This window comes from Camelus bactrianus, chromosome 21 (assembly GCF_048773025.1).
Source record: "Camelus bactrianus isolate YW-2024 breed Bactrian camel chromosome 21, ASM4877302v1, whole genome shotgun sequence".
Classification (NCBI taxonomy): domain Eukaryota; kingdom Metazoa; phylum Chordata; class Mammalia; order Artiodactyla; family Camelidae; genus Camelus; species Camelus bactrianus.
In genome coordinates, this window is record NC_133559.1 from 35,731,641 (window position 1) to 35,803,729 (window position 72,089).

The window sequence follows — 72,089 nt, forward strand, 5'->3', positions numbered from 1 at the left end:
ACATATATATGGGGAGGTTAGAGCTCAAACTCGGTTTTACAGTGAAAACTGCAAGAACTTCAAACCGGCACTAGGAAACAGACTGAGAAACCAGAGAAAAAGTTGCTCCTGCAACCTGTTCCCTTTGTGCTACATGAACGAACGTCTCTCCACATGCTCAGTTCTGAGAGATAAGTGTGTGTGAAAGCCGTCCTTCACCTAGCTTCTTTGGAACAAAAAGTTTCTTTTCACTTGCAATCTCCAATCCATACATATATATGGGGAAGTACAAGCTCCAACTCGGTTTTACAGTGAAAACTGCAGGAACTTCAAACCGGCAGTAGGAAACAGACTGAGAAACCTAAGTAAAAGTTCCACCTGCAACCCGTTCCCTTTGTGCTAGATGAACGAACGTCTCTCCACATGCTCATTTCTGAGAGATAATTGTGTGTGAAAGCCGTCCTTCACCTAGCTTGTTGGGAACACAAAGTTTCTTTTCACTTGCAAACTCCACTCCATACATATATATGGGGAGGTACTAGCTCCAACTCGGTTTTACAGTGAAAACTGCAAGAACTTCAAACGGGCACTAGGAAACAGACTGAGAAACCAGAGTAAAAGTTTCTCCTGCAACCCGTTCCCTTTGTGCTACATGAACGAACGTCTCTCCACATGCTCAGTTCTGAGAGATAAGTGTGTGGGAAAGCCGTCCTTCAACCAGCTTTTTTGGAACAAAAAGTTTCTTTTCAGTTGCAAACTCCACTCCATACATATTTATGGGGAGGTTCTAGCTCCAACTCGGTTTTACAGTGAAAACTGCAGGGACTTCAAACCAGCACCAGGAAACAGACTGAGAAACCAGAGTAGAAGTTCCTCCTGCAAACCGTTCCCTTTGTGCTTGATGAACGAACGTCTCTCCACATGCTCAGTTCAGAGATAAGTGTGTGTGAAAGCCGTCCTTCACCTAGCTTGTTGGGAACACAAAGTTTCTTTTCACTTGCAAACTCCACTCCATACATATATATGGGGAGGTACTAGCTCCAACTCGGTTTTACAGTGAAAACTGCAGGAAATTCAAACCGGCACTAGGAAACAGACTGAGAAACCAGAGTAAAAGTTTCTCCTGCAAACCGTTCCCTTTGTGCTAGATGAACGAGCTTCTCTCCACATGCTCAGTTATGAGAGATATGTGTGTGTGAAAGCCGTCCTTCAACTAGCTTGTTGGGAACACAATATTTCTTTTCAGTTGCAAACTCCACTCCATACATATATATGGGGTGGTACGAGCTCCAACTCGGTTTTACAGTGAAAACTGCAAGAACTTCAAACCGGCACTAGGAAACAGACTGAGAAACCAGAGTAAAAGTTTCTCCTGCAACCCGTTCCCTTTGTGCTAGATGAACGAAAGTCTCTCCACATGCTCAGTTCTGAGAGATAAGTGTGTGTGAAAGCCGTCCTTCACCTAGCTTCTTTGGAACAAAAAGTTTCTTTTCACATGCAATCTCCAATCCATACATATATATATGGGGAGGTAAGAGTTCCAACTCGGTTTTACAGTGAAAACTGCAAGAACTTCAAACCGGCACTAGGAAACAGACTGAGAAACCAGAGTAAAAGTTTCTCCTGCAACCCGTTCCCTTTGTGCTAAATGAAAGAACGTCTCTCCACATGCTCAGTTCTGAGAGATAAGTGTGTGTGAAAGCCGTACTTCAACTCTCTTGTTGGGAACACAAAATTTCTTTTCAGTTGCAAACTCCACTCCATACATATATATGGGGAGGTACTAGCTCCAACTCGGTTTTGCAGTGAAAACTGCAGGAACTTCAAACCGGCACTTGGAAACAGACTGAGAAACCAGAGTAAAAGTATCTCCTGCAACCCGTTCCCTTTGTGCTACATGAACGAACGTCTCTCCACATGCTCAGTTCTGAGAGTTAAGTGTGTGGGAAAGCCGTCCTTCAACTAGCTTTATTGGAACAAAAAGTTTCTTTTCAGTTGCAAAATCCACTCCATACATATACATGGGGAGGTACGAGCTCCAACTCGGTTTTACAGTGAAAACTGCAGGAAATACAAACCGGCAGTAGGAAATAGACTGAGAAACCAGAGTAAAAGTTCTTCCTGCAACCCGTTCCCTTTGTGCTAGATGAACGAACGTCTCTCCACATGCTCAGATCTGAGAGGTAAGTGTGTGTGAAAGCCGTCCTTCACCTAGCTTCTTTGGAACACAAAGTTTCTTTTCACCTGCAAACTCCACTCCATACATATATATGGGGAGGTACTAGCTCCAACTCGGTTTTACAGTGAAAACTGCAGGAAATTCAAACCGGCACTAGGAAACAGACTGAGAAACCAGAGTAAAAGTTTCTCCTGCAAACCGTTCCCTTTGTGCTAGATGAACGAACGTCTCTCCACATGCTCAGTTCTGAGGGATAATGTGTGTGAAAGCCGTCCTTCACCTAGCTTGTTGGGAACAGAAAGTTTCTTTTCACTTGCAAACTCCACTCCATACATATATATGGGGAGGTACTAGCTACAACTCGGTTTTACATTGAAAACTGCAGGAAATTCAAACCCGCACTAGGAAACAGACTGAGAAACCAGAGTAAAAGTTTCTCCCGCAACCTTTTCCCTTTGTGCTAGATGAACGAACGTCTCTCCACATGCTCAGTTCTGAGAGATATGTGTGTGTGAAAGCCGTATTTCAACTAGCTTGTTGGGAACACAAAATTTCTTTTCAGTTACAAACTCCACTCCATACATATATATGGGGAGGTACAAGCTCCAACTCGGTTTTACAGTGAAAACTGCAAGAACTTCAAACGGGCACTAGGAAACAGACTGAGAAACCAGAGTAAAAGTTTCTCCTGCAACCCGTTCCCTTTGTGCTACATGAACGAACGTCTCTCCACATGCTCAGTTCTGAGAGATAAGTGTGTGTGAAAGCCGTCGTTCACCTAGCTTGTTGGGAACACAAAGTTTCTTTTCACTTGCAATCTCCAATCCATACATATATAAGGGGATGTACTAGCTCCAACTCGGTTTTACAGTGAAAACTGCAGGAACTTCAATTCGGCAGTAGGAAACAGACTGAGAAACCAGAGTAAAAGTTATTCCTGCAACCCGTTCCCTTTGTGCTAGATGAACGAACGTCTCTCCACATGCTCAGTTCTGAGAGATAAGTGTGTGTGAAAGCCGTCCTTCACCTCACTTGTTGGGAACACAAAGTTTCTTTTCAGTTGCAAACTCCAATCAATACATATATATGGGGAGGTACGAGCTCCACCTCGGTTTTAAAGAGGAAACTGCAAGAACTTCAAACGGGCACTAGGAAACAGACTAAGAAACCAGAGTAAAATTTTCTCCTTAAACCCGTTCCCATTGTGCTAGATGAACGAACGTCTCTCCACATGCTCATTTCTGAGAGATAAGTTTCTGTGAAAGCCGTCCTTCACATAGCTTGTTGGGAACACAAAGTTTCTTTTCAGTTGCAAACTCCCATCCATACATATATATGGGGAGGTACTATCTCCAACTCGGTTTTACAGTGAAAACTGCAGGAACTTCAAACCGGCACTAGGAAACAGACTGAGAATCCACAGTAAAAGTTTCTCCTGCAACAGGTTCCCTTTGTGCTAGATGAACGAAAGTCTCTCCACATGCTCAGTTCTGAGAGATAAGTGTGTGTGAAAGCCGTCCTTCACCTAGCTACTTTGGAACACAAAGTTCCTTTTCAGTTGCAAAATCCACTCCATACATATATATGGGGAGGTACTAGCTCCAACTCGGTTTTACAGTGAAAACTGCAGGAACTTCAAACCGGCACTTGGAAACAGACTGAGAAACCACAGTAAAAGTTTCTCCTGCAACCCGTTCCCTTTGTGCAACATGAACGAACGTCTCTCCACATGCTCATTTCTGAGAGATAAGTGTGTGTGAAAGCCGTACTTCACCTAGCTTCTTTGGAACACAAAGTTTCTTTTCACTTGCAAACTCCACTCCATACATATATATGGGGAGGTACTATCTCCAAATCGGTTTTACAGTGAAAACTGCAGGAAATTCAAACCGGCATTGGAAACAGACTGAGAAACCAGAGTAAAAGTTTCTCCTGCAACCCGTTCCCTTTGTGCTAGATGAACGAGCGTGTCTCCACATGCTCAGTTCTGAGAGATATGTGTGTGTGAAAGCCGTCCTTCAACTAGCTTGTTGGGAACACAAAATTTCTTTTCAGTTGCAAACTCCACTCCATACATATATATGGGGATGTACGAGCTCCAACTCGGTTTTACAGTGAAAACTGCAGGAAATTCAAACCGGCACTAGGAAACAGACTGAGAAACCAGAGTAAATGTTTCCCCTGCAACCCGTTCCCTTTGTGGTACATGAACGAACGTCTCTCCACATGCTCAGTTCTGAGAGATAAGTGTGTGTGAATGCCGTCCTTCACCTAGCTTCTTTGGAACAAAAAGTTTCTTTTCACTTGCAATCTCCAATCCATACATATATATGGGGAGGTAAGAGCTCAAACTCGGTTTTACAGTGAAAACTGCAAGAACTTCAAACCGGCACTAGGAAACAGACTGAGAAACCAGAGTAAAAGTTGCTCCTGCAACCCGTTCCCTTTGTGCTACATGAACGAACGTCTCTCCACATGCTCAGTTCTGAGAGATAAGTGTGTGTGAAAGCCGTCCTTCACCTAGCTTTTTGGAACAAAAAGTTTCTTTTCACTAGCAATCTCCAATCCATACATATATATGGGGAGGTACTAGCTCCAACTAGGTTTTACAGTGAAAACTGCAGGAACTTCAAACCGGCAGTAGGAAACAGACTGAGAAACCTAAGTAAAAGTTCCTCCTGCAACCCGTTCCCTTTGTGCTAGATGAACGAACGTCTCTCCACATGCTCATTTCTGAGAGGTAATTGTGTGTGAAAGCCGTCCTTCACCTAGCTTGTTGGGAACACAAAATTTCTTTTCAGTTGCAAACTCCACTCCATACATATATATGGGGAGGTACTAGCTCCAACTCGGTTTTACAGTGAAAACTGCAGGAACTTCAAACCGGCACTTGGAAACAGACTGAGAAACCAGAGTAAAAGTATCTCCTGCAACCCGTTCCCTTTGTGCTACATGAACGAACGTCTCTCCACATGCTCAGTTCTGAGAGTTAAGTGTGTGGGAAAGCCGTCCTTCAACTAGCTTTATTGGAACAAAAAGTTTCTTTTCAGTTGCAAAATCCACTCCATACATATACATGGGGAGGTACGAGCTCCAACTCGGTTTTACAGTGAAAACTGCAGGAAATACAAACCGGCAGTAGGAAATAGACTGAGAAACCAGAGTAAAAGTTCTTCCTGCAACCCGTTCCCTTTGTGCTAGATGAACGAACGTCTCTCCACATGCTCAGATCTGAGAGGTAAGTGTGTGTGAAAGCCGTCCTTCACCTAGCTTCTTTGGAACACAAAGTTTCTTTTCACTTGCAAACTCCACTCCATACATATATATGGGGAGGTACTAGCTCCAACTCGGTTTTACAGTGAAAACTGCAGGAAATTCAAACCGGCACTAGGAAACAGACTGAGAAACCAGAGTAAAAGTTTCTCCTGCAAACCGTTCCCTTTGTGCTAGATGAACGAACATCTCTCCACATGCTCAGTTCTGAGGGATAATGTGTGTGAAAGCCGTCCTTCACCTAGCTTGTTGGGAACAGAAAGTTTCTTTTCACTTGCAAACTCCACTCCATACATATATATGGGGAGGTACTAGCTACAACTCGGTTTTACATTGAAAACTGCAGGAAATTCAAACCCGCACTAGGAAACAGACTGAGAAACCAGAGTAAAAGTTTCTCCCGCAACCTTTTCCCTTTGTGCTAGATGAACGAACGTCTCTCCACATGCTCAGTTCTGAGAGATATGTGTGTGTGAAAGCCGTCTTTCAACTAGCTTGTTGGGAACACAAAATTTCTTTTCAGTTACAAACTCCACTCCATACATATATATGGGGAGGTACAAGCTCCAACTCGGTTTTACAGTGAAAACTGCAAGAACTTCAAACGGGCACTAGGAAACAGACTGAGAAACCAGAGTAAAAGTTTCTCCTGCAACCCGTTCCCTTTGTGCTACATGAACGAACGTCTCTCCACATGCTCAGTTCTGAGAGATAAGTGTGTGTGAAAGCCGTCGTTCACCTAGCTTGTTGGGAACACAAAGTTTCTTTTCACTTGCAATCTCCAATCCATACATATATAAGGGGAGGTACTAGCTCCAACTCGGTTTTACAGTGAAAACTGCAGGAACTTCAATTCGGCAGTAGGAAACAGACTGAGAAACCAGAGTAAAAGTTATTCCTGCAACCCGTTCCCTTTGTGCTAGATGAACGAACGTCTCTCCACATGCTCAGTTCTGAGAGATAAGTGTGTGTGAAAGCCGTCCTTCACCTCACTTGTTGGGAACACAAAGTTTCTTTTCAGTTGCAAACTCCAATCAATACATATATATGGGGAGGTACGAGCTCCACCTCGGTTTTAAAGAGGAAACTGCAAGAACTTCAAACGGGCACTAGGAAACAGACTAAGAAACCAGAGTAAAATTTTCTCCTTAAACCCGTTCCCATTGTGCTAGATGAACGAACGTCTCTCCACATGCTCATTTCTGAGAGATAAGTTTCTGTGAAAGCCGTCCTTCACATAGCTTGTTGGGAACACAAAGTTTCTTTTCAGTTGCAAACTCCCATCCATACATATATATGGGGAGGTACTATCTCCAACTCGGTTTTACAGTGAAAACTGCAGGAACTTCAAACCGGCACTAGGAAACAGACTGAGAATCCACAGTAAAAGTTTCTCCTGCAACAGGTTCCCTTTGTGCTAGATGAACGAAAGTCTCTCCACATGCTCAGTTCTGAGAGATAAGTGTGTGTGAAAGCCGTCCTTCACCTAGCTACTTTGGAACACAAAGTTCCTTTTCAGTTGCAAAATCCACTCCATACATATATATGGGGAGGTACTAGCTCCAACTCGGTTTTACAGTGAAAACTGCAGGAACTTCAAACCGGCACTTGGAAACAGACTGAGAAACCACAGTAAAAGTTTCTCCTGCAACCCGTTCCCTTTGTGCAACATGAACGAACGTCTCTCCACATGCTCATTTCTGAGAGATAAGTGTGTGTGAAAGCCGTACTTCACCTAGCTTCTTTGGAACACAAAGTTTCTTTTCACTTGCAAACTCCACTCCATACATATATATGGGGAGGTACTATCTCCAAATCGGTTTTACAGTGAAAACTGCAGGAAATTCAAACCGGCATTGGAAACAGACTGAGAAACCAGAGTAAAAGTTTCTCCTGCAACCCGTTCCCTTTGTGCTAGATGAACGAGCGTCTCTCCACATGCTCAGTTCTGAGAGATATGTGTGTGTGAAAGCCGTCCTTCAACTAGCTTGTTGGGAACACAAAATTTCTTTTCAGTTGCAAACTCCACTCCATACATATATATGGGGATGTACGAGCTCCAACTCGGTTTTACAGTGAAAACTGCAGGAAATTCAAACCGGCACTAGGAAACAGACTGAGAAACCAGAGTAAATGTTTCCCCTGCAACCCGTTCCCTTTGTGGTACATGAACGAACGTCTCTCCACATGCTCAGTTCTGAGAGATAAGTGTGTGTGAATGCCGTCCTTCACCTAGCTTCTTTGGAACAAAAAGTTTCTTTTCACTTGCAATCTCCAATCCATACATATATATGGGGAGGTAAGAGCTCAAACTCGGTTTTACAGTGAAAACTGCAAGAACTTCAAACCGGCACTAGGAAACAGACTGAGAAACCAGAGTAAAAGTTGCTCCTGCAACCCGTTCCCTTTGTGCTACATGAACGAACGTCTCTCCACATGCTCAGTTCTGAGAGATAAGTGTGTGTGAAAGCCGTCCTTCACCTAGCTTTTTGGAACAAAAAGTTTCTTTTCACTAGCAATCTCCAATCCATACATATATATGGGGAGGTACTAGCTCCAACTAGGTTTTACAGTGAAAACTGCAGGAACTTCAAACCGGCAGTAGGAAACAGACTGAGAAACCTAAGTAAAAGTTCCTCCTGCAACCCGTTCCCTTTGTGCTAGATGAACGAACGTCTCTCCACATGCTCATTTCTGAGAGATAATTGTGTGTGAAAGCCGTCCTTCACCTAGCTTGTTGGGAACACAAAGTTACTTTTCACTTGCAAACTCCACTCCATACATATATATGGGGAGGTACTAGCTCCAACTCGGTTTTACAGTGAAAACTGCAAGAACTTCAAACGGGCACTAGGAAACAGACTGAGAAACCAGAGTAAAAGTTTCTCCTGCAACCCGTTCCCTTTGTGCTACATGAACGAACGTCTCTCCACATGCTCAGTTCTGAGAGATAAGTGTGTGGGAAAGCCGTCCTTCAACCAGCTTTTTTGGAACAAAAAGTTTCTTTTCAGTTGCAAACTCCACTCCATACATATTTATGGGGAGGTTCTAGCTCCAACTCGGTTTTACAGTGAAAACTGCAGGGACTTCAAACCAGCACCAGGAAACAGACTGAGAAACCAGAGTAGAAGTTCCTCCTGCAAACCGTTCCCTTTGTGCTTGATGAACGAACGTCTTTCCACATGCTCAGTTCAGAGATAATTGTGTGTGAAAGCCGTCCTTCACCTACTTGTTGGGAACACAAAGTTTCTTTTCACTTGCAAACTCCACTCCATACATATATATGGGGAGGTACTAGCTCCAACTCGGTTTTACAGTGAAAACTGCAGGAAATTCAAACCGGCACTAGGAAACAGACTGAGAAACCAGAGTAAAAGTTTCTCCTGCAAACCGTTCCCTTTGTGCTAGATGAACGAGCGTCTCTCCACATGCTCAGTTCTGAGAGATATGTGTGTGTGAAAGCCGTACTTCAACTAGCTTGTTGGGAACACAAAATTTCTTTTCAGTTGCAAACTCCACTCCATACATATATATGGGGAGGTACGAGCTCCAACTCGGTTTTACAGTGAAAACTGCAAGAACTTCAAACCGGCACTAGGAAACAGACTGAGAAACCAGAGTAAAAGTTTCTCCTGTAACCCGTTCCCTTTGTGCTAGATGAACGAAAGAATCTCCACATGCTCAGTTCTGAGAGATAAGTGTGTGTGAAAGCCGTCCTTCACCTAGCTTCTTTGGAACAAAAAGTTTCTTTTCACATGCAATCTCCAATCCATACATATATATATGGGGAGGTAAGAGTTCCAACTCGGTTTTACAGTGAAAACTGCAAGAACTTCAAACCGGCACTAGGAAACAGACTGAGAAACCAGAGTAAAAGTTTCTCCTGCAACCCGTTCCCTTTGTGCTAAATGAAAGAACGTCTCTCCACATGCTCAGTTCTGAGAGATAAGTGTGTGTGAAAGCCGTACTTCAACTCTCTTGTTGGGAACACAAAATTTCTTTTCAGTTGCAAACTCCACTCCATACATATATATGGGGAGGTACTAGCTCCAACTCGGTTTTACAGTGAAAACTGCAGGAACTTCAAACCGGCACTTGGAAACAGACTGAGAAACCAGAGTAAAAGTATCTCCTGCAACCCGTTCCCTTTGTGCTACATGAACGAACGTCTCTCCACATGCTCAGTTCTGAGAGTTAAGTGTGTGGGAAAGCCGTCCTTCAACTAGCTTTTTTGGAACAAAAAGTTTCTTTTCAGTTGCAAAATCCACTCCATACATATACATGGGGAGGTACGAGCTCCAACTCGGTTTTACAGTGAAAACTGCAGGAAATACAAACAGGCAGTAGGAAATAGACTGAGAAACCAGAGTAAAAGTTCTTCCTGCAACCCGTTCCCTTTGTGCTAGATGAACGAACGTCTCTCCACATGCTCAGTTCTGAGAGGTAAGTGTGTGTGAAAGTCGCCCTTCACCTAGCTTCTTTGGAACACAAAGTTTCTTTTCACTTGCAAACTCCACTCCATACATATATATGGGGAGGTACTAGCTCCAACTCGGTTTTACAGTGAAAACTGCAGGAAATTCAAACCGGCACTAGGAAACAGACTGAGAAACCAGAGTAAAAGTTTCTCCTGCAAACCGTTCCCTTTGTGCTAGATGAACGAACGTCTCTCCACATGCTCAGTTCTGAGGGATAATGTGTGTGAAAGCCGTCCTTCACCTATCTTGTTGGGAACAGAAAGTTTCTTTTCACTTGCAATCTCCACTCCATACATATATATGGGGAGGTACAAGCTCCAACTCGGTTTTACAGTGAAAACTGCAAGAACTTCAAACGGGCACTAGGAAACAGACTGAGAAACCAGAGTAAAAGTTTCTCCTGCAACCCGTTCCCTTTGTGCTCCATGAACGAACGTCTCTCCACATGCTCAGTTCTGAGAGATAAGTGTGTGGGAAAGCCGTCCTTCAACCAGCTTTTTTGGAAAAAAAGTTTCTTTTCAGTTGCAAACTCCACTCCATACTTATTTATGGGGAGGTTCTAGCTCCAACTCGGTTTTACAGTGAAAACTGCAGGGACTTCAAACCAGCACCAGGAAACAGACTGAGAAACCAGAGTAGAAGTTCCTCCTGCAACCCGTTCCCTTTGTGCTTGATGAACGAACGTCTCTCCACATGCTCAGTTCAGAGATAAGTGTGTGTGAAAGCAGTCCTTCACCTCTCTTGTTGGGAACACAAAATTTCTTTTCAGTTGCAAACTCCACTCCATACATATATATGGGGAGGTACTAGCTCCAACTCGGTTTTACAGTGATAATTGCAGGAACTACAAAACGGCACTTGGAAACAGACTGAGAAACCAGAGTAAAAGTTTCTCCTGCAACACGTTCCATTTGTGCTACATGAACGAAAGTCTCTCCACATGCTCAGTTCTCAGAGATAATTGTGTGTGAAAGCCGTCCTTCACCTAGCTTGTTGGGAACACAAAGTTTCTTTTCAGTTGCAAACTCCACTCCATACATATATATGGGGAGGTACTAGCTCCAAATCGGTTTTACAGTGAAAACTGCAGGAAATTCAAAAAGGCACTTGGAAACAGCCTGAGATACCAGAGTAAAATTTTCTCCTGCAACCCGTTCCTTTTGTGCTAGATGAACGAACGTCTCTCCACATGCTCAGTTCTGAGAGATAAGTGTGTGTGAAAGCCGTCGTTCACCTAGCTTGTTGGGAACACAAAGTTTCTTTTCACTTGCAATCTCCAATCCATACATATATAAGGGGAGGTACTAGCTCCAACTCGGTTTTACAGTGAAAACTGCAGGAACTTCAATCCGGCAGTAGGAAACAGACTGAGAAACCAGAGTAAAAGTTATTCCTGCAACCCGTTCCCTTTGTGCTAGATGAACGAACGTCTCTCCACATGCTCAGTTCTGAGAGATAAGTGTGTGTGAAAGCCGTCCTTCACCTCACTTGTTGGGAACACAAAGTTTCTTTTCAGTTGCAAACTCCAATCCATACATATATATGGGGAGGTACGAGCTCCACCTCGGTTTTAAAGAGGAAACTGCAAGAACTTCAAACGGGCACTAGGAAACAGACTAAGAAACCAGAGTAAAATTTTCTCCTTCAACCCGTTCCCATTGTGCTAGATGAACGAACGTCTCTCCACATGCTCAGTTCTGAGAGATAAGTTTCTGTGAAAGCCGTCCTTCACATAGCTTGTTGGGAACACAAAGTTTCTTTTCAGTTGCAAACTCCCATCCATACATATATATGGGGAGGTACAATCTCCAACTCGGTTTTACAGTGAAAACTGCAGGAACTTCAAACCGGCACTAGGAAACAGACTGAGAATCCACAGTAAAAGTTTCTCCTGCAACAGGTTCCCTTTGTGCTAGATGAACGAATGTCTCTCCACATGCTCAGTTCTGAGAGATAAGTGTGAGTGAAAGCCGTACTTCACCTAGCTTCTTTGGAACACAAAGTTTCTTTTCACTTGCAAACTCCACTCCATACATATATATGGGGAGGTACTAGCTCCAACTCGGTTTTACAGTGAAAACTGCAGGAAATTCAAACCGGCATTGGAAACAGACTGAGAAACCAGAGTAAAAGTTTCTCCTGCAAACCGTTCCCTTTGTGCTAGATGAACGAACGTCTCTCCACATGCTCAGTTCTGAGAGATAAGTGTGTGTGAAAGCCGTCCTTCACCTAGCTTGTTGGGAACACAAAGTTTCTTTTCAGTTGCAAAATCCACTCCATACATATATATGGGGAGGTACTAGCTCCAACTCGGTTTTACAGTGAAAATTGCAGGAAATTCAAACCGGCACTAGGAAACAGACTGAGAAACCAGAGTAAAAGTTTCTCCTGCAACCCGTTCCCTTTGTGCTAGATGAACGAGCGTCTCTCCACATGCTCAGTTCTGAGAGATATGTGTGTGTGAAAGCCGTCCTTCAACTAGCTTGTTGGGAACACAAAATTTCTTTTCAGTTGCAAACTCCACTCCATACATATTTATGGGGATGTACGAGCTCCAACTCGGTTTTACAGTGAAAACTGCAGGAAATTCAAACCGGCACTAGGAAACAGACTGAGAAACCAGAGTAAATGTTTCCCCTGCAACCCATTCCCTTTGTGGTACATGAACGAACTTCTCTCCACATGCTCAGTTCTGAGAGATAAGTGTGTGTGAAAGCCGTCCTTCACCTAGCTTCTTTGGAACAAAAAGTTTCTTTTCACTTGCAATCTCCAATCCATACATATATATGGGGAGGTACGAGCTCCAACTCGGTTTTACAGTGAAAACTGCAAGAACTTCAAACCGGCACTAGGAAACAGACTGAGAAACCAGAGTAAAAGTTTCTCCTGTAACCCGTTCCCTTTGTGCTAGATGAACGAAAGAATCTCCACATGCTCAGTTCTGAGAGATAAGTGTGTGTGAAAGCCGTCCTTCACCTAGCTTCTTTGGAACAAAAAGTTTCTTTTCACATGCAATCTCCAATCCATACATATATATATGGGGAGGTAAGAGTTCCAACTCGGTTTTACAGTGAAAACTGCAAGAACTTCAAACCGGCACTAGGAAACAGACTGAGAAACCAGAGTAAAAGTTTCTCCTGCAACCCGTTCCCTTTGTGCTAAATGAAAGAACGTCTCTCCACATGCTCAGTTCTGAGAGATAAGTGTGTGTGAAAGCCGTACTTCAACTCTCTTGTTGGGAACACAAAATTTCTTTTCAGTTGCAAACTCCACTCCATACATATATATGGGGAGGTACTAGCTCCAACTCGGTTTTACAGTGAAAACTGCAGGAACTTCAAACCGGCACTTGGAAACAGACTGAGAAACCAGAGTAAAAGTATCTCCTGCAACCCGTTCCCTTTGTGCTACATGAACGAACGTCTCTCCACATGCTCAGTTCTGAGAGTTAAGTGTGTGGGAAAGCCGTCCTTCAACTAGCTTTTTTGGAACAAAAAGTTTCTTTTCAGTTGCAAAATCCACTCCATACATATACATGGGGAGGTACGAGCTCCAACTCGGTTTTACAGTGAAAACTGCAGGAAATACAAACAGGCAGTAGGAAATAGACTGAGAAACCAGAGTAAAAGTTCTTCCTGCAACCCGTTCCCTTTGTGCTAGATGAACGAACGTCTCTCCACATGCTCAGTTCTGAGAGGTAAGTGTGTGTGAAAGTCGCCCTTCACCTAGCTTCTTTGGAACACAAAGTTTCTTTTCACTTGCAAACTCCACTCCATACATATATATGGGGAGGTACTAGCTCCAACTCGGTTTTACAGTGAAAACTGCAGGAAATTCAAACCGGCACTAGGAAACAGACTGAGAAACCAGAGTAAAAGTTTCTCCTGCAAACCGTTCCCTTTGTGCTAGATGAACGAACGTCTCTCCACATGCTCAGTTCTGAGGGATAATGTGTGTGAAAGCCGTCCTTCACCTAGCTTGTTGGGAACAGAAAGTTTCTTTTCACTTGCAATCTCCACTCCATACATATATATGGGGAGGTACAAGCTCCAACTCGGTTTTACAGTGAAAACTGCAAGAACTTCAAACGGGCACTAGGAAACAGACTGAGAAACCAGAGTAAAAGTTTCTCCTGCAACCCGTTCCCTTTGTGCTCCATGAACGAACGTCTCTCCACATGCTCAGTTCTGAGAGATAAGTGTGTGGGAAAGCCGTCCTTCAACCAGCTTTTTTGGAAAAAAAGTTTCTTTTCAGTTGCAAACTCCACTCCATACTTATTTATGGGGAGGTTCTAGCTCCAACTCGGTTTTACAGTGAAAACTGCAGGGACTTCAAACCAGCACCAGGAAACAGACTGAGAAACCAGAGTAGAAGTTCCTCCTGCAACCCGTTCCCTTTGTGCTTGATGAACGAACGTCTCTCCACATGCTCAGTTCAGAGATAAGTGTGTGTGAAAGCAGTCCTTCACCTCTCTTGTTGGGAACACAAAATTTCTTTTCAGTTGCAAACTCCACTCCATACATATATATGGGGAGGTACTAGCTCCAACTCGGTTTTACAGTGATAATTGCAGGAACTACAAAACGGCACTTGGAAACAGACTGAGAAACCAGAGTAAAAGTTTCTCCTGCAACACGTTCCATTTGTGCTACATGAACGAAAGTCTCTCCACATGCTCAGTTCTCAGAGATAATTGTGTGTGAAAGCCGTCCTTCACCTAGCTTGTTGGGAACACAAAGTTTCTTTTCAGTTGCAAACTCCACTCCATACATATATATGGGGAGGTACTAGCTCCAAATCGGTTTTACAGTGAAAACTGCAGGAAATTCAAAAAGGCACTTGGAAACAGCCTGAGATACCAGAGTAAAATTTTCTCCTGCAACCCGTTCCTTTTGTGCTAGATGAACGAACGTCTCTCCACATGCTCAGTTCTGAGAGATAAGTGTGTGTGAAAGCCGTCGTTCACCTAGCTTGTTGGGAACACAAAGTTTCTTTTCACTTGCAATCTCCAATCCATACATATATAAGGGGAGGTACTAGCTCCAACTCGGTTTTACAGTGAAAACTGCAGGAACTTCAATCCGGCAGTAGGAAACAGACTGAGAAACCAGAGTAAAAGTTATTCCTGCAACCCGTTCCCTTTGTGCTAGATGAACGAACGTCTCTCCACATGCTCAGTTCTGAGAGATAAGTGTGTGTGAAAGCCGTCCTTCACCTCACTTGTTGGGAACACAAAGTTTCTTTTCAGTTGCAAACTCCAATCCATACATATATATGGGGAGGTACGAGCTCCACCTCGGTTTTAAAGAGGAAACTGCAAGAACTTCAAACGGGCACTAGGAAACAGACTAAGAAACCAGAGTAAAATTTTCTCCTTCAACCCGTTCCCATTGTGCTAGATGAACGAACGTCTCTCCACATGCTCAGTTCTGAGAGATAAGTTTCTGTGAAAGCCGTCCTTCACATAGCTTGTTGGGAACACAAAGTTTCTTTTCAGTTGCAAACTCCCATCCATACATATATATGGGGAGGTACAATCTCCAACTCGGTTTTACAGTGAAAACTGCAGGAACTTCAAACCGGCACTAGGAAACAGACTGAGAATCCACAGTAAAAGTTTCTCCTGCAACAGGTTCCCTTTGTGCTAGATGAACGAATGTCTCTCCACATGCTCAGTTCTGAGAGATAAGTGTGAGTGAAAGCCGTACTTCACCTAGCTTCTTTGGAACACAAAGTTTCTTTTCACTTGCAAACTCCACTCCATACATATATATGGGGAGGTACTAGCTCCAACTCGGTTTTACAGTGAAAACTGCAGGAAATTCAAACCGGCATTGGAAACAGACTGAGAAACCAGAGTAAAAGTTTCTCCTGCAAACCGTTCCCTTTGTGCTAGATGAACGAACGTCTCTCCACATGCTCAGTTCTGAGAGATAAGTGTGTGTGAAAGCCGTCCTTCACCTAGCTTGTTGGGAACACAAAGTTTCTTTTCAGTTGCAAAATCCACTCCATACATATATATGGGGAGGTACTAGCTCCAACTCGGTTTTACAGTGAAAATTGCAGGAAATTCAAACCGGCACTAGGAAACAGACTGAGAAACCAGAGTAAAAGTTTCTCCTGCAACCCGTTCCCTTTGTGCTAGATGAACGAGCGTCTCTCCACATGCTCAGTTCTGAGAGATATGTGTGTGTGAAAGCCGTCCTTCAACTAGCTTGTTGGGAACACAAAATTTCTTTTCAGTTGCAAACTCCACTCCATACATATTTATGGGGATGTACGAGCTCCAACTCGGTTTTACAGTGAAAACTGCAGGAAATTCAAACCGGCACTAGGAAACAGACTGAGAAACCAGAGTAAATGTTTCCCCTGCAACCCATTCCCTTTGTGGTACATGAACGAACGTCTCTCCACATGCTCAGTTCTGAGAGATAAGTGTGTGTGAAAGCCGTCCTTCACCTAGCTTCTTTGGAACAAAAAGTTTCTTTTCACTTGCAATCTCCAATCCATACATATATATGGGGAGGTAAGAGCTCAAACTCGGTTTTACAGTGAAAACTGCAAGAACTTCAAACCGGCACTAGGAAACAGACTGAGAAACCAGAGTAAAAGTTGCTCCTGCAACCCGTTCCCTTTGTGCTACATGAAAGAACGTCTCTCCACATGCTCAGTTCTGAGAGATAAGTGTGTGTGAAAGCCGTCCTTCACCTAGCTTCTTTGGAACAAAAAGTTTCTTTTCAGTTGCAAAATCCACTCCATACATATATATGGGGAGGTACTAGCTCCAACTCGGTTTTACAGTGAAAATTGCAGGAAATTCAAACCGGCACTAGGAAACAGACTGAGAAACCAGAGTAAAAGTTTCTCCTGCAAACCGTTCCCTTTGTGCTAGATGAACGAGCGTCTCTCCACATGCTCAGTTCTGAGAGATATGTGTGTGTGAAAGCCGTCCTTCAACTAGCTTGTTGGGAACACAAAATTTCTTTTCAGTTGCAAACTCCACTCCATACATATATATGGGGAGGTACTAGCTCCAACTCGGTTTTACAGTGAAAACTGCAGGAAATTCAAACCGGCACTAGGAAACAGACTGAGAAACCAGAGTAAAAGTTTCCCCTGCAACCCGTTCCCTTTGTGCTACATGAACGAACGTCTCTCCACATGCTCAGTTCTGAGAGATAAGTGTGTGTGAAAGCCGTCCTTCACCTAGCTTCTTTGGAACAAAAATTTTCTTTTCACTTGCAATCTCCAATCCATACATATATATGGGGAGGTACTAGCTCCAACTCGGTTTTACAGTGAAAACTGCAGGAACTTCAAACCGGCAGTAGGAAACAGACTGAGAAACCTGAGTAAAAGTTCCTCCTGCAACCCGTCCCCGTTGTGCTAGATGAACGAACGTCTATCCACATGCTCATTTCTGAGAGATAAGTGTGTGTGAAAGCCGTCTTTCACCTAGCTTGTTGGGAACACAAAGTTTCTTTTCACTTGCAAATTCCACTCCATACATATATATGGGGAGGTACTAGCTCCAACTCGGTTTTACAGTGAAAACTGCAGGAAATTCAAACCGGCACTTGGAAACAGACTGAGAAACCAGAGTAAAATTTTCCCCTGCAACCCGATCCCTTTGTGCTACATGAACGAACTTCTCTCCACATGCTCAGTTCTGAGAGATAAGTGTGTGTGAAAGCCGTCCTTCACCTAGCTTGTTGGGAACACAAAGTTTCTTTTCACTTGCAATCACCAATCCATACATATATATGGGGAGGTAATAGCTCCAACTCGGTTTTACAGTGAAAACGGCAGGAAATTCAAACCGGCAGAAGGAAAAAGACTGAGAAACCTGAGTAAAAGTTCCTCCTGCAACCCGTTTCCTTTGTGCTAGATGAACGAACGTCTCTCCACATGCTCAGTTCTGAGAGATAAGTGTGTTTGAAAGCCGTACTTCAACTAGCTTCTTTGGAACACAAAGTTTCGTTTCACTTGCAAACTCCACTCCATACATATATATGGGAAAGTATTAGCTCCAAATCGGTTTTACAGTGAAAACTGCAGGAAATTGAAACCGGCACTAGGAAACAGACTGAGAAACCAGAGTAAAAGTTTCTCCTGCAAACCGTTCCCTTTGTGCTAGATGAACGAACGTCTTTCCACATACTCATTTCTGAGAGATAAGTGTGTGTGAAAGCCGTCCTTCATCTAGCTTGTTGGGAACACAAAGTTTCTTTTCACTTGCAAACTTCACTCCATACATATATATGGGGAGATACTAGCTCCAACACGGTTTTACAGTGAAAACTGCAGGAACTTCAAACCGGCACTTGGAAACAGACTGAGAAACCACAGTAAAAGTTTCTCCTGCAAACCGTTCCCTTTGTGCTAGATGAACGAACGTCTCTCCACATGCTCAGTTCTGAGAGATAAGTGTGTGTGAAAGCCGTCCTTCACCTAGCTTGTTGGGAACACAAAGTTTCTTTTCAGTTGCAAAATCCACTCCATACATATATATGGGGAGGTACTAGCTCCAACTCGGTTTTACAGTGAAAATTGCAGGAAATTCAAACCGGCACTAGGAAACAGACTGAGAAACCAGAGTAAAAGTTTCTCCTGCAAACCGTTCCCTTTGTGCTAGATGAACGAGCGTCTCTCCACATGCTCAGTTCTGAGAAATATGTGTGTGTGAAAGCCGTACTTCAACTAGCTTGTTGGGAACACAAAATTTCTTTTCAGTTGCAAACTCCACTCCATACATATATATGGGGAGGTACTAGCTCCAACTCGGTTTTACAGTGAAAACTGCAGGAAATTCAAACCGGCACTAGGAAACAGACTGAGAAACCAGAGTAAAAGTTTCCCCTGCAACCCGTTCCCTTTGTGCTACATGAACGAACGTCACTCCACATGCTCAGTTCTGAGAGATAAGTGTGTGTGAAAGCCGTCCTTCACCTAGCTTCTTTGGAACAAAAAGTTTCTTTTCACTTGCAATCTCCAATCCATACATATATATGGGGAGGTACTAGCTCCAACTCGGTTTTACAGTGAAAACTGCAGGATCTTCAAACCGGCAGTAGGAAACAGACTGAAAAACCTGAGTAAAAGTTCCTCCTGCAACCCGTTCCGGTTGTGCTAGATGAACGAACGTCTATCCACATGCTCATTTCTGAGAGATAAGTGTGTGTGAAAGCCGTCTTTCACCTAGCTTGTTGGGAACACAAAGTTTCTTTTCACTTGCAAATTCCACTCCATACATATATATGGGGAGGTACTAGCTCCAACTCGGTTTTACAGTGAAAACTGCAGGAAATTCAAACCGGCACTTGGAAACAGACTGAGAAACCAGAGTAAAATTTTCCCCTGCAACCCGATCCCTTTGTGCTACATGAACGAACGTCTCTCCACATGCTCAGTTCTGAGAGATAAGTGTGTGTGAAAGCCGTCCTTCACCTAGCTTGTTGGGAACACAAAGTTTCTTTTCACTTGCAATCACCAATCCATACATATATATGGGGAGGTAATAGCTCCAACTCGGTTTTACAGTGAAAACTGCAGGAAATTCAAACCGGCAGAAGGAAAAAGACTGAGAAACCTGAGTAAAAGTTCCTCCTGCAACCCGTTTCCTTTGTGCTAGATGAACGAACGTCTCTCCAAATGCTCAGTTCTGAGAGATAAGTGTGTTTGAAAGCCGTACTTCAACTAGCTTCTTTGGAACACAAAGTTTCGTTTCACTTGCAAACTCCACTCCATACATATATATGGGAAAGCATTAGCTCCAAATCGGTTTTACAGTGAAAACTGCAGGAAATTAAAACCGGCACTAGGAAACAGACTGAGAAACCAGAGTAAAAGTTTCTCCTGCAAACCGTTCCCTTTGTGCTAGATGAACGAACGTCTCTCCACATACTCATTTCTGAGAGATAAGTGTGTGTGAAAGCCGTCCTTCATCTAGCTTGTTGGGAACACAAAGTTTCTTTTCACTTGCAAACTTCACTCCATACATATATATGGGGAGGTACTAGCTCCAGCACGGTTTTACAGTGAAAACTGCAGGAACTTCAAACCGGCACTAGGAAACAGACTGAGAAAACAGAGTAAAAGTTTTTCCTGCAACCCTTTCCCATTGTGCTACATGAACGAACGTCTCTCCACATGCTCAGTTCTGAGAGATAAGTGTGTGTGAAAGCCGTCCTTCAACTAGCATGTTGGGAACACAATGTTCCTTTTCAGTTGCAAAATCCACTCCATAAATATATATGGGGAGGTACTAGCTCCAACTCGGTTTTACAGTGAAAACTGCAGGAACTTCAAACCGGCACTTGGAAACAGACTGAGAAACCACAGTAAAAGTTTCTCCTGCAACCCGTTCCCTTTGTGCAACATGAACGAACGTCTCTCCACATGCTCAGTTCTGAGAGATAAGTGTGTGTGAAAGCCGTCCTTCACCTAGCTTCTTTGGAACACAAAGTTCCTTTTCAGTTGCAAAATCCACTCCATACATATATATGGGGAGGTACTAGCTCCAACTCGGTTTTACAGTGAAAACTGCAGGAAATTCAAACCGGCACTTGGAAACAGACTGAGAAACCACAGTAAAAGTTTCTCCTGCAACCCATTCCCTTTGTGCTACATGAACGAAAGTCTCTCCACATGCTTATTTCTGAGAGATAAGTGTGTGTGAAAGCCGTACTTCACCTAGCTTCTTTGGAACACAAAGTTTCTTTTCACTTGCAAACTCCACTCCATACATATATATGGGGAGGTACTATCTCCAAATCGGTTTTACAGTGAAAACTGCAGGAAATTCAAACCAGCATTGGAAACAGACTGAGAAACCAGAGTAAAAGTTTCTCCTGCAAACCGTTCCCTTTGTGCTAGATGAACGAACGTCTCTCCACATGCTCAGTTCTGAGAGATAAGTGTGTGAGAAAGCCGTCCTTCACCTAGCTTGTTGGGAACACAAAGTTTCTTTTCAGTTGCAAAATCCACTCCATACATATATATGGGGAGGTACTAGCTCCAACTCGGTTTTACAGTGAAAATTGCAGGAAATTCAAACCGGCACTAGGAAACAGACTGAGAAACCAGAGTAAAAGTTTCTCCTGCAACCCGTTCCCTTTGTGCTAGATGAACGAGCGTCTCTCCACATGCTCAGTTCTGAGAGATATGTGTCTGTGAAAGCCGTCCTTCAACTAGCTTGTTGGGAACACAAAATTTCTTTTCAGTTGCAAACTCCACTCCATACATATATATGGGGATGTACGAGCTCCAACTCGGTTTTACAGTGAAAACTGCAGGAAATTCAAACCGGCACTAGGAAACAGACTGAGAAACCAGAGTAAAAGTTTCCCCTGCAACCCGTTCCCTTTGTGGTACATGAACGAACGTCTCTCCACATGCTCAGTTCTGAGAGATATGTGTGTGCGAAAGCCGTCCTTCACCTAGCTTCTTTGGAACAAAAAGTTTCTTTTCACTTGCAATCTCCAATCCATACATATATATGGGGAGGTACTAGCTCCAACTCGGTTTTACAGTGAAAACTGCAGGAACTTCAAACCGGCAGTAGGAAACAGACTGATAAACCTAAGTAAAAGTTCCTCCTGCAACCCGTTCCCTTTGTGCTAGATGAACGAACGTCTCTCCACATGCTCATTTCTGAGAGATAAGTGTGTGTGAAAGCCGTCCTTCACCTAGCTTGTTGGGAACACAAAGTTTCTTTTCACTTGCAAACTCCACTCCATACATATATATGGGGAGGTACTAGCTCCAACTCGGTTTTACAGTGAAAACTGCAGGAAATTCAAACCGGCACTTGGAAACAGACTGAGAAACCAGAGTAAAATTTTCTCCTGCAACCCGATCCCTTTGTGCTACATGAACGAACGACTCTCCACATGCTCAGTTCTGAGAGATAATTGTGTGTGAATGCCATCCTTCACCTAGCTTGTTGGGAACACAAAGTTTCTTTTCACTTGCAATCACCAATCCATACATATATATGGGGAGGTAATAGCTCCAACTCGGTTTTACAGTGAAAACTGCAGGAAATTCAAACCGGCAGAAGGAAAAAGACTGAGAAACCTGAGTAAAAGTTCCTCCTGCAACCCGTTTCCTTTGTGCTAGATGAACGAACGTCTCTCCACATGCTCAGTTCTGAGAGATAAGTGGGTGTGAAAGCCGTACTTCACCTAGCTTCTTTGGAACACAAATTTACTTTTCACTTGCAAACTCCACTCCATACATATATATGGGAAGGTACTAGCTCCAAATCGGTTTTACAGTGAAAACTGCAGGAAATTCAAACCGGCACTAGGAAACAGACTGAGAAACCAGAGTAAAAGTTTCCCCTGCAACCCGTTCCCTTTGTGCTACATGAACGAACGTCTCTCCACATGCTCATTTCTGAGAGATATGTGTGTGTGAAAGCCATACTTCACCTAGCTTCTTTGGAACACAAAGTTTCTTTTCACTTGCAAACTCCATTCCATACATATATATGGGGAGGTACTATCTCCAAATCGGTTTTACAGTGAAAACTGCAGGAAATTCAAACCGGCATTGGAAACAGACTGAGAAACCAGAGTAAAAGTTTCCCTGCAACCCGTTCCCTTTGTGCTAGATGAACGAGCGTCTCTCCACATGCTCAGTTCTGAGAGATATGTGTCTGTGAAAGCCGTCCTTCAACTAGCTTGTTGGGAACACAAAATTTCTTTTCAGTTGCAAACTCCACTCCATACATATATATGGGGATGTACGAGCTCCAACTCGGTTTTACAGTGAAAACTGCAGGAAATTCAAACCGGCACTAGGAAACAGACTGAGAAACCAGAGTAAAAGTTTCCCCTGCAACCCGTTCCCTTTGTGGTACATGAACGAACGTCTCTCCACATGCTCAGTTCTGAGAGATATGTGTGTGCGAAAGCCGTCCTTCACCTAGCTTCTTTGGAACAAAAAGTTTCTTTTCACTTGCAATCTCCAATCCATACATATATATGGGGAGGTAAGAGCTCAAACTCGGTTTTACAGTGAAAACTGCAAGAACTTCAAACCGGCACTAGGAAACAGACTAAGAAACCAGAGTAAAAGTTGCTCCTGCAACCCGTTCCATTTGTGCTAGATGAACGAACGTCTCTCCACATGCTCAGTTCTGAGAGATAAGTGTGTGTGAAATCCGTCCTTCACCTAGCTTCTTTGGAACAAAAAGTTTCTTTTCACTTGCAATCTCCAATCCATACATATATATGGGGAGGTACTAGCTCCAACTCGGTTTTACAGTGAAAACTGCAGGAACTTCAAACCGGCAGTAGGAAACAGACAGATAAACCTAAGTAAAAGTTCCTCCTGCAACACGTTCCCTTTCTGCTAGATGAACGAACGTCTCTCCACATACTCATTTCTGAGAGATAAGTGTGTGTGAAAGCCGTCTTTCAACTAGCTTGTTGGGAACACAAAGTTTGTTTTCACTTGCAAACTCCACTCCATACATATATATGGGAAGGTACTAGCTCCAGCACGGTTTTACAGTGAAAACTGCAGGAACTTCAAACCGGCACTAGGAAACAGACTGAGAAACCAGAGTAAAAGTTTTTCCTGCAACCCGTTCCCTTTGTGCTACATGAACGAACGTCTCTCCACATGCTCAGTTCTGAGAGATAAGTGTGTGTGAAAGCCGTCCTTCAATTAGCATGTTGGGAACACAAAGTTCCTTTTCAGTTGCAAAATCCACTCCATAAATATATATGGGGTGGTAATAGCTCCAACTCGGGTTTACAGTGAAAACTGCAGGAACTTCAAACCGGCTCTTGGAAACAGACTGAGAAACCACAGTAAAAATTTCTCCTACAACCCGTTCCCTTTGTGCAACATGAACGAAAGTCTCTCCACATGCTCAGTTCTGAGAGATAAGTGTGTGTGAAAGCCGTCCTTCACCTAGCTTCTTTGGAACACAAAGTTCCTTTTCAGTTGCAAAATCCACTCCATACATATATATGGGGAGGTACTAGCTCCAACTCGGTTTTACAATGAAAACTGCAGGAACTTCAAACCGGCACTTGGAAACAGACTGAGAAACCACAGTAAAAGTTTCTCCTACAACCCTTTCCCTTTGTGCTAGATGAACGAACGTCTCTCCACATGTTCAGTTCTGAGAGATAAGTGTGTGTGAAAGCCGTCCTTCACTTAGCTTCTTTGGAACAAAAAGTTCCTTTTCAGTTGCAAAATCCACTCCATACATATATATGGGATTGTACGAGCTCCAACTCGGTTTTACAGTGAAAACTGCAGGAACTTCAAACCGGCACTTGGAAACAGACTGAGAAACCACAGTAAAAGATTCCCCTGCAACACATTCCCTTTGTGCAACATGAACGAACGTCTCTCCACATGCTCAGTTCTGAGAGATAAGTGTGTGTGAAAGCCGTCCTTCACCTAGCTTGTTGGGAACACAAAGTTTCTTTTCACTTGCAATCACCAATCCATACATATATATGGGGAGGTAAGAGCTCCAACTCGGTTTTACAGTGAAAACTGCAGGAAATTTAAACCGGCAGAAGGAAAAATACTGAGAAACCTGAGTAAAAGTTCCTCCTGCAACCCGTTCCCTTTGTGCTAGATGAACGAACGTCTCTCCACATGCTCATTTCTGAGAGATAAGTGTGTGTGAAAGCCGCCCTTCACCTAGCTTGTTGGGAACACAAAGTTTCTTTTCACTTGCAAACTCCACTCCATACATATATATGGGGAGGTACTAGCTCCAACACGGTTTTACAGTGATAACTGCAGGAACTTCAAACCGGCACTAGGAAACAGACTGAGAAACCAGAGTAAAAGTTTCTCCTGCATCCCGTTCCATTTGTGCTACATGAACGAACGTCTCTCCACATGCTCAGTTCTGAGAAATAAGTGTGTGTGTAAGCCGTCCTTCACCAAGCATGTTGGGAACACAAAGTTTCTTTTCAGTTGCAAAATCCACTCCATAAATATATATGGGGAGGTACTAGCTCCAACACGGATTTACAGTGAAAACTGCAGGAACTTCAAACCGGCACTTGGAAACAGACTGAGAAACCACAGTAAAAGTTTCTCCTGCAACCCGTTCCCTTTGTGCAACATGAACGAACGTCTCTCCACATGCTCAGTTCTGAGAGATAAGTGTGTGTGAAAGCCGTCCTTCACCTAGCTTCTTTGGAACATAAAGTTGCTTTTCACTTGCAAACTCCACTCCATACATATATATGGGGAGGTATTATCTCCAAAGCGGTTTTACAGTGAAAACTGCAGGAACTTCAAACCGGCACTAGGAAACAGACTGAGATACCTCAGTAAAAGTTTCTCCTGCAACCCGTTCCCTTTCTGCTAGATGAACGAGCGTCTCTCCACATGCTCAGTTCTGAGAGATAAGTGTGTGTGAAAGCCGTCCTTCACCTCTCTTGTTGGGAACACAAAATTTCTTTTCAGTTGCAAACTCCACTCCATACATATATATGGGGAGGTACTAGCTCCAACTCGGTTTTACAGTGAAAACTGCAGGAACTTCAAACCGGCACTTGGAAACAGACTGAGAAACCAGAGTAAAAGTATCTCCTGCAACCCGTTCCCTTTGTGCTACATGAACGAACTTCTCTCCACATGCTCAGTTCTGAGAGATAAGTGTGTGGGAAAGCCGTCTTTCAACTAGCTTTTTTGGAACAAAAAGTTTCTTTTCAGTTGCAAAATCCACTCCATACATATATATGGGGAAGTTCAAGCTCCAACTCGGTTTTACAGTGAAAACTGCAGGGACTTCAAACCAGCACTAGGAAACAGACTGAGAAACCAGAGTAGAAGTTCCTCCTGCAAACCGTTCCCTTTGTGCTTGATGAACGAAAGTCTCTCCACATGCTCATTTCTGACAGATAAGTATGTGTGAAAGCCGTACTTCACCTAGCTTCTTTGGAACACAAATTTACTTTTCACTTGCAAACTCCACTCCATACATATATATGGGGAGGTACTAGCTCCAACTCGGTTTCACAGTGAAAACTGCAGGAACTTCAAACCGGCACTAGGAAACAGTCTGAGAAACCAGAGTAAAAGTTTCTCCTGCAACCCTTTCCCATTGTGCTAGATGAACGAACGTCTCTCCACATGCTCATTTCTGAGAGACAATTGTGTGTGAAAGCCGCACTTCAACTAGCTTGTTGGAAACACAAAATTTCTTTTCAGTTGCAAACTCCACTCCATACATATATATGGGGATGTACGAGCTCCAACTCGGTTTTACAGAGAAAACTGCAAGAACTTCAATCCGGCACTAGGAAACAGACTGAGAAACCAGAGTAAAAGTTTCTCCTGCAACCTGTTCCCTTTGTGCTAGATGAACGAACGTCTCTCCACATGCTCAGTTCTGAGAGATAAGTGTGTGTGAAAGCCGTCCTTCACCTAGCTTGTTGGGAACACAAAGTTTCTTTTCAGTTGCAATCTCCAATCCATACATATATATGGGGAGGTAAGAGCTCCAACTCGATTTTACAGTGAAAACTGCAAGAACTTCAAACCGGCACTAGGAAACAGACTGAGAAACCAGAGTAAAAGTTTCTCCTGCAACCCGTTCGCTTTGTGCTACATGAACGAACGTCTCTCCACATGCTCAGTTCTGAGAGATAAGTGTCTGTGAAAGCCGTCCTTCACCTAGCTTCTTTGGAACACAAAGTTCCTTTTCAGTTGCAAAATCCACTCCATACATATATATGGGGAGGTACTAGCTCCAACTCTGTTTTACAGTGAAATCTGCAGGAACTTCAAACGGGCAGTAGGAAACAGACTGAAAAACCTGAGTAAAAGTTCCTCCTGCAACCCGTTCCCTTTGTGCTAGATGAACGAACGTCTCTCCACATGCTCATTTCTGAGAGATAAGTGTGTGTGAAAGCCGTCCTTCACCTAGCTTGTTGGGAACACAAAGTTTCTTTTCACTTGCAAACTCCACTCCAAACATATATATGGGGAGGTACTAGCTCCAACTCGGTTTTACAGTGAAAACTGCAGGAAATTCAAACTGGCACTTGGAAACAGACTGAGAAACCAGAGTAAAATTTTCTCCTGCAACCCGATCCCTTTGTACTACATGAACGAACGTCTCTCCACATGCTCAGTTCTGAGAGATAAGTGTGTGTGAAAGCCGTCCTTCACCTAGCTTGTTGGGAACACAAAGTTTCTTTTCACTGGCAATCACCAATCCATACATATATATGGGGAGGTACTAGCTCCAACTCGGTTTTACAGTGAAAACTGCAGGAAATTCAAACCGGCAGAAGGAAAAATACTGAGAAACCTGAGTAAAAGTTCCTCCTGCAACCCGTTCCCTTTGTGCTAGATGAACGAACGTCTCTCCACATGCTCATTTCTGAGAGATAAGTGTGTGTGAAAGCCGTCCTTCACCTAGCTTGTTGGGAACACAAAGTTTCTTTTCACTTGCAAACTCCACTCCATACATATATATGGGGAGGTACAAGCTCCAACACGGTTTTACAGTGATAAGTGCAGGAACTTCAAACCGGCACTAGGAAACAGACTGAGAAACCAGAGTAAAAGTTTCTCCTGCATCCCGTTCCATTTGTGCTACATGAACGAACGTCTCTCCACATGCTCAGTTCTGAGAGATAAGTGTGTGTGTAAGCCGTCCTTCACCAAGCATGTTGGGAACACAAAGTTTCTTTTCAGTTGCAAAATCCACTCCATACATATATATGGGGAGGTACTAGCTCCAACACGGATTTACAGTGAAAACTGCAGGAACTTCAAACCGGCACTTGGAAACAGACTGAGAAACCACAGTAAAAGTTTCTCCTGCAACCCGTTCCCTTTGTGCAACATGAACGAACGTCTCTCCACATGGTCAGTTCTGAGAGATAAGTGTGTGTGAAAGCCGTCCTTCACCTAGCTTCTTTGGAACATAAAGTTGCTTTTCACTTGCAAACTCCACTCCATACATATATATGGGGAAGTATTATATCCAAATCTGTTTTACAGTGAAAACTGCAGGAACTTCAAACCGGCACTAGGAAACAGACTGAGAAACCACAGTAAAAGTTTCTCCTACAACCCGTTCCCTTTCTGCTAGATGAACGAGCGTCTCTCCACATGCTCAGTTCTGAGAGATATGTGTGTGTGAAAGCCGTCCTTCAACTAGCTTGTTGGGAACACAAAATTTCTTTTCAGTTGCAAACTCCACTCCATACATATATATGGGGAGGTACGAGCTCCAACTCGGTTTTACAGTGAAAACTGCAAAAACTTCAAACCGGCACTAGGAAAAAGACTGAGAAACCAGAGTAAAAGTTTCTCCTGCAACCCGTTCCCTTTGTGCTACATGAACGAACGTCTCTCCACATGCTCAGTTCTGAGAGATAAGTGTGTGTGAAAGCCGTCCTTCACCTAGCTTCTTTGGAACAAAAAGTTTCTTTTCACTTGCAATCTCCAATCCATACATATATATGGGGAGGTAAGAGCTCCAACTCGGATTTACAGTGAAAACTGCAAGAACTTCAAACCGGCACTAGGAAACAGACTGAGAAACCAGAGTAAAAGTTTCTCCTGCAACCCGTTCCGTTTGTGCTAAATGAAAGAACGTCTCTCCACATGCTCAGTTCTGAGAGATAAGTGTGTGTGAAAGCCGTCCTTCACCTCTCTTGTTGGGAACACAAAATTTCTTTTCAGTTGCAAACTCCACTCCATACATATATATGGGTAGGTACTAGCTCCAACTCGGTTTTACAGTGAAAACTGCAGGAACTTCAAACCGGCACTTGGAAACAGACTGAGAAACCAGAGTAAAAGTATCTCCTGCAACCCGTTCCCTTTGTGCTACATGAACGAACTTCTCTTCACATGCTCATTTCTGAGAGATAAGTGTGTGGGAAAGCCGTCTTTCAACTAGCTTTTTTGGAACAAAAAGTTTCTTTTCAGTTGCAAAATCCACTCCATACATATATATGGAGAAGTTCAAGCTCCAACTCGGTTTTACAGTGAAAACTGCAGGGACTTCAAACCAGCACTAGGAAACAGACTGAGAAACCAGAGTAGAAGTTCCTCCTGCAAACCGTTCCCTTTGTGCTTGATGAACGAAAGTCTCTCCACATGCTCATTTCTGAGAGATAAGTGGGTGTGAAAGCCGTACTTCACCTAGCTTCTTTGGAACACAAATTTACTTTTCACTTGCAAACTCCACTCCATACATATATATGGGGAGGTACTAGCTCCAACTCGGTTTCACAGTGAAAACTGCAGGAACTTCAAACCGGCACTAGGAAACAGTCTGAGAAACCAGAGTAAAAGTTTCTCCTGCAACCCTTTCCCATTGTGCTAGATGAACGAACGTCTCTCCACATGCTCATTTCTGAGAGATAATTGTGTGTGAAAGCCGCACTTCAACTAGCTTGTTGGAAACACAAAATTTCTTTTCAGTTGCAAACTCCACTCCATACATATATATTGGGTTGTACGAGCTCCAACTCGGTTTTACAGAGAAAACTGCAAGAACTTCAATCCGGCACTAGGAAACAGACTGAGAAACCAGAGTAAAAGTTTCTCCTGCAACCTGTTCCCTTTGTGCTAGATGAACGATCGTCTCTCCACATGCTCAGTTCTGAGAGATAAGTGTGTGTGAAAGCCGTCCTTCACCTAGCTTGTTGGGAACACAAAGTTTCTTTTCAGTTGCAATCTCCAATCCATACATATATATGGGGAGGTAAGAGCTCCAACTCGATTTTACAGTGAAAACTGCAAGAACTTCAAACCGGCACTAGGAAACAGACTGAGAAACCAGAGTAAAAGTTTCTCCTGCAACCCGTTCCCTTTGTGCTACATGAACGAACGTCTCTCCACATGCTCAGTTCTGAGAGATAAGTGTGTGTGAAAGCCGTCCTTCACCTAGCTTGTTGGGAACACAAAGTTTCTTTTCACTTGCAATCACCAATCCATACATATATAAGGGGAGGTAAGAGCTCCAACTCGGTTTTACAGTGAAAACTGCAGGAAATTTAAACCGGCAGAAGGAAAAATACTGAGAAACCTGAGTAAATGTTCCTCCTGCAACCCGTTCCCTTTGTGCTAGATGAACGAACGTCTCTCCACATGCTCATTTCTGAGAGATAAGTGTGTGTGAAAGCCGCCCTTCACCTAGCTTGTTGGGAACACAAAGTTTCTTTTCACTTGCAAACTCCACTCCATACATATATATGGGGAGGTACTAGCTCCAACACGGTTTTACAGTGATAACTGCAGGAACTTCAAACCGGCACTAGGAAACAGACTGAGAAACCAGAGTAAAAGTTTCTCCTGCATTCCGTTCCATTTGTGCTACATGAACGAACGTCTCTCCACATGCTCAGTTCTGAGAGATAAGTGTGTGTGTAAGCCGTCCTTCACCAAGCATGTTGGGAACACAAAGCTTCTTTTCAGTTGCAAAATCCACTCCATACATATATATGGGGAGGTACTAGCTCCAACACGGATTTACAGTGAAAACTGCAGGAACTTCAAACCGGCACTTGGAAACAGACTGAGAAACCACAGTAAAAGTTTCTCCTGCAACCCGTTCCCTTTGTGCAACATGAACGAAAGTCTCTCCACATGCTCAGTTCTGAGAGATAAGTGTGTGTGAAAGCCGTCCTTCACCTAGCTTCTTTGGAACATAAAGTTGCTTTTCACTTGCAAACTCCACTCCATACATATATATGGGGAGGTATTATCTCCAAATCGGTTTTACAGTGAAAACTGCAGGAACTTCAAACCGGCACTAGGAAACAGACTGAGAAACCACAGTAAAAGTTTCTCCTGCAACCCGTTCCCTTTCTGCTAGATGAACGAGCGTCTCTCCACATGCTCAGTTCTGAGAGATATGTGTGTGTGAAAGCCGTCCTTCAACTAGCTTGTTGGGAACACAAAATTTCTTTTCAGTTGCAAACTCCACTCCATACATATATATGGGGAGGTACGAGCTCCAACTCGGTTTTACAGTGAAAACTGCAAAAACTTCAAACCGGCACTAGGAAAAAGACTGAGAAACCAGAGTAAAAGTTTCTCCTGCAACCCGTTCCCTTTGTGCTACATGAACGAACGTCTCTCCACATGCTCAGTTCTGAGAGATAAGTGTGTGTGAAAGCCGTCCTTCACCTAGCTTCTTTGGAACAAAAAGTTTCTTTTCACTTGCAATCTCCAATCCATACATATATATGGGGAGGTAAGAGCTCCAACTCGGATTTACAGTGAAAACTGCAAGAACTTCAAACCGGCACTAGGAAACAGACTGAGAAACCAGAGTAAAAGTTTCTCCTGCAACCCGTTCCGTTTGTGCTAAATGAAAGAACGTCTCTCCACATGCTCAGTTCTGAGAGATAAGTGTGTGTGAAAGCCGTCCTTCACCTCTCTTGTTGGGAACACAAAATTTCTTTTCAGTTGCAAACTCCACTCCATACATATATATGGGTAGGTACTAGCTCCAACTCGGTTTTACAGTGAAAACTGCAGGAACTTCAAACCGGCACTTGGAAACAGACTGAGAAACCAGAGTAAAAGTATCTCCTGCAACCCGTTCCCTTTGTGCTACATGAACGAACTTCTCTTCACATGCTCATTTCTGAGAGATAAGTGTGTGGGAAAGCCGTCTTTCAACTAGCTTTTTTGGAACAAAAAGTTTCTTTTCAGTTGCAAAATCCACTCCATACATATATATGGAGAAGTTCAAGCTCCAACTCGGTTTTACAGTGAAAACTGCAGGGACTTCAAACCAGCACTAGGAAACAGACTGAGAAACCAGAGTAGAAGTTCCTCCTGCAAACCGTTCCCTTTGTGCTTGATGAACGAAAGTCTCTCCACATGCTCATTTCTGAGAGATAAGTGGGTGTGAAAGCCGTACTTCACCTAGCTTCTTTGGAACACAAATTTACTTTTCACTTGCAAACTCCACTCCATACATATATATGGGGAGGTACTAGCTCCAACTCGGTTTCACAGTGAAAACTGCAGGAACTTCAAACCGGCACTAGGAAACAGTCTGAGAAACCAGAGTAAAAGTTTCTCCTGCAACCCTTTCCCATTGTGCTAGATGAACGAACGTCTCTCCACATGCTCATTTCTGAGAGATAATTGTGTGTGAAAGCCGCACTTCAACTAGCTTGTTGGAAACACAAAATTTCTTTTCAGTTGCAAACTCCACTCCATACATATATATTGGGTTGTACGAGCTCCAACTCGGTTTTACAGAGAAAACTGCAAGAACTTCAATCCGGCACTAGGAAACAGACTGAGAAACCAGAGTAAAAGTTTCTCCTGCAACCTGTTCCCTTTGTGCTAGATGAACGATCGTCTCTCCACATGCTCAGTTCTGAGAGATAAGTGTGTGTGAAAGCCGTCCTTCACCTAGCTTGTTGGGAACACAAAGTTTCTTTTCAGTTGCAATCTCCAATCCATACATATATATGGGGAGGTAAGAGCTCCAACTCGATTTTACAGTGAAAACTGCAAGAACTTCAAACCGGCACTAGGAAACAGACTGAGAAACCAGAGTAAAAGTTTCTCCTGCAACCCGTTCCCTTTGTGCTACATGAACGAACGTCTCTCCACATGCTCAGTTCTGAGAGATAAGTGTGTGTGAAAGCCGTCCTTCACCTAGCTTGTTGGGAACACAAAGTTTCTTTTCACTTGCAATCACCAATCCATACATATATAAGGGGAGGTAAGAGCTCCAACTCGGTTTTACAGTGAAAACTGCAGGAAATTTAAACCGGCAGAAGGAAAAATACTGAGAAACCTGAGTAAATGTTCCTCCTGCAACCCGTTCCCTTTGTGCTAGATGAACGAACGTCTCTCCACATGCTCATTTCTGAGAGATAAGTGTGTGTGAAAGCCGCCCTTCACCTAGCTTGTTGGGAACACAAAGTTTCTTTTCACTTGCAAACTCCACTCCATACATATATATGGGGAGGTACTAGCTCCAACACGGTTTTACAGTGATAACTGCAGGAACTTCAAACCGGCACTAGGAAACAGACTGAGAAACCAGAGTAAAAGTTTCTCCTGCATTCCGTTCCATTTGTGCTACATGAACGAACGTCTCTCCACATGCTCAGTTCTGAGAGATAAGTGTGTGTGTAAGCCGTCCTTCACCAAGCATGTTGGGAACACAAAGCTTCTTTTCAGTTGCAAAATCCACTCCATACATATATATGGGGAGGTACTAGCTCCAACACGGATTTACAGTGAAAACTGCAGGAACTTCAAACCGGCACTTGGAAACAGACTGAGAAACCACAGTAAAAGTTTCTCCTGCAACCCGTTCCCTTTGTGCAACATGAACGAAAGTCTCTCCACATGCTCAGTTCTGAGAGATAAGTGTGTGTGAAAGCCGTCCTTCACCTAGCTTCTTTGGAACATAAAGTTGCTTTTCACTTGCAAACTCCACTCCATACATATATATGGGGAGGTATTATCTCCAAATCGGTTTTACAGTGAAAACTGCAGGAACTTCAAACCGGCACTAGGAAACAGACTGAGAAACCACAGTAAAAGTTTCTCCTGCAACCCGTTCCCTTTCTGCTAGATGAACGAGCGTCTCTCCACATGCTCAGTTCTGAGAGATATGTGTGTGTGAAAGCCGTCCTTCAACTAGCTTGTTGGGAACACAAAATTTCTTTTCAGTTGCAAACTCCACTCCATACATATATATGGGGAGGTACGAGCTCCAACTCGGTTTTACAGTGAAAACTGCAAAAACTTCAAACCGGCACTAGGAAAAAGACTGAGAAACCAGAGTAAAAGTTTCTCCTGCAACCCGTTCCCTTTGTGCTACATGAACGAACGTCTCTCCACATGCTCAGTTCTGAGAGATAAGTGTGTGTGAAAGCCGTCCTTCACCTAGCTTTTTTGGAACAAAAAGTTTCTTTTCACTTGCAATCTCCAATCCATACATATATATGGGGAGGTAAGAGCTCCAACTCGGTTTTACAGTGAAAACTGCAAGAACTTCAAACCGGCACTAGGAAACAGACTGAGAAACCAGAGTAAAAGTTTCTCCTGCAACCCGTTCCGTTTGTGCTAAATGAAAGAACGTCTCTCCACATGCTCAGTTCTGAGAGATAAGTGTGTGTGAAAGCCGTCCTTCACCTCTCTTGTTGGGAACACAAAATTTCTTTTCAGTTGCAAACTCCACTCCATACATATATATGGGGAGGTACTAGCTCCAACTCGGTTTTACAGTGAAAACTGCAGGAACTTCAAACCGGCACTTGGAAACAGACTGAGAAACCAGAGTAAAAGTATCTCCTGCAACCCGTTCCCTTTGTGCTACATGAACGAACTTCTCTCCACATGCTCAGTTCTGAGAGATAAGTGTGTGGGAAAGCCGTCTTTCAACTAGCTTTTTTGGAACAAAAAGATTCTTTTCAGTTGCAAAATCCACTCCATACATATATATGGGGAAGTTCAAGCTCCAACTCGGTTTTACAGTGAAAACTGCAGGGACTTCAAACCAGCACTAGGAAACAGACTGAGAAACCAGAGTAGAAGTTCCTCCTGCAAACCGTTCCCTTTGTGCTTGATGAACGAAAGTCTCTCCACATGCTCATTTCTGAGAGATAAGTGGGTGTGAAAGCCGTACTTCACCTAGCTTCTTTGGAACACAAATTTACTTTTCACTTGCAAACTCCACTCCATACATATATATGGGGAGGTACTAGCTCCAACCCGGTTTCACAGTGAAAACTGCAGGAACTTCAAACCGGCACTAGGAAACAGTCTGAGAAACCAGAGTAAAAGTTTCTCCTGCAACCCTTTCCCATTGTGCTAGATGAACGAACGTCTCTCCACATGCTCATTTCTGAGAGATAATTGTGTGTGAAAGCCGCACTTCAACTAGCTTGTTGGAAACACAAAATTTCTTTTCAGTTGCAAACTCCACTCCATACATATATATGGGGATGTACGAGCTCCAACTCGGTTTTACAGAGAAAACTGCAAGAACTTCAATCCGGCACTAGGAAACAGACTGAGAAACCAGAGTAAAAGTTTCTCCTGCAACCTGTTCCCTTTGTGCTAGATGAACGAACGTCTCTCCACATGCTCAGTTCTGAGAGATAAGTGTGTGTGAAAGCCGTCCTTCACATAGCTTGTTGGGAACACAAAGTTTCTTTTCAGTTGCAATCTCCAATCCATACATATATATGGGGAGGTAAGAGCTCCAACTCGATTATACAGTGAAAACTGCAAGAACTTCAAACCGGCACTAGGAAACAGACTGAGAAACAAGAGTAAAAGTTTCTCCTGCAACCCGTTCGCTTTGTGCTACATGAACGAACGTCTCTCCACATGCTCAGTTCTGAGAGACAAGTGTCTGTGAAAGCCGTCCTTCACCTAGCTTCTTTGGAACACAAAGTTCCTTTTCAGTTGCAAAATCCACTCCATACATATATATGGGGAGGTACTAGCTCCAACTCGGTTTTACAGTGAAATCTGCAGGAACTTCAAACGGGCAGTAGGAAACAGACTGAGAAACCTGAGTAAAAGTTCCTCCTGCAACCCGTTCCCTTTGTGCTAGATGAACGAACGTCTCTCCACATGCTCATTTCTGAGAGATAAGTGTGTGTGAAAGCCGTCCTTCACCTAGCTTGTTGGGAACACAAAGTTTCTTTTCACTTGCAAACTCCACTCCAAACATATATATGGGGAGATAATAGCTCCAACTCGGTTTTACAGTGAAAACTGCAGGAAATTCAAACTGGCACTTGGAAACAGACTGAGAAACCAGAGTAAAATTTTCTCCTGCAACCCGATCCTTTGTACTACATGAACGAACGTCTCTCCACATGCTCAGTTCTGAGAGATAAGTGTGTGTGAAAGCCGTCCTTCACCTAGCTTGTTGGGAACACAAAGTTTCTTTTCACTTGCAATCACCAATCCATACATATATATGGGGAGGTACTAGCTCCAACTCGGTTTTACAGTGAAAACTGCAGGAAATTCAAACCGGCAGAAGGAAAAATACTGAGAAACCTGAGTAAAAGTTCCTCCTTCAACCCGTTCCCTTTGTGCTAGATGAACGAACGTCTCTCCACATGCTCATTTCTGAGAGATAATTGTGTGTGAAAGCCGTCCTTCACCTAGCTTGTTGGGAACACAAAGTTTCTTTTCACTTGCAAACTCCACTCCATACATATATATGGGGAGGTACAAGCTCCAACACGGTTTTACAGTGATAACTGCAGGAACTTCAAACCGGCACTAGGAAACAGACTGAGAAACCAGAGTAAAAGTTTCTCCTGCATCCCGTTCCATTTGTGCTACATGAACGAACGTCTCTCCATATGCTCAGTTCTGAGAGATAAGTGTGTGTGTAAGCCGTCCTTCACCAAGCATGTTGGGAACACAAAGTTTCTTTTCAGTTGCAAAATCCACTCCATACATATATATGGGGAGGTACTAGCTCCAACACGGATTTACAGTGAAAACTGCAGGAACTTCAAACCGGCACTTGGAAACAGACTGAGAAACCACAGTAAAAGTTTCTCCTGCAACCCGTTCCCTTTGTGCAACATGAACGAACGTCTCTCCACATGGTAGGTTCTGAGAGATAAGTGTGTGTGAAAGCCGTCCTTCACCTAGCTTCTTTGGAACATAAAGTTGCTTTTCACTTGCAAACTCCACTCCATACATATATATGGGGAGGTATTATCTCCAAATCGGTTTTACAGTGAAAACTGCAGGAACTTCAAACCGGCACTAGGAAACAGACTGAGAAACCACAGTAAAAGTTTCTCCTGCAACACGTTCCCTTTCTGCTAGATGAACGAGCGTCTCTCCACATGCTCAGTTCTGAGAGATATGTGTGTGTGAAAGCCGTCCTTCAACTAGCTTGTTGGGAACACAAAATTTCTTTTCAGTTGCAAACTCCACTCCATACATATATATGGGGAGGTACGAGCTCCAACTCGGTTTTACAGTGAAAACTGCAAAAACTTCAAACCGGCACTAGGAAAAAGACTGAGAAACCAGAGTAAAAGTTTCTCCTGCAACCCGTTCCCTTTGTGCTACATGAACGAACGTCTCTCCACATGCTCAGTTCTGAGAGATAAGTGTGTGTGAAAGCCGTCCTTCACCTAGCTTCTTTGGAACAAAAAGTTTCTTTTCACTTGCAATCTCCAATCCATACATATATATGGGGAGGTAAGAGCTCCAACTCGGATTTACAGTGAAAACTGCAAGAACTTCAAACCGGCACAAGGAAACAGACTGAGAAACCAGAGTAAAAGTTTCTCCTGCAACCCGTTCCGTTTGTGCTAAATGAAAGAACGTCTCTCCACATGCTCAGTTCTGAGAGATAAGTGTGTGTGAAAGCCGTCCTTCACCTCTCTTGTTGGGAACACAAAATTTCTTTTCAGTTGCAAACTCCACTCCATACATATATATGGGGAGGTACTAGCTCCAACTCGGTTTTACAGTGAAAACTGCAGGAAATTCAAACTGGCACTTGGAAACAGACTGAGAAACCAGAGTAAAATTTTCTCCTGCAACCCGATCCCTTTGTACTACATGAACGAACGTCTCTCCACATGCTCAGTTCTGAGAGATAAGTGTGTGTGAAAGCCGTCCTTCACCTAGCTTGTTGAGAACACAAAGTTTCTTTTCACTTGCAATCACCAATCCATACATATATATGGGGAGGTACTAGCTCCAACTCGGTTTTACAGTGAAAACTGCAGGAAATTCAAACCGGCAGAAGGAAAAATACTGAGAAACCTGAGTAAAAGTTCCTCCTGCAACCCGTTCCCTTTGTGCTAGATGAACGAACGTCTCTCCACATGCTCATTTCTGAGAGATAAGTGTGTGTGAAAGCCGTCCTTCACCTAGCTTGTTGGGAACACAAAGTTTCTTTTCACTTGCAAACTCCACTCCATACATATATATGGGGAGGTACAAGCTCCAACACGGTTTTACAGTGATAACTGCAGGAACTTCAAACCGGCACTAGGAAACAGACTGAGAAACCAGAGTAAAAGTTTCTCCTGCATCCCGTTCCATTTGTGCTACATGAACGAACGTCTCTCCACATGCTCAGTTCTGAGAGATATGTGTGTGTGTAAGCCGTACTTCACCTAGCTTGTTGGGAACACAAAGTTTCTTTTCAGTTGCAAACTCCACTCCATACATATATATGGGGAGGTACTAGCTCCAACTCGGTTTTACAGTGAAAACTGCCGGAACTTCAAACCAGCACTTGGAATCAGACAGAGAAACCAGAGAAAAGTTTCTCCTGCAAACCGTTCCCTTTGTTCTACATGAACGAACGTCTCTCCACATGCTCATTTCTGAGACATAAGTGTGTGTGAAAGCCGTCCTTCACCTAGCTTGTTGGGAATACAAAGTTTCTTTTCACTTGCAATCTCCATTCCATACATATATATGGGGAGGTTCTAGCTCCAACTCGGTTTTACAGTGAAACCTGCAGGAACTTCAAACCAGCAGTAGGAAACAGACTGAGAAACCAGAGTAAAAGTTTCTCCTGCAACCCGTTCCCTTTGTGCTAGATGAACGAACGTCTCTCCACATGCTCAGTTCTGAGAGATTAGTGCGTGTGAAAGCCGTCATTCACCTAGCTTGTTGGGAACACAAAATTTTTTTTAAGTTCCAAACTCCACTCCATACATATATATGGGGATGTACGAGCTCCAACTCGGTTTTACAGTGAAAACTGCAGGAACTTCAAACCGGCACTAGGAAACAGACTGAGAAACCAGAGTAAAAGTTTCTCCTGCAACCCGTTCCCTTTGTGCTAGATGAACGAACGTCTCTCCACATGCTAAGTTCTGAGAGATAAGTGTGTGTGAAAGCCGTCCTTCACCTAGCTTGTTGGGAACACAAAGTTCCTTTTCAGTTGCAAACTCCACTCCATACATATATATGGGGAGGTACGAGCTCCAACTCGGTTTTACAGCGAAAACTGCAGGAAGTTCAAAACGGCAATTGGAAACAGACTGAGAAACCAGAGTAATAGTTTCTCCTGCAACCAGTTCCCTTTGTGCTACATGAACGAACGTCTCTCCACATGCTCAGTTCTGAGAGATAAGTGTGTGTTAAAGCCGTACTTCACCTAGCTTGTTGGGAACACAAAGTTTCTTTTCAGTTGCAAACTCCACTCCATACATATATATGGGGAGGTACTAGCTCCAACTCGGTTTTACACTGAAAACTGCAAGAACTTCAAACCGGCACTAGGAAACAGACTGAGAAACCAGACTAAAAGTTTCTCCTGCAACCCGTTCCCTTTGTGCTAGATGAACGATCGTCTCTCCACATGCTCAGTTCTGAGAGATAAGTGTGTGTGAATGCCGTACTTCACCTAGCTTGTTGGGAACACAAAGTTTCTTTTCAGTTGCAAACTCCACTCCACACATATATATGGGGAGGTACTAGCTCCAACTCGGTTTTACAGTGAAAACTGCAGGAACTTCAAACCGGCACTTGGAAACAGACTGAGAATCCAGAGTAGAAGATCCTCCTGCAAACCGTTCCCTTTGTGCTACAAGAACGAACGTCTCTCCACATGCTCAGTTCTGAGAGATAAGTGTGTGTGAAAGCCGTCCTTCACATATCTTGTTGGGAACACAAAGTTTCTTTTCACTTGCAATCTCCAATCCATACATATATATGGGGAGTTACTAGCTCCAAATCGGTTTTACAGTGAAACCTGCAGGAACTTCAAACCGGCAGTAGGAAACAGACTGAGAAACCAGAGTAAAAGTTTCTCCTGCAACCTGTTCCCTTTGTGCTAGATGAACGAACGCCTCTCCACATGCTCAGTTCTGAGAGATTTGTGTGTGTGAAAGCAGTAATTCAACTAGCTTGTTGGGAACACAAAGATTTTTTTCAGTTGCAAACTCCACTCCATACATATATATGGGGAAGTACTAGCTCCAACTCGGTTTTACACTGAAAACTGCAAGAACTTCAAACCGGCACTTGGAAACAGACTGAGAAACCAGAGTAAAAGTTTCTCCTGCCACCCGTTCCCTTTGTGCTAGATGAACGATCGTCTCTCCACATGCTCAGTTCTGAGAGATAAGTGTGTGTGAAAGCCGTACTTCACCTAGCTTGTTGGGAACACAAAGTTTCTTTTCACTTGCAATCTCCAATCCATACATATATATGGGGAGGTAAGAGCTCCAACTCGGATTTACAGTGAAAACTGCAAGAACTTCAAACCGGCACTAGGAAACAGACTGAGAAACCAGAGTAAAAGTTTCTCCTGCAACCCGTTCCGTTTGTGCTAAATGAAAGAACGTCTCTCCACATGCTCAGTTCTGAGAGATAAGTGTGTGTGAAAGCCGTCCTTCACCTCTCTTGTTGGGAACACAAAATTTCTTTTCAGTTGCAAACTCCACTCCATACATATATATGGGTAGGTACTAGCTCCAACTCGGTTTTACAGTGAAAACTGCAGGAACTTCAAACCGGCACTTGGAAACAGACTGAGAAACCAGAGTAAAAGTATCTCCTGCAACCCGTTCCCTTTGTGCTACATGAACGAACTTCTCTCCACATGCTCAGTTCTGAGAGATAAGTGTGTGGGAAAGCCGTCTTTCAACTAGCTTTTTTGGAACAAAAAGTTTCTTTTCAGTTGCAAAATCCACTCCATACATATATATGGGGAAGTTCAAGCTCCAACTCGGTTTTACAGTGAAAACTGCAGGGACTTCAAACCAGCACTAGGAAACAGACTGAGAAACCAGAGTAGAAGTTCCTCCTGCAAACCGTTCCCTTTGTGCTTGATGAACGAAAGTCTCTCCACATGCTCATTTCTGAGAGATAAGTGTGTGTGAAAGCCGTCCTTCACCTAGCTTGTTGGGAACACAAAGTTTCTTTTCAGTTGCAATCTCCAATCCATACATATATATGGGGAGGTAAGAGCTCCAACTCGATTTTACAGTGAAAACTGCAAGAACTTCAAACCGGCACTAGGAAACAGACTGAGAAACCAGAGTAAAAGTTTCTCCTGCAACCCGTTCCCTTTGTGCTACATGAACGAACGTCTCTCCACATGCTCAGTTCTGAGAGATAAGTGTCTGTGAAAGCCGTCCTTCACCTAGCTTCTTTGGAACACAAAGTTCCTTTTCAGTTGCAAAATCCACTCCATACATATATATGGGGAGGTACTAGCTCCAACTCGGTTTTACAGTGAAAACTGCAGGAACTTCAAACCGGCACTTGGAAACAGACTGAGAAACCTGAGTAAAAGTTCCTCCGGCAACCCGTTCCCTTTGTGCTAGATGAACGAACGTCTCTCCACATGCTCATTTCTGAGAGATAAGTGTGTGTGAAAGCCGTCCTTCACCTAGCTTGTTGGGAACACAAAGTTTCTTTTCACTTGCAAACTCCACTCCATACATATATATGGGGAGGTACTAGCTCCAACTCGGTTATACAGTGAAAACTGCAGGAAATTCAAACTGGCACTTGGAAACAGACTGAGAAACCAGAGTAAAATTTTCTCCTGCAACCCGATCCCTTTGTACTACATGAACGAACGTCTCTCCACATGCTCAGTTCTGAGAGATAAGTGTGTGTGAAAGCCGTCCTTCACCTAGCTTGTTGGGAACACAAAGTTTCTTTTCACTTGCAATCACCAATCCATACATATATATGGGGAGGTACTAGCTCCAACTCGGTTTTACAGTGAAAACTGCAGGAAATTCAAACCGGCAGAAGGAAAAATACTGAGAAACCTGAGTAAAAGTTCCTCCTGCAACCCGTTCCCTTTGTGCTAGATGAACGAACGTCTCTCCACATGCTCATTTCTGAGAGATAAGTGTGTGTGAAAGCCGTCCTTCACCTAGCTTGTTGGGAACACAAAGTTTCTTTTCACTTGCAAACTCCACTCCATACATATATATGGGGAGGTACAAGCTCCAACACGGTTTTACAGTGATAACTGCAGGAACTTCAAACCGGCACTAGGAAACAGACTGAGAAACCAGAGTAAAAGTTTCTCCTGCATCCCGTTCCATTTGTGCTACATGAACGAACGTCTCTCCACATGCTCAGTTCTGAGAGATATGTGTGTGTGTAAGCCGTACTTCACCTAGCTTGTTGGGAACACAAAGTTTCTTTTCAGTTGCAAACTCCACTCCATACATATATATGGGGAGGTACTAGCTCCAACTCGGTTTTACAGTGAAAACTGCCGGAACTTCAAACCAGCACTTGGAATCAGACAGAGAAACCAGAGAAAAGTTTCTCCTGCAAACCGTTCCCTTTGTTCTACATGAACGAACGTCTCTCCACATGCTCAGTTCTGAGAGATATGTGCGTGTGAAAGCCGTCATTCACCTAGCTTGTTGGGAACACAAAATTTTTTTTAAGTTCCAAACTCCACTCCATACATATATATGGGGATGTACGAGCTCCAACTCGGTTTTACAGTGAAAACTGCAGGAACTTCAAACCGGCACTAGGAAACAGACTGAGAAACCAGAGTAAAAGTTTCCCTGCAACCCGTTCCCTTTGTGCTAGATGAACGAACGTCTCTCCACATGCTAAGTTCTGAGAGATAAGTGTGTGTGAAAGCCGTCCTTCACCTAGCTTGTTGGGAACACAAAGTTCCTTTTCAGTTGCAAACTCCACTCCATACATATATATGGGGAGGTACGAGCTCCAACTCGGTTTTACAGCGAAAACTGCAGGAAGTTCAAAACGGCACTTGGAAACAGACTGAGAAACCAGAGTAATAGTTTCTCCTGCAACCAGTTCCCTTTGTGCTACATGAACGAACGTCTCTCCACATGCTCAGTTCTGAGAGATAAGTGTGTGTTAAAGCCGTACTTCACCTAGCTTGTTGGGAACACAAAGTTTCTTTTCAGTTGCAAACTCCACTCCATACATATATATGGGGAGGTACTAGCTCCAACTCGGTTTTACACTGAAAACTGCAAGAACTTCAAACCGGCACTAGGAAACAGACTGAGAAACCAGACTAAAAGTTTCTCCTGCAACCCGTTCCCTTTGTGCTAGATGAACGATCGTCTCTCCACATGCTCAGTTCTGAGAGATAAGTGTGTGTGAATGCCGTACTTCACCTAGCTTGTTGGGAACACAAAGTTTCTTTTCAGTTGCAAACTCCACTCCATACATATATATGGGGAGGTACTAGCTCCAACTCGGTTTTACAGTGAAAACTGCAGGAACTTCAAACCGGCACTTGGAAACAGACTGAGAATCCAGAGTAGAAGATCCTCCTGCAAACCGTTCCCTTTGTGCTACAAGAACGAACGTCTCTCCACATGCTCAGTTCTGAGAGATAAGTGTGTGTGAAAGCCGTCCTTCACATATCTTGTTGGGAACACAAAGTTTCTTTTCACTTGCAATCTCCAATCCATACATACATATGGGGAGTTACTAGCTCCAAATCGGTTTTACAGTGAAACCTGCAGGAACTTCAAACCGGCAGTAGGAAACAGACTGAGAAACCAGAGTAAAAGTTTCTCCTGCAACCTGTTCCCTTTGTGCTAGATGAACGAACGCCTCTCCACATGCTCAGTTCTGAGAGATTTGTGTGTGTGAAAGCAGTAATTCAACTAGCTTGTTGGGAACACAAAGATTTTTTTCAGTTGCAAACTCCACTCCATACATATATATGGGGAAGTACTAGCTCCAACTCGGTTTTACACTGAAAACTGCAAGAACTTCAAACCGGCACTTGGAAACAGACTGAGAAACCAGAGTAAAAGTTTCTCCTGCCACCCGTTCCCTTTGTGCTAGATGAACGATCGTCTCTCCACATGCTCAGTTCTGAGAGATAAGTGTGTGTGAAAGCCGTACTTCACCTAGCTTGTTGGGAACACAAAGTTTCTTTTCAGTTGCAAACTCCAATCAATACATATATATGGGGAGATACTAGCTCCAACTGGGTTTTACAGTGAAAACTGCCGGAACTTCAAACCGGGACTAGGAAAAAGAATGAGAACCAGAGTAAAATTTTCTCTGCAACCCGTTCCGTTTGTGCTACATGAACGAACGTCTCTCCACATGATCAGTTCTGAGAGATAAGTGTGTGTGAAAGCCGTCCTTCACCTAGCTTGTTGGGAACACAAAGTTTCTTTTCACTTGCAATCTCCAATCCATACATATATATGGGGAGGTACTAGCTCCAACTCGGTTTTACAGTGAAACCTGCAGGAACTTCAAACCAGCAGTAGGAAACAGGAAGAGAAACCAGAGTAAATGTTTCTCCTGCAACCCGTTCCCTTTGTGCTAGATGAACGAACGTCTCTCCACATGCTCAGTTCTGAGAGATAAGTGTGTGTGAAAGCCGTCCTTCACCTAGCTTGTTGGGAACACAAAGTTTCTTTTCACTTGCAAACTCCACTCCCTACATATATATGGGGAGGTACTAGCTCCAACTCGGTTTTACAGTGAAAACTGCAGGAACTTCAAACCGGCACTTGGAAACAGACTGAGAAACCAGAGTAAAAGTTTCTCCTGCAACCCGTTCCATTTGTGCTACATGAACGAACGTCTCTCCACATGCTCAATTCTGAGAGATAAGTGTGTGTGAAAGCCGTTCTTCAACTAGCTTTTTTGGAACAAAAAGTTTCTTTTCAGTTGCAAACTACACTCCATACTTATATATGGGGATGTACGAGCTCCAACTCGGTTTTATAGTGAAAACTGAAAGAACTTCAAACCGGCACTAGGAAACAGACTGAGAAACCAGAGTAAAAGTTTCTCCTGCAACCCGTTCCCTTTGTGCTAGATGAACGAACGTCTCTCCACATGCTCAGTTCTGAGAGATAAGTGTGTGTGAAAGCCGTCCTTCACCTAGCTTGTTGGGAACACAAAGTTTCTTTTCAGTGCAAACTCCACTCCATACATATATATGGGGAGGTACTAGCTCCAACAAAGTTTTACAGTGAAAACTGCATGAACTTCAACCCGGCACTTGGAAACAGACTGAGAAACCAGAGTAAAAGTTTCTCCTGCAACCCGTTCCCTTTGTGCTACATGAACGAACGTCTCTCCACATGCTCAGTTCTGAGAGATAAGTGTGTGTGAAAGCCGTCCTTCAACTAGCTTTTTGGAACAAAAAGTTTCTTTTCAGTTGCAAACTCCACTCCATACATATATATGGGGAGGTTCTAGCTCCAACTCGGTTTTACAGTGAAAACTGCAGGAACTTCAAACCGGCACTAGGAAACAGACTGAGAAACCAGAGTAGAAGTTTCTCCTGCAACCCGTCACTTTGTGCTAGATGAACGAAAATCTCTCCACGTGCTCAGTTCTGACAGATAATTGTATGTGAAAGCCGTCCTTCAACTAGCTTGTTGGTAACACAAAGTTTCTTTTCACTTGCAAACTCCGCTCCATACATATATATGGGGAGGTACTAGCTCCAACTCGGTTTTACAGTGAAAACTCCAGGAACTTCAAACCGGCACTAGGAAACAGACTGAGAAACCAGAGTAAAAGTTTCTCCTGCAACCCGTTCCTTTTGCGGTAGATGAACGAACGTCTCTCCACATGCTCAGTTCTGAGAGATAAGTGTGTTTGAAAGCCGTACTTCACTTAGCTTGTTGGGAACACAAAGATTCTTTTCAGTTGCAAACTCCACTCCTTACATATATCTGGGGAGGTACGAGCTCCAAATCGGTTTTACAGTGAAAACTGCAGGAACTTCAAACCGGCACTAGGAAACAGACTGAGAAACCAGAGTAAAATTTCCCCTGCAACCCGTTCCCTTTGTGCTAGATGAACGAAAGTCCCTCCACATGCTCAGTTCTGAGAGATAAGTGTGTGTGAAAGCTGTCCTTCACATATCTTTTTGGGAACACAAAGTTTCATTTCACTTGCAATCTCCAATCCATACATATATATGGGGAGGTACTACCTCCAACTCGGATTTACAGTGAAACCTGAAGGAACTTCAAACCGGCAGTAGGAAGCAGACTGAGAAACCAGAGTAAATGTTTCTCCTGCAACCCGTTCCCTTTGTGCTAGATGAACGAACGCCTCTCCACATGCTCAGTTCTGAGAGATATGTGTGTGTGAAAGCAGTAATTCAACTAGTTTGTTGTGAACACAAAGATTCTTTTCAGTTGCAAACTCCCCTCCATACATATATATGGGGAGATACAAGCTCCAACTCGATTTTACAGTGAAAACTGCAGGAACTTCAAACCGGCACTAGGAAACAGACTGAGAAACCAGAGTAAAAGTTTCTCCTGCAACCCGTTCCCATTGTGCTAGATGAACGAACGTCTCTCCACATGCTCAGTTCTGAGAGTTTAGTGTGTGTGAAAGCCGTCCTTCACCTAGCTTTTTGGGAACACAAAATTTCTTTTCAGTTGCAACCTCCACTCCATACATATATATGGGGAAGTACGAGCTCCAACTCAGTTTTACAGTGAAAACTACAAGAACTTCAATCCGGCACTAGGAAACAGACTGAGAAACCAGAGTAAAAGTTTCTCCTGCAACCCGTTCCCTTTGTGATAGATGAACGAACGTCTCTCCACATGCCCAGTTCTGAGAGATATGTGTGTGTGAAAGCAGTCTTTCATCTAGCTTTTTGGGAAAACAAAGATTCTTTTCAGTTGCAAACTTCACTCCATACATATATATGGGGAGGTACTAGCTCCAAATCGGTTTTACAGTGAAAAATTCAAGAACTTCTTACCGGCACTAGGAAAAAGACTGAGAAACCAGAGTAAAAGTTTCTCCTGCAACCCGTTCCCATTGTGCTAGATGAACGAACGTCTCTCCACATGCTCAGTTCTGAGAGATAAGTGTGTGTGAAATCCGTCTTTCCCCTAGCTTGTTGGGAACACAAAATTTCTTTTCAGTTGCAAACTCCACTCCATACATATATATGGGGAGGTACGAGCTCCAACTCGGTTTTACAGTGAAAACTGCAAGAACTTCAAACCGGCACTAGGAAACAGACTGAGAAACCAGAGTAAAAGTTTCTCCTGCAACCCGTTCCCATTGTGCTAGATGAAAGAACGTCTTTCCACATGCTCAGTTCTGAGAGATATGTGTGTGTGTAAGCCGTACTTCACCTAGCTTGTTGGGAACACAAAGTTTCTTTTCAGTTGCAAACTCCACTCCATACATATATATGGGGAGGTACTAGCTCCAACTCGGTTTTACAGTGAAAACTGCCGGAACTTCAAACCAGCACTTGGAATCAGACAGAGAAACCAGAGAAAAGTTTCTCCTGCAAACCGTTCCCTTTGTTCTACATGAACGAACGTCTCTCCACATGCTCATTTCTGAGACATAAGTGTGTGTGAAAGCCGTCCTTCACCTAGCTTGTTGGGAATACAAAGTTTCTTTTCACTTGCAATCTCCATTCCATACATATATATGGGGAGGTTCTAGCTCCAACTCGGTTTTACAGTGAAACCTGCAGGAACTTCAAACCAGCAGTAGGAAACAGACTGAGAAACCAGAGTAAAAGTTTCTCCTGCAACCCGTTCCCTTTGTGCTAGATGAACGAACGTCTCTCCACATGCTCAGTTCTGAGAGATTAGTGCGTGTGAAAGCCGTCATTCACCTAGCTTGTTGGGAACACAAAATTTTTTTTAAGTTCCAAACTCCACTCCATACATATATATGGGGATGTACGAGCTCCAACTCGGTTTTACAGTGAAAACTGCAGGAACTTCAAACCGGCACTAGGAAACAGACTGAGAAACCAGAGTAAAAGTTTCTCCTGCAACCCGTTCCCTTTGTGCTAGATGAACGAACGTCTCTCCACATGCTAAGTTCTGAGAGATAAGTGTGTGTGAAAGCCGTCCTTCACCTAGCTTGTTGGGAACACAAAGTTCCTTTTCAGTTGCAAACTCCACTCCATACATATATATGGGGAGGTACGAGCTCCAACTCGGTTTTACAGCGAAAACTGCAGGAAGTTCAAAACGGCACTTGGAAACAGACTGAGAAACCAGAGTAATAGTTTCTCCTGCAACCAGTTCCCTTTGTGCTACATGAACGAACGTCTCTCCACATGCTCAGTTCTGAGAGATAAGTGTGTGTTAAAGCCGTACTTCACCTAGCTTGTTGGGAACACAAAGTTTCTTTTCAGTTGCAAACTCCACTCCATACATATATAAGGGGAGGTACTAGCTCCAACTCGGTTTTACACTGAAAACTGCAAGAACTTCAAACCGGCACTAGGAAACAGACTGAGAAACCAGACTAAAAGTTTCTCCTGCAACCCGTTCCCTTTGTGCTAGATGAACGATCGTCTCTCCACATGCTCAGTTCTGAGAGATAAGTGTGTGTGAATGCCGTACTTCACCTAGCTTGTTGGGAACACAAAGTTTCTTTTCAGTTGCAAACTCCACTCCATACATATATATGGGGAGGTACTAGCTCCAACTCGGTTTTACAGTGAAAACTGCAGGAACTTCAAACCGGCACTTGGAAACAGACTGAGAATCCAGAGTAGAAGATCCTCCTGCAAACCGTTCCCTTTGTGCTACAAGAACGAACGTCTCTCCACATGCTCAGTTCTGAGAGATAAGTGTGTGTGAAAGCCGTCCTTCACATATCTTGTTGGGAACACAAAGTTTCTTTTCACTTGCAATCTCCAATCCATACATATATATGGGGAGTTACTAGCTCCAAATCGGTTTTACAGTGAAACCTGCAGGAACTTCAAACCGGCAGTAGGAAACAGACTGAGAAACCAGAGTAAAAGTTTCTCCTGCAACCTGTTCCCTTTGTGCTAGATGAACGAACGCCTCTCCACATGCTCAGTTCTGAGAGATTTGTGTGTGTGAAAGCAGTAATTCAACTAGCTTGTTGGGAACACAAAGATTTTTTTCAGTTGCAAACTCCACTCCATACATATATATGGGGAAGTACTAGCTCCAACTCGGTTTTACACTGAAAACTGCAAGAACTTCAAACCGGCACTTGGAAACAGACTGAGAAACCAGAGTAAAAGTTTCTCCTGCCACCCGTTCCCTTTGTGCTAGATGAACGATCGTCTCTCCACATGCTCAGTTCTGAGAGATAAGTGTGTGTGAAAGCCGTACTTCACCTAGCTTGTTGGGAACACAAAGTTTCTTTTCACTTGCAATCTCCAATCCATACATATATATGGGGAGGTAAGAGCTCCAACTCGGATTTACAGTGAAAACTGCAAGAACTTCAAACCGGCACTAGGAAACAGACTGAGAAACCAGAGTAAAAGTTTCTCCTGCAACCCGTTCCGTTTGTGCTAAATGAAAGAACGTCTCTCCACATGCTCAGTTCTGAGAGATAAGTGTGTGTGAAAGCCGTCCTTCACCTCTCTTGTTGGGAACACAAAATTTCTTTTCAGTTGCAAACTCCACTCCATACATATATATGGGTAGGTACTAGCTCCAACTCGGTTTTACAGTGAAAACTGCAGGAACTTCAAACCGGCACTTGGAAACAGACTGAGAAACCAGAGTAAAAGTATCTCCTGCAACCCGTTCCCTTTGTGCTACATGAACGAACTTCTCTCCACATGCTCAGTTCTGAGAGATAAGTGTGTGGGAAAGCCGTCTTTCAACTAGCTTTTTTGGAACAAAAAGTTTCTTTTCAGTTGCAAAATCCACTCCATACATATATATGGGGAAGTTCAAGCTCCAACTCGGTTTTACAGTGAAAACTGCAGGGACTTCAAACCAGCACTAGGAAACAGACTGAGAAACCAGAGTAGAAGTTCCTCCTGCAAACCGTTCCCTTTGTGCTTGATGAACGAAAGTCTCTCCACATGCTCATTTCTGAGAGATAAGTGTGTGTGAAAGCCGTCCTTCACCTAGCTTGTTGGGAACACAAAGTTTCTTTTCAGTTGCAATCTCCAATCCATACATATATATGGGGAGGTAAGAGCTCCAACTCGATTTTACAGTGAAAACTGCAAGAACTTCAAACCGGCACTAGGAAACAGACTGAGAAACCAGAGTAAAAGTTTCTCCTGCAACCCGTTCCCTTTGTGCTACATGAACGAACGTCTCTCCACATGCTCAGTTCTGAGAGATAAGTGTCTGTGAAAGCCGTCCTTCACCTAGCTTCTTTGGAACACAAAGTTCCTTTTCAGTTGCAAAATCCACTCCATACATATATATGGGGAGGTACTAGCTCCAACTCGGTTTTACAGTGAAAACTGCAGGAACTTCAAACCGGCACTTGGAAACAGACTGAGAAACCTGAGTAAAAGTTCCTCCGGCAACCCGTTCCCTTTGTGCTAGATGAACGAACGTCTCTCCACATGCTCATTTCTGAGAGATAAGTGTGTGTGAAAGCCGTCCTTCACCTAGCTTGTTGGGAACACAAAGTTTCTTTTCACTTGCAAACTCCACTCCATACATATATATGGGGAGGTACTAGCTCCAACTCGGTTTTACAGTGAAAACTGCAGGAAATTCAAACTGGCACTTGGAAACAGACTGAGAAACCAGAGTAAAATTTTCTCCTGCAACCCGATCCCTTTGTACTACATGAACGAACGTCTCTCCACATGCTCAGTTCTGAGAGATAAGTGTGTGTGAAAGCCGTCCTTCACCTAGCTTGTTGGGAACACAAAGTTTCTTTTCACTTGCAATCACCAATCCATACATATATATGGGGAGGTACTAGCTCCAACTCGGTTTTACAGTGAAAACTGCAGGAAATTCAAACCGGCAGAAGGAAAAATACTGAGAAACCTGAGTAAAAGTTCCTCCTGCAACCCGTTCCCTTTGTGCTAGATGAACGAACGTCTCTCCACATGCTCATTTCTGAGAGATAAGTGTGTGTGAAAGCCGTCCTTCACCTAGCTTGTTGGGAACACAAAGTTTCTTTTCACTTGCAAACTCCACTCCATACATATATATGGGGAGGTACAAGCTCCAACACGGTTTTACAGTGATAACTGCAGGAACTTCAAACCGGCACTAGGAAACAGACTGAGAAACCAGAGTAAAAGTTTCTCCTGCATCCCGTTCCATTTGTGCTACATGAACGAACGTCTCTCCACATGCTCAGTTCTGAGAGATATGTGTGTGTGTAAGCCGTACTTCACCTAGCTTGTTGGGAACACAAAGTTTCTTTTCAGTTGCAAACTCCACTCCATACATATATATGGGGAGGTACTAGCTCCAACTCGGTTTTACAGTGAAAACTGCCGGAACTTCAAACCAGCACTTGGAATCAGACAGAGAAACCAGAGAAAAGTTTCTCCTGCAAACCGTTCCCTTTGTTCTACATGAACGAACGTCTCTCCACATGCTCATTTCTGAGACATAAGTGTGTGTGAAAGCCGTCCTTCACCTAGCTTGTTGGGAATACAAAGTTTCTTTTCACTTGCAATCTCCATTCCATACATATATATGGGGAGGTTCTAGCTCCAACTCGGTTTTACAGTGAAACCTGCAGGAACTTCAAACCAGCAGTAGGAAACAGACTGAGAAACCAGAGTAAAAGTTTCTCCTGCAACCCGTTCCCTTTGTGCTAGATGAACGAACGTCTCTCCACATGCTCAGTTCTGAGAGATATGTGCGTGTGAAAGCCGTCATTCACCTAGCTTGTTGGGAACACAAAATTTTTTTTAAGTTCCAAACTCCACTCCATACATATATATGGGGATGTACGAGCTCCAACTCGGTTTTACAGTGAAAACTGCAGGAACTTCAAACCGGCACTAGGAAACAGACTGAGAAACCAGAGTAAAAGTTTCCCTGCAACCCGTTCCCTTTGTGCTAGATGAACGATCGTCTCTCCACATGCTCAGTTCTGAGAGATAAGTGTGTGTGAATGCCGTACTTCACCTAGCTTGTTGGGAACACAAAGTTTCTTTTCAGTTGCAAACTCCACTCCATACATATATATGGGGAGGTACTAGCTCCAACTCGGTTTTACAGTGAAAACTGCAGGAACTTCAAACCGGCACTTGGAAACAGACTGAGAATCCAGAGTAGAAGATCCTCCTGCAAACCGTTCCCTTTGTGCTACAAGAACGAACGTCTCTCCACATGCTCAGTTCTGAGAGATAATTGTGTGTGAAAGCCGTCCTTCACATATCTTGTTGGGAACACAAAGTTTCTTTTCACTTGCAATCTCCAATCCATACATACATATGGGGAGTTACTAGCTCCAAATCGGTTTTACAGTGAAACCTGCAGGAACTTCAAACCGGCAGTAGGAAACAGACTGAGAAACCAGAGTAAAAGTTTCTCCTGCAACCTGTTCCCTTTGTGCTAGATGAACGAACGCCTCTCCACATGCTCAGTTCTGAGAGATTTGTGTGTGTGAAAGCAGTAATTCAACTAGCTTGTTGGGAACACAAAGATTTTTTTCAGTTGCAAACTCCACTCCATACATATATATGGGGAAGTACTAGCTCCAACTCGGTTTTACACTGAAAACTGCAAGAACTTCAAACCGGCACTTGGAAACAGACTGAGAAACCAGAGTAAAAGTTTCTCCTGCCACCCGTTCCCTTTGTGCTAGATGAACGATCGTCTCTCCACATGCTCAGTTCTGAGAGATAAGTGTGTGTGAAAGCCGTACTTCACCTAGCTTGTTGGGAACACAAAGTTTCTTTTCAGTTGCAAACTCCAATCAATACATATATATGGGGAGATACTAGCTCCAACTGGGTTTTACAGTGAAAACTGCCGGAACTTCAAACCGGGACTAGGAAAAAGAATGAGAACCAGAGTAAAATTTTCTCTGCAACCCGTTCCGTTTGTGCTACATGAACGAACGTCTCTCCACATGATCAGTTCTGAGAGATAAGTGTGTGTGAAAGCCGTCCTTCACCTAGCTTGTTGGGAACACAAAGTTTCTTTTCACTTGCAATCTCCAATCCATACATATATATGGGGAGGTACTAGCTCCAACTCGGTTTTACAGTGAAACCTGCAGGAACTTCAAACCAGCAGTAGGAAACAGGAAGAGAAACCAGAGTAAATGTTTCTCCTGCAACCCGTTCCCTTTGTGCTAGATGAACGAACGTCTCTCCACATGCTCAGTTCTGAGAGATAAGTGTGTGTGAAAGCCGTCCTTCACCTAGCTTGTTGGGAACACAAAGTTTCTTTTCACTTGCAAACTCCACTCCCTACATATATATGGGGAGGTACTAGCTCCAACTCGGTTTTACAGTGAAAATTGCAGGAACTTCAAACCGGCACTTGGAAACAGACTGAGAAACCAGAGTAAAAGTTTCTCCTGCAACCCGTTCCATTTGTGCTACATGAACGAACGTCTCTCCACATGCTCAATTCTGAGAGATAAGTGTGTGTGAAAGCCGTTCTTCAACTAGCTTTTTTGGAACAAAAAGTTTCTTTTCAGTTGCAAACTACACTCCATACTTATATATGGGGATGTACGAGCTCCAACTCGGTTTTATAGTGAAAACTGAAAGAACTTCAAACCGGCACTAGGAAACAGACTGAGAAACCAGAGTAAAAGTTTCTCCTGCAACCCGTTCCCTTTGTGCTAGATGAACGAACGTCTCTCCACATGCTCAGTTCTGAGAGATAAGTGTGTGTGAAAGCCGTCCTTCACCTAGCTTGTTGGGAACACAAAGTTTCTTTTCAGTGCAAACTCCACTCCATACATATATATGGGGAGGTACTAGCTCCAACAAAGTTTTACAGTGAAAACTGCATGAACTTCAAACCGGCACTTGGAAACAGACTGAGAAACCAGAGTAAAAGTTTCTCCTGCAACCCGTTCCCTTTGTGCTACATGAACGAACGTCTCTCCACATGCTCAGTTCTGAGAGATAAGTGTGTGTGAAAGCCGTCCTTCAACTAGCTTTTTGGAACAAAAAGTTTCTTTTCAGTTGCAAACTCCACTCCATACATATATATGGGGAAGTTCTAGCTCCAACTCGGTTTTACAGTGAAAACTGCAGGAACTTCAAACCGGCACTAGGAAACAGACTGAGAAACCAGAGTAGAAGTTTCTCCTGCAACCCGTCACTTTGTGCTAGATGAACGAAAATCTCTCCACGTGCTCAGTTCTGACAGATAATTGTATGTGAAAGCCGTCCTTCAACTAGCTTGTTGGTAACACAAAGTTTCTTTTCACTTGCAAACTCCGCTCCATACATATATATGGGGAGGTACTAGCTCCAACTCGGTTTTACAGTGAAAACTCCAGGAACTTCAAACCGGCACTAGGAAACAGACTGAGAAACCAGAGTAAAAGTTTCTCCTGCAACCCGTTCCTTTTGCGGTAGATGAACGAACGTCTCTCCACATGCTCAGTTCTGAGAGATAAGTGTGTTTGAAAGCCGTACTTCACTTAGCTTGTTGGGAACACAAAGATTCTTTTCAGTTGCAAACTCCACTCCTTACATATATCTGGGGAGGTACGAGCTCCAAATCGGTTTTACAGTGAAAACTGCAGGAACTTCAAACCGGCACTAGGAAACAGACTGAGAAACCAGAGTAAAATTTCCCCTGCAACCCGTTCCCTTTGTGCTAGATGAACGAAAGTCCCTCCACATGCTCAGTTCTGAGAGATAAGTGTGTGTGAAAGCTGTCCTTCACATATCTTTTTGGGAACACAAAGTTTCATTTCACTTGCAATCTCCAATCCATACATATATATGGGGAGGTACTACCTCCAACTCGGATTTACAGTGAAACCTGAAGGAACTTCAAACCGGCAGTAGGAAGCAGACTGAGAAACCAGAGTAAATGTTTCTCCTGCAACCCGTTCCCTTTGTGCTAGATGAACGAACGCCTCTCCACATGCTCAGTTCTGAGAGATATGTGTGTGTGAAAGCAGTAATTCAACTAGTTTGTTGTGAACACAAAGATTCTTTTCAGTTGCAAACTCCCCTCCATACATATATATGGGGAGATACAAGCTCCAACTCGATTTTACAGTGAAAACTGCAGGAACTTCAAACCGGCACTAGGAAACAGACTGAGAAACCAGAGTAAAAGTTTCTCCTGCAACCCGTTCCCATTGTGCTAGATGAACGAACGTCTCTCCACATGCTCAGTTCTGAGAGTTTAGTGTGTGTGAAAGCCGTCCTTCACCTAGCTTTTTGGGAACACAAAATTTCTTTTCAGTTGCAACCTCCACTCCATACATATATATGGGGAAGTACGAGCTCCAACTCAGTTTTACAGTGAAAACTACAAGAACTTCAATCCGGCACTAGGAAACAGACTGAGAAACCAGAGTAAAAGTTTCTCCTGCAACCCGTTCCCTTTGTGATAGATGAACGAACGTCTCTCCACATGCCCAGTTCTGAGAGATATGTGTGTGTGAAAGCAGTCTTTCATCTAGCTTTTTGGGAAAACAAAGATTCTTTTCAGTTGCAAACTTCACTCCATACATATATATGGGGAGGTACTAGCTCCAACTCGGTTTTACAGTGAAAAATTCAAGAACTTCTTACCGGCACTAGGAAAAAGACTGAGAAACCAGAGTAAAAGTTTCTCCTGCAACCCGTTCCCATTGTGCTAGATGAACGAACGTCTCTCCACATGCTCAGTTCTGAGAGATAAGTGTGTGTGAAATCCGTCTTTCCCCTAGCTTGTTGGGAACACAAAATTTCTTTTCAGTTGCAAACTCCACTCCATACATATATATGGGGAGGTACGAGCTCCAACTCGGTTTTACAGTGAAAACTGCAAGAACTTCAAACCGGCACTAGGAAACAGACTGAGAAACCAGAGTAAAAGTTTCTCCTGCAACCCGTTCCCATTGTGCTAGATGAAAGAACGTCTTTCCACATGCTCAGTTCTGAGAGATAAGTGTGTGTGAAAGCCGTCCTTCACTTAGCTTGTTGGGAACACAAAATTTCTTTTCATTTGCAAACTCCACTCCATACATATATATGGGGAGGTACGAGCTCCAACTCGGTTTTACAGTGAAAACTGCAAGAACTTCAAACCGGCACTAGGAAACAGACTGAGAAACAAGAGTAAAAGTTTCTCCTGCTAAAGGTTCCATTTGTGCTCGATGAACGATCGTCTCTCCACATGCTCAGTTCTGAGAGATATGTGTGTGTGAAAACAGCACTTCACCTAGCTTGTTGGGAACACAAAATTCCTTTTAAGTTGCAAACTCCACTCAATACATATATATGGGGAGGTACTAGCTCCAAATCGGTTTTACAGTGAAAACTGCAGGAACTTCAAACCGGCAATTGAAAACAGACTGAGAAACCAGAGTAAAAGTTTCTCCTGCAACCCGTTCCCTTTGTGCTACATGAACGAACGTCTCTCCACATGCTCAGTTCTGAGAGATAAGAGTGTGTGAAAGCCGTACTTCAAATAGATTTTTTGGAACAAAAATTTTCTTTTCAGTTGCAAACTCCACTCCATAAATATATATGGGGAGGTTCTAGCTCCAACTCGGTTTTACAGTGAAAAATGCAAGAACTTCAAACCAGCACTAGGAAACAGACTGAGAAACGAGAGTAGAAGTTCCTCCTGCAAACCGTTCCCTTTGTGCTTGAAGAACGAACGTCTCTACACATGCTCAGTTCTGAGAGATAAGTGGGTGTGAAAGCCGTCCTTCACCTAGCTTCTTTGGAACACAAAGTTACTTTTCACTTGTAAACTCCACTCCATACATATATATGGGGAGGTTCTAGCTCCAACTCGGTTTTACAGTGAAAACTGCAAGAACATCAAACCGGCACTAGGAAACAGACTGAGAAACCAGAGTAAAAGTTTCTCCTGCAACCCGTTCCCTTTGTGCTATATGAACGAACGTCCCTCCACATGCTCAGTTCTGAGAGATAAGTGTGTGTGAAAGCCGTCCTTCAGCTAGCTTGTTGGGAACACAAAGTTTCTTTTCAGTTGCAAACTCCACTCCATACATATATATGGGGAGGTTCTAGCTCCAACTCGGTTTTACAGTGAAAACTGCAAGAACTTCAAACCGGCACTAGGAAACAGACTGAGAAACCAGAGTAGAAGTTCCTCCTGCAAACCGTTCCCTTTGTGCTAGATGAACGATCGTCTCTCCACATGCTCAGTTCTGAGAGATAAGTGTGTGTGAAAGCCGTACTTCACCTAGCTTGTTGGGAACACAAATTTCTTTTCAGTTGCAAACTCCACTCCATACATATATATGGGGAGGTACTAGCTCCAACTCGGTTTTACAGTGAAAACTGCCGGAACTTCAAACCAGCACTTGGAATCAGACAGAGAAACCAGAGAAATTTTCTCTTGCAAACCGTTCCCTTTGTGCTACATGAACGAACGTCTCTCCACATGCTCATTTCTGAGAGATAAGTGTGTGTGAAAGCCGTCCTTCACCTAGCTTGTTGGGAACACATAGTTTCTTTTCACTTGCAATATCCATTATATACATATATATGGGGAGGTACTAGCTCCAACTCGGTTTTACAGTGAAACCTGCAGGAACTTCAAACCAGCAGTAGGAAACAGACTGAGAAACCAGAGTAAAAGTTTCTCCTGCAACCCGTTCCCTTTGTGCTAGATGAACGAACGTCTCTCCACATGCTCAGTTCTGAGAGATTAATGTGTGTGAAAGCCGTCATTCACCTAGCTTGTTGGGAACACAAAATTTCTTTTAAGTTGCAAACTCCACTCCATACATATATATGGGGATGTACGAGCTCCAACTCGGTTTTACAGTGAAAACTGCAAGAACTTCAAACCTGCACTAGGAAACAGACTGAGAAACCAGAGTAAAAGTTTCTCCTGCAACCCGTTCCCTTTGTGCTAGATGAACGAACGTCTCTCCACATGCTCAGATCTGAGAGATAAGTGTGTGTGAAATCCGTCTTTCCCCTAGCTTGTTGGGAACACAAAGTTTCTTTTCAGTTGCAAACTCCACTCCATACATATATATGGGGAGGTACGAGCTACAACTCGGTTTTACAGTGAAAACTGCAAGAACTTCAAACCGGCACTAGGAAACAGACTGAGAAACCAGAGTAAAAGTTTCTCCTGCAACCCGTTCCCATTGTGCTAGATGAAAGAACGTCTTTCCACATGCTCAGTTTTGAGAGATAAGTGTGTGTGAAAGCCGTCCTTCACCTAGCTTGTTGGGAACACAAAATTTCTTTTCATTTGCAAACTCCACTCCATACATATATATGGGGAGGTACGAGCTCCAACTCGGTTTTACAGTGAAAACTGCAAGAACTTCAAACCGGCACTAGGAAACATACTGAGAAATCAGAGTAGAAATTTCTCCTGCTAAAGGTTCCTTTGTGCTCGATGAACGATCGTCTCTCCACATGCTCAGTTCTGAGAGATATGTGTGTGTGAAAACAGCACTTCACCTAGCTTGTTGGGAACACAAAATTCCTTTTAAGTTGCAAACTCCACTCAATACATATATATGGGGAGGTACTAGCTCCAAATCGGTTTTACAGTGAAAACTGCAGGAACTTCAAACCGGCAATTGTAAACAGACTGAGAAACCAGAGTAAAAGTTTCTCCTGCAACCCGTTTCCTTTGTGCTAGATGAACGAACGTCTCTCCACATGCTCAGTTCTGAGAGATAAGAGTGTGTGAAAGCCGTCCTTCAAATAGCTTGTTGGGAACACAAAGTTTCTTTTCAGTTGCAAACTCCACTCCATACATATATATGGGGAGGTTCTAGCTCCAACTCGGTTTTACAGTGAAAAATGCAAGAACTTCAAACCAGCACTAGGAAACAGACTGAGAAACCAGAGTAGAAGTTCCTCCTGCAAACCGTTCCCTTTGTGCTTGAAGAACGAACGTCTCTACACATGCTCAGTTCTGAGAGATAAGTGGGTGTGAAAGCCGTCCTTCACCTAGCTTCTTTGGAACACAAAGTTACTTTTCACTTGCAAACTCCACTCCATAATTATATATGGGGTGGTTCTAGCTCCAACTCGGTTTTACAGTGAAAACTGCAAGAATTTCAATCCGGCACTAGGAAACAGACTGAGAAACCAGAGTAAAAGTTTCCCCTGCAACCCGTTCCCTTTGTGCTAGATGAACGAACGTCCCTCCACATGCTCAGTTCTGAGAGATAAGTGTGTGTGAAAGCCGTCCTTCACCTAGCTTGTTGGGAACACAAAGTTTCTTTTCAGTTGCAAACTCCACTCCATACATATATATGGGGAGGTTCTAGCTCCAACTCGGTTTTACAGTGAAAACTGCAAGAACTTCAAACCGGCACTAGGAAACAGACTGAGAAACCAGAGTAGAAGTTCCTCCTGCAAACAGTTCCCTTTGTGCTAGATGAACGATCGTCTCTCCACATGCTCAGTTCTGAGAGATAAGTGTGTGTGAAAGCCGTACTTCACCTAGCTTGTATGGAACACAAAGTTTCTTTTCAGTTGCAAACTCCTCTCCATACATATATATGGGGAGGTACTAGCTCCAACTCGGGTTTACAGTGAAAACTGCCGGAACTTCAAACCAGCACTTGGAATCAGACAGAGAATCCAGAGAAAAGTTTCTGCTGCAAACCGTTCCCTTTGTGCTACATGAACGAACGTCTCTCCACATGCTCATTTCTGAGAGATAAGTGTGTGTGAAAGCCGTCCTTCACCTAGCTTGTTGGGAATACAAACTTCCTTTTCACTTGCAATCTCCACTCCATACATATATATGGGGAGGTACTAGCTCCAACACGGTTTTACAGTGAAACCTGCAGGAACTTCAAACCAGCAGTAGGAAACAGACTGAGAAACCAGAGTAAAAGTTTCTCCTGCAACCCGTTCCCTTTGTGCTAGATGAACGAACGTCTCTACACATGCTCAGTTCTGAGAGATTAGTGTGTGTGAAAGCCGTCATTCACCTAGTTTGTTGGGAACACAAAATTTCTTTTAAGTTGCAAACTCCACTCCATACAAATATATGGGGTTGTACGAGCTCCAACTCGGTTTTACAGTGAAAACTGCAGGAACTTCAAAACGGCACTAGGAAACAGACTGAGAAACCAGAGTAAAAGTTTCTCCTGCAACCCGTTCCCTTTGTGCTAGATGAACGAACGTCTCTCCACATGCTCAGTTCTGAGAGATAAGTGTGTGTGAAAGCCGTCCTTCACCTAGCTTGTTGGGAACACAAAGTTCCTTTTCAGTTGCAAACTCCACTCCATACATATATATGGGGAGGTACAAGCTCCAACTCGGTTTTACAGTGAAAACTGCAGGAAGTTCAAAACGGCACTTGGAAACAGACTGAGAAACCAGAGTAAAAGTTTCTCCTGCAACCCGTTCCCTTTGTGCTACATGAACGAACGTCTCTCCACATGCTCAATTTTGAGAGATAAGTGTGTGTGAAAGCCGTTCTTCAACTAGATTTTTGGAACAAAAAGTTTCTTTTCAGTTGCAAACTCCACTCCATACATATATATGGGGAGGTACAAGCTCCAACTCGGTTTTACAGTGAAAACTGCAGGAACTTCAAGCCGGCACTAGGAAACAGACTGAGAAACCAGAGTAGAAGATCCACCTGCAAACCGTTCCCTTTTTGCTTGATGAACGAACGTCTCTCCACATGCTCAGTTCTGAGAGATAAGTGGGTGTGAAAGCCGTACTTCACATAGCTTCTTTGGAACACAAAGTTACTTTACACTTGCAAACTTCACTCCATATATATATATGGGGAGGTACTAGCTCCAACACGGTTTTACACTGAAAACTGCAAGAACTTCAAACCGGCACTAGGAAACAGACTGAGAAACCAGAGTAAAAGTTTCTCCTGCAACCCGTTCCCTTTCTGCTAGATGAACGATCGTCTCTCCACATGCTCAGTTCTGAGAGATAAGTGTGTGTGAAAGCCGTTCTTCAACTAGATTTTTGGAACAAATAGTTTCTTTTCAGTTGCAAACTCCACTCCATACATATATATGGGGAGGTACAAGCTCCAACTCGGTTTTACAGTGAAAACTGCAGGAAGTTCAAAACGGCACTTGGAAACAGACTGAGAAACCAGAGTAAAAGTTTCTCCTGCAACCCGTTCCCTTTGTGCTACATGAACGAACGTCTCTCCACATGCTGAGTTCTGAGAGATAAGTGTTGTGAAAGCCGTTCTTCAACTAGATTTTTGGAACAAAAAGTTTATTTTCAGTTGCAAACTCCACTCCTTACATATATATGGGGAGGTTCTAGCTCCAACTCGGTTTTACAGTGAAAACTGCAGGAACTTCAAGCTGGCACTAGGAAACAGACTGAGAAACCAGAGTAGAAGATCCACCTGCAAACCGTTCCCTTTTTGCTTGATGAACGAACGTCTCTCCACATGCTCAGTTCTGAGAGATAAGTGGGTGTGAAAGCCGAACTTCACATAGCTTCTTTGGAACACAAAGTTACTTTACACTTGCAAACTCCACTCCATATATATATATGGGGAGGTACTAGCTCCAACACGGTTTTACACTGAAAACTGCAAGAACTTCAAACCGGCACTAGGAAACAGACTGAAAAACCAGAGTAAAAGTTTCTCCTGCAACCCGTTCCCTTTCTGCTAGATGAACGATCGTCTCTCCACATGCTCAGTTCTGAGAGATAAGTGTGTGTGAAAGCCGTACTTCACCTAGCTTGTTGGGAACACAAAGTTTCTTTTCAGTTGCAAACTCCACTCCATACATATATATGGGGAGGTACTAGCTCCAACTCGGTTTTACACTGAAAACTGCAAGAACTTCAAACCGGCACTAGGAAACAGACTGAGAAACCAGACTAAAAGTTTCTCCTGCAACCCGTTCCCTTTGTGCTAGATGAACGATCGTCTCTCCACATGCTCAGTTCTGAGAGATAAGTGTGTGTGAAAGCCGTACTTCACCTAGCTTGTTGGGAACACAAAGTTTCTTTTCAGTTGCAAAATCCACTCCATACATATATATGGGGAGGTACTAGCTCCAACTCGGTTTTACAGTGAAAACTGCAGGAACTTCAAACCGGCACTTGGAAAAAGACTGAGAAACCAGAGTAGAAGATCCTCCTGCAAACCGTTCCCTTTGTGCTACAAGAACGAACGTCTCTCCACATGCTCAGTTCTGAGAGATAAGTGTGTGTGAAAACCGTCCTTCACATATCTTGTTGGGAACACAAAGTTTCTTTTCACTTGCAATCTCCAATCCATACATATATATGGGGAGTTACTAGCTCCAAATCGGTTTTACAGTGAAACCTGCAGGAACTTCAAACCGGCAGTAGGAAACAGACTGAGAAACCAGAGTAAAAGTTTCTCCTGCAACCTGTTCCCTTTGTGCTAGATGAACGAACGCCTCTCAACATGCTCAGTTCTGAGAGATTTGTGTGTGTGAAAGCAGTAATTCAACTAGCTTGTTGGAAACACAAAGATTCTTTTCAGTTGCAAACTCCACTCCATACATATATATGGGGAGGTACTAGCTCCAACTCGGTTTTACACTGTAAACTGCAAGAACTTCAAACCGGCACTTGGAAACAGACTGAGAAACCAGAGTAAAAGTTTCTCCTGCAACCCGTTCCCTTTGTGCTAGATGAACGAACGTCTCTCCACATGCTCAGTTCTGAGAGATAAGTGTGTGTGAAAGCCGTCCTTCACCTAGCTTATTGGGAACACAAAGTTTCTTTTCCGTGCAAACTCCACTCCATACATATATATGGGGAGGTACTAGCTCCAACAAAGTTTTACAGTGAAAACTGCAGGAACTTCAATCCGGCACTTGGAAACAGACTGAGAAACCAGAGTAAAAGTTTCTCCTGCAACCCGTTCCCTTTGTGCTACATGAACGAACGTCTCTCCACATGCTCAGTTCTGAGAGATAAGTGTGTGTGAAAGCCGTCCTTCAAATAGCTTTTTTGGAACAAAAAGTTTCTTTTCAGTTGCAAAATCCACTCCATACATATATATGGGGAGGTTCTAGCTCCAACTCGGTTTTACAGTGAAAACTGCAGGAACTTCAAACCGGCACTAGGAAACAGACTGAGAAACCAGAGTAGAAGTTTCTCCTGCAACCCGTCACTTTGTGCTAGATGAACGAAAATCTCTCCACGTGCTCAGTTCTGACAGATAATTGTGTGTGAAAGCCGTCCTTCAACTAGCTTGTTGGTAACACAAAGTTTCTTTTCACTTGCAAACTCCGCTCCATACATATATATGGGGAGGTACTAGCTCCAACTCGGTTTTACAGTGAAAACTCCAGGAACTTCAAACCGGCACTAGGAAACAGACTGAGAAACCAGAGTAAAAGTTTCTCCTGCAACCCGTTCCTTTTGTGGTAGATGAACGAACGTCTCTCCACATGCTCAGTTCTGAGAGATAAGTGTGTTTGAAAGCCGTACTTCACTTAGCTTGTTGGGAACACAAAGTTTCTTTTCAGTTGCAAACTCCACTCCTTACATATATCTGGGGAGGTACGAGCTCCAAATCGGTTTTACAGTGAAAACTGCAGGAACTTCAAACCGGCACTAGGAAACAGACTGAGAAACCAGAGTAAAATTTCCCCTGCAACCCGTTCCCTTTGTGCTAGATGAACGAAAGTCCCTCCACATGCTCAGTTCTGAGAGATAAGTGTGTGTGAAAGCCGTCCTTCACATATCTTTTTGGGAACACAAAGTTTCATTTCACTTGCAATCTCCAATCCATACATATATATGGGGAGGTACTACATCCAACTCGGATTTACAGTGAAACCTGAAGGAACTTCAAACCGGCAGTAGGAAGCAGACTGAGAAACCAGAGTAAATGTTTCTCCTGCAACCCGTTCCCTTTGTGCTAGATGAACGAACGCCTCTCCACATGCTCAGTTCTGAGAGATATGTGTGTGTGAAAGCAGTAATTCAACTAGTTTGTTGTGAACACAAAGATTCTTTTCAGTTGCAAACTCCACTCCATACATATATATGGGGAGATACAAGCTCCAACTCGATTTTACAGTGAAAACTGCAGGAACTTCAAACCGGCACTAGGAAACAGACTGAGAAACCAGAGTAAAAGTTTCTACTGCAACCCGTTCCCATTGTGCTAGATGAACGAACGTCTCTCCACATGCTCAGTTCTGAGAGTTTAGTGTGTGTGAAAGCCGTCCTTCACCTAGCTTTTTGGGAACACAAAATTTCTTTTCATTTGCAAACTCCACTCCATACATATATATGGGGATGTACGAGCTCCAACTCAGTTTTACAGTGAAAACTACAAGAACTTCAATCCGGCACTAGGAAACAGACTGAGAAACCAGAGTAAAAGTTTCTCCTGCAACCCGTTCCCTTTGTGCTAGATGAACGAACGTCTCTCCACATGCCCAGTTCTGAGAGATATGTGTGTGTGAAAGCAGTGTTTCATCTAGCTTGTTGGGAAAACAAAGATTCTTTTCAGTTGCAAACTTCACTCCATACATATATATGGGGAGGTACTAGCTCCAACTCGGTTTTACAGTGAAAAATTCAAGAACTTCTTACCGGCACTAGGAAAAATACTGAGAAACCAGAGTAAAAGTTTCTCCTGCAACCCGTTCCCATTGTGCTAGATGAACGAACGTCTCTCCACATGCTCAGTTCTGAGAGATAAGTGTGTGTGAAATCCGTCTTTCCCCTAGCTTGTTGGGAACACAAAATTTCTTTTCAGTTGCAAACTCCACTCCATACATATATATGGGGAGGTACGAGCTCCAACTCGGTTTTACAGTGAAAACTGCAAGAACTTCAAACCGGCACTAGGAAACAGACTGAGAAACCAGAGTAAAAGTTTCTCCTGCAACCCGTTCCCATTGTGCTAGATGAAAGAACGTCTTTCCACATGCTCAGTTCTGAGAGATAAGTGTGTGTGAAAGCCGTCCTTCACCTAGCTTGTTGGGAACACAAAATTTCTTTTCATTTGCAAACTCCACTCCATACATATATATGGGGAGGTACGAGCTCCAACTCGGTTTTACAGTGAAAACTGCAAGAACTTCAAACCGGCACTAGGAAACAGACTGAGAAACCAGAGTAAAAGTTTCTCCTGCTAAAGGTTCCATTTGTGCTCGATGAACGATCGTCTCTCCACATGCTCAGTTCTGAGAGATATGTGTGTGTGAAAACAGCACTTCACCTAGCTTGTTGGGAACACAAAATTCCTTTTAAGTTGCAAACTCCACTCAATACATATATATGGGGAGGTACTAGCTCCAAATCGGTTTTACAGTGAAAAGTGCAGGATCTTCAAACCGGCAATTGGAAACAGACTGAGAAAAGAGTAAAAGTTTCTCCTGCAACCCGTTCCCTTTGTGCTACATGAACGAACGTCTCTCCACATGCTCAGTTCTGAGAGATAAGAGTGTGTGAAAGCCGTCATTCAAATAGATTTTTTGGAACAAAAATTTTTTTTTCAGTTGCAAACTCCACTCCATAAATATATATGGGGAGGTTCTAGCTCCAACTCGGTTTTACAGTGAAAAATGCAAGAACTTCAAACCAGCACTAGGAAACAGACTGAGAAACGAGAGTAGAAGTTCCTCCTGCAAACCGTTCCCTTTGTGCTTGAAGAACGAACGTCTCTACACATGCTCAGTTCTGAGAGATAAGTGGGTGTGAAGCCGTCCTTCACCTAGCTTCTTTGGAACACAAAGTTACTTTTCACTTGTAAACTCCACTCCATACATATATATGGGGAGGTTCTAGCTCCAACTCGGTTTTACAGTGAAAACTGCAAGAACATCAAACCGGCACTAGGAAACAGACTGAGAAACCAGAGTAAAAGTTTCTCCTGCAACCCTTTCCCTTTGTGCTAGATGAACGAACGTCCCTCCACATGCTCAGTTCTGAGAGATAAATGTGTGTGAAAGCCGTCCTTCAGCTAGCTTGTTGGGAACACAAAGTTTCTTTTCAGTTGCAAACTCCACTCCATACATATATATGGGGAGGTTCTAGCTCCAACTCGGTTTTACAGTGAAAACTGCAAGAACTTCAAACCGGCACTAGGAAACAGACTGAGAAACCAGAGTAGAAGTTCCTCCTGCAAACCGTTCCCTTTGTGCTAGATGAACGATCGTCTCTCCACATGCTCAGTTCTGAGAGATAAGTGTGTGTGAAAGCCGTACTTCACCTAGCTTGTTGGGAACACAAATTTCTTTTCAGTTGCAAACTCCACTCCATACATATATATGGGGAGGTACTAGCTCCAACTCGGTTTTACAGTGAAAACTGCCGGAACTTCAAACCAGCACTTGGAATCAGACAGAGAAACCAGAGAAATTTTTTCTTGCAAACCGTTCCCTTTGTGCTACATGAACGAACGTCTCTCCACATGCTCATTTCTGAGAGATAAGTGTGTGTGAAAGCCGTCCTTCACCTAGCTTGTTGGGAACACAAAGTTTCTTTTCACTTGCAATATCCATTATATACATATATATGGGGAGGTACTAGCTCCAACTCGGTTTTACAGTGAAACCTGCAGGAACTTCAAACCAGCAGTAGGAAACAGACTGAGAAACCAGAGTAAAAGTTTCTCCTGCAACCCGTTCCCTTTGTGCTAGATGAACGAACGTCTCTCCACATGCTCAGTTCTGAGAGATTAATGTGTGTGAAAGCCGTCATTCACCTAGCTTGTTGGGAACACAAAATTTCTTTTAAGTTGCAAACTCCACTCCATACATATATATGGGGATGTACGAGCTCCAACTCGGTTTTACAGTGAAAACTGCAAGAACTTCAAACCTGCACTAGGAAACAGACTGAGAAACCAGAGTAAAAGTTTCTCCTGCAACCCGTTCCCTTTGTGCTAGATGAACGAACGTCTCTCCACATGCTCAGTTCTGAGAGATAAGTGTGTGTGAAATCCGTCTTTCCCCTTGCTTGTTGGGAACACAAAGTTTCTTTTCAGTTGCAAACTCCACTCCATACATATATATGGGGAGGTACGAGCTACAACTCGGTTTTACAGTGAAAACTGCAAGAACTTCAAACCGGCACTAGGAAACAGACTGAGAAACCAGAGTAAAAGTTTCTCCTGCAACCCGTTCCCATTGTGCTAGATGAAAGAACGTCTTTCCACATGCTCAGTTTTGAGAGATAAGTGTGTGTGAAAGCCGTCCTTCACCTAGCTTGTTGGGAACACAAAATTTCTTTTCATTTGCAAACTCCACTCCATACATATATATGGGGAGGTACGAGCTCCAACTCGGTTTTACAGTGAAAACTGCAAGAACTTCAAACCGGCACTAGGAAACATACTGAGAAATCAGAGTAGAAATTTCTCCTGCTAAAGGTTCCTTTGTGCTCGATGAACGATCGTCTCTCCACATGCTCAGTTCTGAGAGATATGTGTGTGTGAAAACAGCACTTCACCTAGCTTGTTGGGAACACAAAATTCCTTTTAAGTTGCAAACTCCACTCAATACATATATATGGGGAGGTACTAGCTCCAAATCGGTTTTACAGTGAAAACTGCAGGAACTTCAAACCGGCAATTGTAAACAGACTGAGAAACCAGAGTAAAAGTTTCTCCTGCAACCCGTTTCCTTTGTGCTAGATGAACGAACGTCTCTCCACATGCTCAGTTCTGAGAGATAAGAGTGTGTGAAAGCCGTCCTTCAAATAGCTTGTTGGGAACACAAAGTTTCTTTTCAGTTGCAAACTCCACTCCATACATATATATGGGGAGGTTCTAGCTCCAACTCGGTTTTACAGTGAAAAATACAAGAACTTCAAACCAGCACTAGGAAACAGACTGAGAAACCAGAGTAGAAGTTCCTCCTGCAAACCGTTCCCTTTGTGCTTGAAGAACGAACGTCTCTACACATGCTCAGTTCTGAGAGATAAGTGGGTGTGAAAGCCGTCCTTCACCTAGCTTCTTTGGAACACAAAGTTACTTTTCACTTGCAAACTCCACTCCATAATTATATATGGGGTGGTTCTAGCTCCAACTCGGTTTTACAGTGAAAACTGCAAGAATTTCAATCCGGCACTAGGAAACAGACTGAGAAACCAGAGTAAAAGTTTCCCCTGCAACCCGTTCCCGTTGTGCTAGATGAACGAACGTCCCTCCACATGCTCAGTTCTGAGAGATAAGTGTGTGTGAAAGCCGTCCTTCACCTAGCTTGTTGGGAACACAAAGTTTCTTTTCAGTTGCAAACTCCACTCCATACATATATATGGGGAGGTTCTAGCTCCAACTCGGTTTTACAGTGAAAACTGCAAGAACTTCAAACCGGCACTAGGAAACAGACTGAGAAACCAGAGTAGAAGTTCCTCCTGCAAACAGTTCCCTTTGTGCTAGATGAACGATCGTCTCTCCACATGCTCAGTTCTGATAGATAAGTGTGTGTGAAAGCCGTACTTCACCTAGCTTGTTTGAAACACAAAGTTTCTTTTCAGTTGCAAACTCCACTCCATACATACATATGGGGAGGTACTAGCTCCAACTCGGTTTTACAGTGAAAACTGCCGGAACTTCAAACCAGCACTTGGAATCAGACAGAGAAACCAGAGAAAAGTTTCTGCTGCAAACCGTTCCCTTTGTGCTACATGAACGAACGTCTCTCCACATGCTCATTTCTGAGAGATAAGTGTGTGTGAAAGCCGTCCTTCACCTAGCTTGTTGGGAATACAAACTTTCTTTTCACTTGCAATCTCCACTCCATACATATATATGGGGAGGTACTAGATCCAACTCGGTTTTACAGTGAAACCTGCAGGAACTTCAAACCAGCAGTAGGAAACAGACTGAGAAACCAGAGTAAAAGTTTCTCCTGCAACCCGTTCCCTTTGTGCTAGATGAACGAACGTCTCTCCACATGCTCAGTTCTGAGAGATTAGTGTGTGTGAAAGCCGTCATTCACCTAGCTTGTTGGGAACACAAAATTTCTTTTAAGTTGCAAACTCCACTCCATACAAATATATGGGGATGTACGAGCTCCAACTCGGTTTTACAGTGAAAACTGCAGGAACTTCAAACCGGCACTAGGAAACAGACTGAGAAACCAGAGGAAAAGTTTCTCCTGCAACCCGTTCCCTTTGTGCTAGATGAACGAACGTCTCTCCACATGCTCAGTTCTGAGAGATAAGTGTGTGTGAAAGCCGTCCTTCACCTAGCTTGTTGGGAACACAAAGTTCCTTTTCAGTTGCAAACTCCACTCCATACATATATATGGGGAGGTAAAAGCTCCAACTCGGTTTTACAGTGAAAACTGCAGGAAGTTCAAAACGGCACTTGGAAACAGACTGAGAAACCAGAGTAAAAGTTTCTCCTGCAACCCGTTCCCTTTGTGCTACATGAACGAACGTCTCTCCACATGCTCAGTTTTGAGAGATAAGTGTGTGTGAAAGCCGTTCTTCAACTAGATTTTTGGAACAAAAAGTTTCTTTTCAGTTGCAAACTCCACTCCATACATATATATGGGGAGGTTCTAGCTCCAACTCGGTTTTACAGTGAAAACTGCAGGAACTTCAAGCCGGCACTAGGAAACAGACTGAGAAACCAGAGTAGAAGATCCACCTGCAAACCGTTCCCTTTTTGCTTGATGAACGAACGTCTCTCCACATGCTCAGTTCTGAGAGATAAGTGGGTGTGAAAGCCGTACTTCACATAGCTTCTTTGGAACACAAAGTTACTTTACACTTGCAAACTTCACTCCATATATATATATGGGGAGGTACTAGCTCCAACACGGTTTTACACTGAAAACTGCAAGAACTTCAAACCGGCACTAGGAAACAGACTGAGAAACCAGAGTAAAAGTTTCTCCTGCAACCCGTTCCCTTTCTGCTAGATGAACGATCGTCTCTCCACATGCTCAGTTCTGAGAGATAAGTGTGTGTGAAAGCCGTTCTTCAACTAGATTTTTGGAACAAAAAGTTTCTTTTCAGTTGCAAACTCCACTCCATACATATATATGGGGAGGTACAAGCTCCAACTCGGTTTTACAGTGAAAACTGCAGGAAGTTCAAAACGGCACTTGGAAACAGACTGAGAAACCAGAGTAAAAGTTTCTCCTGCAACCCATTCACTTTGTGCTACATGAACGAACGTCTCTCCACATGCTGAGTTCTGAGAGATAAGTGTGTGTGAAAGCCGTTCTTCAACTAGATTTTTGGAACAAAAAGTTTATTTTCAGTTGCAAACTCCACTCCATACATATATATGGGGAGGTTCTAGCTCCAACTCGGTTTTACAGTGAAAACTGCAGGAACTTCAAGCCGGCACTAGGAAACAGACTGAGAAACCAGAGTAGAAGATCCACCTGCAAACCGTTCCCTTTTTGCTTGATGAACGAACGTCTCTCCACATGCTCAGTTCTGAGAGATAAGTGGGTGTGAAAGCCGAACTTCACATAGCTTCTTTGGAACACAAAGTTACTTTACACTTGCAAACTCCACTCCATATATATATATGGGGAGGTACTAGCTCCAACACGGTTTTACACTGAAAACTGCAAGAACTTCAAACCGGCACTAGGAAACAGACTGAGAAACCAGAGTAAAAGTTTCTCCTGCAACCCGTTCCCTTTCTGCTAGATGAACGATCGTCTCTCCACATGCTCAGTTCTGAGAGATAAGTGTGTGTGAAAGCCGTCCTTCACCTAGCTTGTTGGGAACACAAAGTTTCTTTTCAGTTGCAAACTCCACTCCATACATATATATGGGGAGGTACTAGCTCCAACTCGGTTTTACACTGAAAACTGCAAGAACTTCAAACCGGCACTAGGAAACAGACTGAGAAACCGGACTAAAAGTTTCTCCTGCAACCCGTTCCCTTTGTGCTAGATGAACGATCGTCTCTCCACATGCTCAGTTCTGAGAGATAAGTGTGTGTGAAAGCCGTCCTTCACCTAGCTTGTTGGGAACACAAAGTTTCTTTTCAGTTGCAAAATCCACTCCATACATATATATGGGGAGGTACTAGCTCCAACTCGGTTTTACAGTGAAAACTGCAGGAACTTCAAACCGGCACTTGGAAAAAGACTGAGAAACCAGAGTAGAAGATCCTCCTGCAAACCGTTCCCTTTGTGCTAGATGAACGAACGTCTCTCCACATGCTCAGTTGTGAGAGATAAGTGTGTGTGAAAACCGTCCTTCACATATCTTGTTGGGAACACAAAGTTTCTTTTCACTTGCAATCTCGAATCCATACATATATATGGGGAGTTACTAGCTCCAAATCGGTTTTACAGTGAAACCTGCAGGAACTTCAAACCGGCAGTAGGAAACAGACTGAGAAACCAGAGTAAAAGTTTCTCCTGCAACCTGTTCCCTTTGTGCTAGATGAACAAACGCCTCTCCACATGCTCAGTTCTGAGAGATTTGTGTGTGTGAAAGCAGTAATTCAACTAGCTTGTTGGGAACACAAAGATTCTTTTCAGTTGCAAACTCCACTCCATACATATATATGGGGAGGTACTAGCTCCAACTCGGTTTTACACTGTAAACTGCAAGAACTTCAAACCGGCACTTGGAAACAGACTGAGAAACCAGAGTAAAAGTTTCTCCTGCAAACCGTTCCCTTTGTGCTAGATGAACGATCGTCTCTCCACATGCTCAGTTCTGAGAGATAAGTGTGTGTGAAAGCCGTACTTCACCTAGCTTGTTGGGAACACAAAGTTTCTTTTCAGTTGCAAACTCCACTCCATACATATATATAGGGAGGTACTAGCTCCAATTCCGTTTTACAGGGAAAACTGCAGGAACTTCAAACCGGCACTTAAAAACAGACTGAGAAACCAGAGAAAAATTTCCCTGCAACCCGTTCCCTTTGTGCTACATGAACGAACGTCTCTCCACATGCTCAGTTCTGAGAGATAAGTGTGTGTGAAACCCGTCCTTCACCTAGCTTGTTGGGAACACAAAGTTTCTTTTCAGTTGCAAACTCCAATCAATACATATATATGGGGAGATACTAGCTCCAACTGGGTTTTACAGTGAAAACTGCCGGAACTTCAAACCGGCACTAGGAAAAAGAATGAGAACCAGAGTAAAATTTTCTCTGCAGCCCGTTCCGTTTGTGCTACATGAACGAACGTCTCTCCACATGATCAGTTCTGAGAGATAAGTGTGTGTGAAATCCGTCCTTCACCTAGCTTGTTGGGAACACAAAGTTTCTTTTCACTTGCAATCTCCAATCCATACATATATATGGGGAGGTACAAGCTCCAACTCGGTTTTACAGTGAAACCTGCAGGAACTTCAAACCAGCAGTAGGAAACAGAAAGAGAAACCAGAAAAAAAGTTTCTCCTGCAACCCGTTCCCTTTGTGCTAGATGAACGAACGCCTCTCCACAAGCTCACTTCTGAGAGATAAGTGTGTGTGAAAGCCGTC